At 32.9% G+C, this 72,089-nt stretch overlaps 1 protein-coding gene and 1 pseudogene across 1 annotated transcript; one reads left to right on the top strand and one right to left on the bottom strand.

Annotated features, from left to right (window-relative positions):
• Nucleotides 1–29,724: 29,724 nt before the first annotated feature.
• LOC107868791 (disease resistance protein RUN1-like) lies at nt 29,725–37,236 on the bottom strand. Its single transcript, XM_016715430.2, has 6 exons — nt 37,033–37,236; nt 35,406–35,458; nt 33,951–34,305; nt 33,201–33,905; nt 32,739–33,014; nt 29,725–29,748 (listed from the first exon to the last, which is right to left on the bottom strand). Exons 1-6 carry the CDS (start codon nt 37,234–37,236, stop codon nt 29,725–29,727), a joined length of 1,617 nt encoding a protein of 538 aa, XP_016570916.2.
• A 2,383-nt stretch (nt 37,237–39,619) lies between these two features.
• Nucleotides 39,620–55,853, top strand: LOC107868790 (annotated as a pseudogene).
• The last annotated feature ends 16,236 nt before the right edge of the window (nt 55,854–72,089 follow it).

Here is a 72,089-nt window from a genome sequence, read left to right as displayed (position 1 = left end):
AATCTGTTTGATAGTTTACAACAGATGTGTAATATGTTGCAACAGATTATATGATTTATTTGATTTGATCCAATCGAAAAGACATCTGCTGCAATAGTTTGAGCATTTGTTTATATATAATTCAATTGAGTTCATATGTTAGACTAATACCTTAATTGAATGTGAGTTCTCATAGGGTCAACTACAACTTCAATTGAGTCTTTTGTCAATTGCATGATGAAACGGTACTGCGTTTCTCCCGACCAGAGTCGGCAATCGATCACTCTGAGCCGAACCGATTCTTACTACCTCATATGTTAGACGAATATCTTAATTGAATAATCTGGGACTAGGGGTGAGTTCTCATAGGGTAAACTATCGATTAATCTAGGACTAGGGGTGAGTTCTCATAGGGTCAGCCACAACAGATGGCAGTGCCTATTTGATAATTTACAACATATGGGTAATCTGTCGCAACAGATAACTTAATTTGTTTGATAATTTACATCAGATTCATAATCTGTTATTACCTAATCTGATTGATAATTTACAACAGATGAGAAATCTGATGCAACATGTTGAAGTTTTGTTTTTTTACAATTTCAATTGAGTTCATATGTTAGACTCCTAAATTGATTAATCTAGGACCAGGGGTGAGTTTTCACAGGGTCACCTCCTAGAGTACTCGGTCAACTACAAATTTAATTATTTTTATATGATTTTAAACATTACGCATATATTTTATGATTTTAAAAATAATTAAGATCATTTTGGACCAAATTAACATTTTCAAAACTACTTGTTATTCTTTTTCAAAATACAAATCAACCCATACAAAACGTTTCATCATTTTAAATCTCGAGGTCTGGCTCATTCTCTCTCATTCTCACTCAACAATACAGTACAGACAACAACTACTCAACAAATTTGCTCAACCCTCCACAACAGATCATTTTTCTTCTCATTTCCGACTACATAGGTGTTATTTTCGACATCATTCTTGCTTGTATCAATCGTTTTCTTTGTCTTCATAGGCAACAAAGTTCGAGAAGAGCTCTATATTTGTTTTTTTTTTCTAAAAAATAATGGCTTTTAAGTTAATGATGAAAAATAAAACTTTTAGTTGTATTATCTTCGTGAATAGGTTTACAATTTTGAGTTTTGATGGTAAAATCGTAGGAAGAATTTGAGAAATCCTTAGTTTCCATCGCAGTGTTCCGTTGACTGTCGTGGTATAGTTGGATGGTGTTGGTGTTGGTGGTGGTGGTGGTGTTTGTGGTCGTCATGGTGGCACTGATGGTGGCATTGGTTGGTGGTGTTTGTGGTGGTGTCGGTATTCATGGTGTTTGTTTGTTTGTTGGCATTGGTTGGCGGTGTTTGTGGTGGTGGCTGTTGGTGTGTCGGTATTCGTGGTGTTTGTAATGTATTTTTTAAAATCTATGCAGACATCAACTGTAATGTAATTTTTGGTTTTCTTTGTCTGTAAGTAAAACATGTCTCCCAAAAGAAAAGAAAGTGAAAGTGGATCAACGTCTGACCACTCAAAAGAAAAAGCTACAGTACAGAGCGATTCGAAGGAGCTTCCTAAAAAATCTCAGTCAGGGAAAAGTAAAGCTGAGGAGAGATATGAAAACAACATTGAGGGAGGTGGACAAGGGTCCGTAGATGGCGATGAAGAAAATAAAAGTGAGAAAGAAGAGGAATTGGAGAGTCAGAAAGAGAAAGAGGACCACATTATACGGCTTTCCTTGGGCTTTCATGGTAAAATTAATCACTAATTTTACTTATCCATTAATTTATATTGAATATAGTTATTATGATTTTTTTTTTCTTGCTTCCTGTTTACACTTTTTAGGCTTGGGCATTTGAAGCCATTTCTCCCCTCCGAAAGCAGTTAATGGATTACCCAGATGAGGTTTCTCATCCAAGGATGTTTAGGTGGTTGGCTATAAAGAGCAACACCAATATTAAGGAGGCTGATCTCTTTAACGTCCAGATGATACAGTACGTCTTCTTCAAGTAAAATAACTCTACTCAAAGATAAGAAAGATATTGAACAAATGTTATATTTGGTGCATGAGATGTTATATCTGATGCACCAGATGGGACATCTGTTGCGATGAGGTATATCTTGCATCATATTACCCATCTGTGGCTTTGGTTCTCTGAACTCGACTCCTAAAAGTTTAACCATCTACTGTAAATTATGCAACAGATGTTTAATCATATAACATATCATTCATCTGTTGTGATCTACGGATCATCTGTTGCATAACAGATTACCTATCTTATGCAGCTGTTGCAACGAATGATTGATATTTTGCATCAGATTATCCATGTGTTGCTCTGTTTGTCTAAACTAGACTCAAATGGATTTTAACCATATACTGCAAACTATGCAACAGATGGGTCTTTTTTTTAAAATGTAGCCCAACTGTGAAAATTATTATATTATATGATTTAAATGGATCTGTCTTTTTTTTATAGGTTGTGCTTCCATGGATCGTGCCTACTGAGGAAGAGTCGGTGATGACTTCTTATATTACTCTTGGTCATGTTGATACTATTGCAGACCCAATGATGGAGTTAATAAATAAGGAATTGGCTGGAGCAACAGCCATAAGAAGAGCAGTTAGGCAAGGTCAGCCTAATGTTGAGGCTCTTCATGACCAACCTTTTACTAAGGCAGATCCGGGTGCTTTTTCTGGTGGAGTTGTTGGTGTTGGTGGCAGGCATGCTGATGCTACTACCAAAGAATAAATAAGTTTGAAAACACCCCTTTTCGTCCTTACACAGGTCCTTTTCACCCCTCTCCACCCTCGTGTTCTCATTGCGAATGGGATGAGTGCAAGGACAGATAGGATAAACTCTTTGAAAAAGTAGAGGCTATCTCTAAAGCTATCGGGGAATTCAAATCCAAGAGGTGTGTCATACCATCCCAGAAGGTGAGGGAGCCACACACTCCTACAATATTGGTTAGGAGAAAGAAAAAAACAATTAGAGATGTACTCTCCGCTCAGAAATCAAAAGAAATTGTAATTCCTCCCTCTCTAAAAGCTGTTGAAGTTCAGGGGCCAGTTAGAAAGGTGGACATATACACGGAACTTGGCGCCAAAGAGAAGAGGGATCTGCGACAGGACAAATCCACACGGCAAGAGCTGAACCGAGGCAAAAAGGATTCTTACAGTCATTAGCATGAACGGCATGCATTATCAAGCTATTGAGATACTACTCAAGGAGGGAAAGATCAATGTTTATGACTCCAACATACCTCTCATCGATGATTTTGATCTTTTTCTCCTCGTGGAGCCACTGATGGTGCTGTTGCCCATCTTGTTGAGGGAGAGTAAACTATTGAATCATTTGCCAAAGAAAGTGTTGATGAAGAAATCATGAGATTTTAAAGGTCGAAACAGGGGAATGATCCTTCCAAAAGATGATGCCGCTAAAGCGAGCAGCTCGCACACTCTTGCACACATTAAATATTTGCTGACCGGTATAGAAATGGCCGAGCCAACGACTTTTCTGTGCGACAATGCTGTGGCAAACCTGCAAGAGGTCTGGGCTTATGGGGTATTGGACGCTTGAATCCAGTATGTGTATCTAGAAGAGCCTGTGAAATAGAAATTTTTAATTTCAAGTCACCCTTCATTTTATTACATGTACATGTAGTGGCAATAATTTTTTTCTGATGAAAGTTGAGTTTTTTATAATGCAATAGATTAGATTGTCAATCTGTTGCAACAGTGGGAAGACCTGTTTGAATAATATAATAATCTAAGTCTAATCTGTTGTAACAGTGGAAAGTCCTGTTTGATAATTTCTATGAATAATCTAATAATCTAAGTCTAATCTGTTGCAACAGCGGGAAGACCTGTTTGATAATTTCCACAGATGACCTAAATTTTACAACATATACCTAAATATTTTTGATATTTTCCAACAGTTACGCTTGAATATCCATGTGCTCGTCGATAACAAACCAGTAGCAAATACACACACCATCATGAAAATTTCAGCAATTAGGCTTCAATATCCATGTGCCCAACAACACCAAACTAGTAGCAATAACGGCAACAATGTAGTATCTTCTTGCTCTATTGTGTTTATCTTCAGAAGCCTTGACTTTGTTTAACAAATCCCAGATTACACGATTTACTTGTGAAGGGTGTCGTTCTTCATACCAATCAAAGTAATCACATCCATCCAATTTCTATAAAAAAGAAAACACAATTACAAAATAATTAAAAGTCAATAATTAATTAATTAATTAAAAAAAATATTACCATTGAAATCTTACAAGTAAAAAATCTATGACCCGAATTCTGTTGAGTCCACGAAGTCTTTAACAGAACTTCATGACCGCACTTACAATATCGAAAATCTTTATCACAAAAAATAGTGGAAGATGCGCTCGACATTGTCAAGGTTAGTTGGAAATAATGAAAGTAATAATTTGAAGAATTTGGATAGATAAAAGAAGATGACGATGAAGAAGAAGATTTGGGAATTTAGGGTTAAATTTTAGAAGGAAGATGAATATATAAGACAATGGGGGGAACAAAATGACCGTTGGGGGCCAAGTGACGGCAAGTCAGAGAAATGTTCCAGGACTGACACTAACACATTTGATGCCTATTTTATTTTACGTCTTTAAAATGAACTTGTCTACTTAATGCCTATTTTATTTTAGGTGTTTGAACTGAACACCGTCGATGGGTTGCACTTTTTTTTTTTCAATGCATTTTAACCTTTTTAAATGTAGTGGCAATTTTTTATGTCCAACAAAAGTTGAATTTTTATAATGCGACAGATTCTCTATCCATTGTAATAGTTATCCTACCTGTTCTGACATATAGTTTATCTGTTGCAATAGGTTGGTCATCTGTTGCATTATCTCGATGTTTTTATTTAAAGTCCATCTGTTGCAACAGTGGGAAGAGATGTTTGATAAATTCCAACAGATAACCTACCTGTTACAACATATGTATAAATCTGTTCGATTATTCCAATAGATGTGTCATCTGTTTCAACAGATAAAGTCCATCTGTTGCAACATATGTCTAAATCTGTTCTTTTTTTTCCAATAGATATGTCATCTGTTGCATTATCTTGATGTTTTTATCTAAAGTTCATCTGTTGCAACAGTGGAAAGACCTGTTTGATAAATTCCAATAGATCACTTACCTGTTGCAACATATGTCTAAATCTGTTCAAATTTTTCAATAGATGTGTCGTCTGTTGCAACAGATACATTATCTATTGCAATATTTGAATCTAGTATTCCTTTTCAATTAATAAGTTCAAATCTAAGGAATAAATAAAATTCATAGATAAAATAAAATAAATTGAAGCCTTCATAAATTAGCTGAAATAAGTCAACGAATAAATGAAATGTAAAAAAATTATTATGGGTACAGATCTCAATAAATACATCAACAAAAATTTAAGTATACTGCCAAGGATTGCTTTGACATGCTCAAGCTATAAAGATCTACTCAGTATGGACAAGTTGTTCTTCATCCGGTGCTATGGAATTCGTCTTTGCTCGTTGTGGATCTTTATTATCTCTTACGTACGATTTCTGTGCTTTCTGTTCTTCGTATTTCCATAAAAAGAGTAGCATATTGTCAATGATGTTCAGCAGTAGCTTCTTCTACATCCACTTGGAAAGCCAGAATTGGTCAATGCTAATCACGGAGATACAACAAAATGGAAAAGGATAACTCATCTCTTCTAGCAAATCAAACAGGTCTTTCTTCCGTTTTAAATTTTCCCAAACATATTATATTTCTGTTGCAACAATGAATCAACTGTTGGGTTAAATTTCGACATGAGAAAGACCCTGTGTGATAATTTCCAATGGATGAACCATCCGTTGCAACATATGAATCATCTGTTGCAGCAGATAGGTCGTCTGTTGGTACAAATAAAAGATGTACAAAGAGCTGTTTGATTTGCTAAAACAGACGAGACATATGTTGCACCAGATAAAATATCTGGTGCAACAGGTTAGTCAACTGTTGCAATAGATGTATATATCTGTTTGATAATTTTCAGTAGATGTGTTATCTGTTGAAACAAATATGTGTCTTTTTGTTTTGTCAGTTGGAAGACATATAATATATTCACCTTCTTCAGCTCGTGCTGCTCTCCTTTGGACATTGTACGTTGCTCAGTGCAACACGCAGATAGAGGAGTTGTAATTTTGCTTTTTTTGGATACCTGATAATTCCCTGGAAATCACTCTCCTTCTCCTCTTACCTCTAATCTCTAATGGAGCGGATGGAAATAAAATCCTCTTTGATGGAATGAGATCCCTCTTAGATATCAATTCCTTTACAGAAGCAGTTAATGCATTAATAGCATTAATCACTACATCATGTTTCGCCCTGCAGTCTTGACATTTGCATGCAGAATATTCGCTGGGAGAGGTAAAATCTATATAACCAGTATGATCATACTCATAATGGTTTGCATTAAATACTGTAAGAGGAACATCATTAGCACCAACAGCAGCACTACTACCACCACCAACAACTCTATCAACAACAACAAGCCCACCCTCCAAAATTATTTTTCTTGTAATGGTTGTTGCTTCAAACAATTACATTTTTATTCTGTTGATGACCTTAGGGTCCGGTAAAGTTTTCACAGACCGTAAAGTAAGAAAAAATGGCATCTTCAACTCTCGATTGGTCGGAACTAGCGATGGATGCACATTCTAACATAAATCATTACATATATTAGAATGATGATTATATCATTCAAAAAAAATATTAATTAAAAGAAAAAATTAATTATAATTGTACTTACTGCATTCTTTGAGGGGTTGAATAGATCAAGAAATTTTGCATTTTTATGAGTTTTGGCCGACAACCATCTCAAGATTCTTGGACAGGAAACTCCTTCCTGGTAGTTCACTTGTTGTCTCAAATAAGGAATGACTTTAAATGCCCAAGCCTATAAAATAACGCCACTAAATCAAAACCATTATTGAGCGAAAAAAATGAATGATATCATAATAGAAGAAAGAAACATTTACTATGAAATCCCATGGGAAGTCATATAAGTTGACTGTCTTTGGCGCTAACGGAGTCAACAAATATTTGATAGTCGTTTTAAAGCTTTCATACCCCCATGGATAGCTGTTAAACGCCTCAAGATCCTCGGAGAGCTTTATTAAATCGAGGCTTATGTTGTTGTTAACGTCTCTCGCCCAAAGAATATTATGTACAAACCAAACCAAGCACAATGACTGCTTGTGCTTCTTTGAAAGTCCTTTACCTTTCAATGCTTCTATCAAATTTTTGTTTTTGAATCTTGGACCAACAATGGACACTAGGTCATCACGATCACACGACTTGCCTTTTCCTTTTTTGGGTGTGCGGGGTGCTTTTTTTGGGGTTAGAATAGGTATAACTTGAGAAGGAGGAAAACATATTATTCCAGTAACTATGACAAACTCCTTTCAACCAAAACAAATAGGCATGCCACAATAATTTATCCATACCTCATCCATCTTATCTTTGTTTTCATACATAAACCTACGCTTGAGAAGTTTATATACCATTTTCATTTGGAAACGAGCATTGTTGTCCTCCGGCAAATCAAGATATTTTCCAAAGCAGCTGTCCATGAAAAAAGCATCCAATTTTTATTCTCGAAGTATTTTTCTACAGACGTCGAAAGATTTTTCCATGACTGACTTAACCACGAAATCACCCATTAAATCTGCTGCACCATCGCACTGCATTCTCACAGGATAATGATTAATGCTGAAGGCTTTGACCAGCTCTTCCATGGAAGGGCTATTAGCATCTGCATCATCTCTTTTGAAACATTCCTCCTCTCCGTGTTCATCATATTCTGCTCCTAATTGAGATAACGCTTGTAAAGCAAGCTTATAGAGTGGTAGATGTAGCCTAGCTGCTTCACTTGTTCCTTTACTTGGACTTGATTCGGTTTCTGTTCTTTTGAGAATCATATTATCTAAAATTAACAGGAACATAAAATAATATATTATTGTTGATTAATGCATCATTAAAAAAGGATAACAGTAAATCAAATAAGCAAAACAGTAAAATAACAGTTGCAATAGATCACCGATCTTTTGCACTAGGTAGTATATCTGTTCCAGCATATAACTAAACTATTGCAGTGGATGAGTAATATGTTGCAATAATACAAAACATACCACTCATCTTTTAAGACAGATGAATGGTCTGTTCAACAGATCACACAACTGTTGTGACATCATCTGTTGCAACATATGAGTGATTTGTTGGAATAGTTAAATAATCCATAGTAATAGCTGAGTAATCTGTTGCTACAATACAAAACATATCACTCATCTGTTGAGAAAGATGAATGGTCTGTTCAACAGGTCACACATCTGTTGCAACAGATGAGTGATCTGTTGGAACAGTTATCAACGGTCAATATTGTTTAGATTTCTTCCAGCATAGGGTCGTCTATCGCGGCATATGAATGATCAGTTGAAAAAATCAAGTCTTGAACTTTTTTTGTAGGAAGAGTTGGTAGGATTTTATCCAACAGGAGGTTCATCTGTTACATCAGATCATTAATCTGATAGTTCTTCCATTGCACCAGATGGTTAATTAGTTGCATCAGATTTTTTATCCGAAGCTTAATCTGTTACAACATATGGTAAAGCTGTTGCATCAGATTATTAATCTGTTGCATCAGAATTATAATCTGATGGTTCCTCTGGTGCATCAGATGGTTTATCTGTTGCATCATATGATGAATCTGTTGTATCAGATGGTTAATATGTTTCACCAAATGGGTAATCTATTGGAGGAAACAGTAACACAATTTTATTAAACAAAAAACAACAATTTCACCATTTTTACCAAGAACAAGAACAGAACAAATCAAACCAAATTGTTCTTTTGTTTTTATAAACACAAACAATAAAAATCAAACTTAAAAAAAATGCAACAAGCAACAAAATATCATAATTCACTTAAAAAGAGAAGAGAAGAGAAGAAATACCAGAAATTAGAGTTTTATTCAGATCGCATTTTAAATTAGTGCAACAAATATTAAAATTGTTAACCAATACTATAAGAGAAGTTGGCTCAAGCTTTTCAATTTTTTCAAAACTAAAAAGGCCATAAATTTTTACCTGTGAAAGAAGAAAAGGACTGATGAAGAATTCGAAGCTGTTGTGACCGGAGAGCAAGGCTGTCACATCGATTGAAGTTGAAAAAGAACTGGAATCCCAACTATTTGTAGTCGGATGTTGAAGTCACCGAGGGTTGAAATAAGAAATTTGCAGAACAGTTGGTTGAGAGAGAGTTGAGAGAAGCTGTCGAGAGAGGGATGAGAGACAAGTTGATTGAATTGAAGAAGGAAACTTGAAGCCCAACTATTTGTCGTCGAGGGTTGAAGGGAGAAATTTTGCAGAACTATTGGTTGGGAGAGAGTTAAGAGAAGCTGTGAGAGAGATGAGAGAGTGGTTGATTTAGATTGAAGAAGGTGTGGGTTGGGTTGATTTGTATTTTTGAAAAGATTAGAAAGTTTTGAAAATATTAATCAAGTCCACAATTAACTTGATCAAGTTTCCTAATAATGTTTGACCCTATCTGTTGGTCAATGTCACCAATCCTTCATTCAAGACTTAAAAGACACCTATCCTTCAATTTTCTCATGAAACATGGAAGAAATCTAATCTAATTTGAGAAACTTTTTTCATAAAAAACTAATTATTATAGAAAATCAAGACAAATAAAACTTAAAAGAAAAGAAAATTAAGGACTCCTAATTAAATCAAAAACCATACTTAAAAGAAAAAAATTAGGTCGTATGCTAACTACAATCTGACACTACTTATTTTTTTTTTTTTTGAGGTGGGACGTGTTTTTTAGTAAAAATAGTTAAATAGGAATTTGATAAAATAATAAAAAGACATTTCTTATTATGTATTTAAAACTTTTTAAAATTTAATACTTATTAAAATTTTCTTATTCTAAGTCTTTTATATTTGTTTCTAGATTTTTCAAATCTTATTAAAATCAAATTTAGTTGTTTTATAATTCTTAAACTAATGGAAAAAGTATTAGTTATCATTAATTTTGACGACTTCTAATAAGAAAAGGTTTTACCATAAATATATATTAATTAATTATTAACTTTTAAAAATTAGAAAAAAAAAGTGAAAAGACGATTTTGTCTAAAGCGAAAATTTTTAATGAAGGACAAAAAGTTCAAACAACATTTCTAAGGCCCTTCACTTTTAATATATCATAGATATAGATTATAGATATAAATATAGATATAGATATTGAGCTTTGTATTAATTTGTTATTAATGGATAAATACTATAATTAAAGGTCCAAGAATATATATCTATTTTTTAAATATAAAAAATAATAAAAGTAATTAGAAAGTAGATTATAAGTAATATTTTTTTACGTATAAAAAATTAAAATGATATATGTATTATGTCGATTCGGTTTGATTTTATTTTTTTTAATACCAAATCAAACCAAGAATGATCGTTTGTTTATTGCCAACACCAAACCAATCAAACCAAACCATAAGTCGGTTTTTTTTCCTCGGTTTGGTTTGATTCATCGGTTCGGTTTGACTTAACGGTTCGGTTTGTACACCCCTACCTATCATCTTATCATACAAAATGTGAAAAAATAAACAAAGCAATATATTAATGAGGAGGAAAAATGATCAATAAATAGAAAATAGAAAATTATACATACAAATACAAAAAATTATATAAGATGATGAAACACAAGAGTGCAGTGGACTAACATTTTCTGTCCAATTTATAAAGGCACAAGTTGTGTACATAAAAAGTTGTATATGAATGTGATTAATGATAGAAGTTAAGAGGATTAACAATTAAGAAGTGGAAAATGATAAGTTGTAACATCTGAAAATGTATTTGGTCTAGTTTTATTGTCATAATTGATTTCGTTTTAATTAGAAAAAGCACGTGAAATCAAATAGCAAACAAACATTAGTTTTGGAAGGATTAAAAGATAACAGTTTTATTGACTTTTCATTTTCTAGTCCTATTCATGAATAAGAGTGTTAAGGAGTGATATTTTTTTTTTTTTTACATAGCACATAAATAAGAAAAGTTTAATAGCATTGATGATGAAAGGAATTTAATATGACAGTCTTTAATGTTGTGTATAGTATTAAGATGAATTTTTAATCTTTTAAAATAAAAAAAATGGCCAAAAAAACCCACAAAAAAGATAAATAGCAATGGAGATCATAGAGAGGTGCCACATCTCCTCTTATATGTTTCTCCTTTATATATATAGAGAGAGATTGAGTTGATGCACTTAGCTTTTAAATAAGTTACATAGAGAAAATATACAATACACACATCTTTCTTAGCATTTTTATCATAAGAAAATAAATGAGAATAAAATGCAGAATCAGTGCACAATATATGCTTATTATTTTCAACTACTTTGTTATTTTTTTCTAAAGTAAAAACAAATAACGAATATATATATATATATATATATATATATATATATATATATATATATATATATATATATATATATTCTATATAACACATATTTTATATATATACATATTTTATTGAGTTTTCACATTTTTTTTTTTTACATATTTAATATGATTAAGAGAGTTTAAAGAGTGATTTTTTTTTTCTTAAATAACACATAAATGAGAAAAATATAATAGCATTGATGATGAAAGGAATTTAATATGACTATCTTTAATGTTGTGTATAATGCTAAGGTGAGCTTTTAGTCTTTTAAAATTAAAAAATGATCAAAATAATCACAAAAATAGATAAATAGCAATAGAGATCATAGATGAGTGTCACATCACCTTCTCTATGTTTTTTCTTTATATATATATATATATATATATATATGTATGTATGTATGTATGTATGTATATTGATTGATTGATTGATTATGTGTATGTAGCTACTTTTTTGTGTTTAAAGAGCTAGTTACTTTTTCGTATTCTTTTTATTTAAATTACTAAAATAAATTATGATATTTCAATGAATTAAATTAAATTTAAAGGGTGAGAATTTAATAGGTGCACAGGAGGTTGAACTTTTGATTGACATTTTGCTAATTCAGTTTTGAACTTTATATGTTATTACTTTTAGAATAATATAAATATGAAATATGAGATATAGACATTAATTATGAGAATGTTGTCTAATAAAAGCAGCTAGCAATTGTAGAAGTGATATAATTTATTTATTTTTATTTGCTATTTCGTTACTAATAATTTTATTCTCAAATCTCTAGTGTGATTGATAAGATTTAGAAAAACAAATTACCTATGCTGAAATATTCAAACAATATTCAAAAATCAAAGTGAAAAATTTATGGAACCTCTGCTTGAAATAATTATAACACCATATGATATGTAAAAACTTTTCCTTTATTATACATAATAGGTTAGATAACATAATACATAATTAAACTATTAAATAATAGACTAATGATTTACATGTATATACATATATCTAACCTTACATATTTTATGAGAAAATACATCAAATCACCCCCCAACTTGTTGCCAAAACTTACTTTAAACCCTAAATTAATCGGATAATTATATACCCCCTTAAGAACTTTGAACTGAATTTTATACCACCCCAAAAGTGTTATACCACTTTTATTACGGAGAGTGTAATACACTCGCGTCATGTCAGAGCCACGCCAATAATTTTTTTTTAATAATTTTCAAACCAATTATATATATATATTAAAAAAAAATTATTCCTAACCTTATTCTTCATCTTCTTCAGTACCCCCACCCCCACACTACGCACTATTTTCTATCTTCTCCAGCCCCCCCCCCCCCCCCCCCCACTATCTCCACCACTATTCTTCATCTTTTTCAGTGCCCCCACCCCCACCCCCATTCTTCATCTTCTCATCCCACCCCACCCACTTTTACACCACCAAATTGAGCTTCACCAACTCTCCTCCCCCCTTCTTATTCTCTCTTGTTCAATTTTTTTTTATTCTAAATTTTTGAAATTTGATTTATGAAAATTTAAACTTCGATGAAATTGTATTTTGTTAGTGAATTGGCTGTGGATTTCAGTTTTTTCACACAGATTCAATGGTCTCACTATCACTTTTTTTGGTATTGTGAAATTGCATTTTGATTTGTTGTACAATAATTGTTTATCTTTCGAACCCAACTCGAATTTTGGCATAGGATACTACTGTCTACCTTTATTTGATGGAAAATTAATGCTTGATTACTTGATTCTTGTCTTCTGCTAATGTTTGGATTCCATTAAGAACCTGCAATGGACAAACAAAAAAGTTGGAGAAGACAACCAAATTAAAAATAAAAAATAAAAAGTGGGACCACATAAAAAGTTAAAAAAAATTAAATTTACTATTTAAAAAATGCACTTTAACATTCAGAGATCCACGGGGAGTAATAGCATTTCCATAATCGTCTTGGAGACTATCAAATTGTATATTGTTGTAGGTTTGTTGGGAGGAACTAAAGCAGACAATATCTAGCCTTTTCTTGTATTAAATTTTTCCTTTACTTTTATTATTTTACCTTTTTCCCTCTTTTTTTTTCCTTTAAATTTATTATTGTGATTTTTATTATTTTTAATTTTTATTTTTCTTTTAACTTTATTTTTCATGTTTTAATTTATTTGTCTCAACTTTTATTTTTTTTCTCTTTTCCTTTTTTTTTTTCCAACCATTATCTATTTCTTCATTTTTTCCCTTTTTTAAAATTTATTTATCTTTAACCTTCATTTAGAATTTTTTAAATATCTCTTTTTCTTTTCAGAATATCAATTACTCCTTCTCGTTAAACTTTTTTCCTCATTTCTCAGAACTCTTTCTCTTTGCTCCTCTTCCCTTTCATCCGATTTCTCTCAAAATTTAAACCCCATTAACAAAAAAAAAAATGAATGTTGCTTCTGATGAAGAAATAGAGCGCCTCTCAGTAGATGTTGCTTCCAACTCTTCGGGACTTTTACCTTCAAATTTAATTGACATCATTGTTGATGTAAGTTGCTGTTAAATTTAGTTTGTAATTTACATGTATTTTATCTTTTTTTGGTGTGTTATTTTTGAATTAGGTATTTAAATCTCTTTATGTTGTTTACGTTTAAGTTTTTAACTCATAATACAAACTTGTTGTATTTTTGGGAGTTAAGTTTAGGGATTTGTCAGATTGGTGGTTGTATAGTTAAGAAGTTTTAATTTTGTTAGTTGTGTGTTACTAAGTGAATTTTGAGTAATACCACATTCTTGATTTCACGGAAAAAGTAAATCTTGATTGAAATTAGAAGTTTTATGTTACTAAAAATCTTAGTAGCTTGGTTGATTGATTATTTGAACTTTGTACTATTGGAAAATCTCAGTAGCTTAGTTGGTTTACCTGAATTTTGTGCTAGCAGGAAACCTAGCAGCTCAGTTGGTTGGTTGGCGAAACTTTCACCTTGTTGGTGAGGGTTCGATTTTCCATCTTTTAATACCCTATCACCAATTAAACCAAAAAATTTTTGTGCTACTAGATTTGAGATCTTTGATAATTTCTACTAGTACTATGTAATTTCTATTCTGTCAAGTTGGAGGTCTTGTAATAGGCCTTTGCAATGTGGATATCTTTATTTTGCCTCTCAGATGATGGTTCGATTATTTGATAAAATGCATATTTTTATTTTGATTTTCGCACTTGTGGGATTACACTGGATCTTTTGTTGTTGTTGAAATGCAGATTGTTGTTTTGATTTGTTATCCCATCGCAGTTGCTTCATGTTCAATTCAGTCATGCCTACTTCATCTTCATCTCTATTCAATACCATGTCAATGATAAGGACCTTTCCTTTTCTTCCTTCATCGTTATACGTTCTAGCTTCTTTGAATCTCTTCAGTACCTTCGCACAATTTTCGTCGCTCCAATTATGCTTAACTAGCTGCTAAAAGTCATATTTTCTCAAACATCATAATCAGTGACCTGTAGCCTCTACTCTACAAACTAGAAATACTTAGCGCTGAAAGAGTTAATTAGAAAATTACACTATATATACAAAATCAAAATCGTATTTTATTTCTATAAAGTAGATGTTGAATCGCGTTAGCTTTTTCATGTGTTTACTTTTTCTATTTTGAGTACCTTTAGCATAAAGCAAAATTGAACTTGAGGGACATGTTAAGAATAAAACTTTTGTGCATAAATTAAGTAAAATAGCATCAGCATGGGGAATAGACTGTAACATACCCCCTCTTACAAAGCTTAAATTTTCAGTCTGTGGCATGTTTGCAACAGCATGTGGAAGATCAAGAATGGTGCATTTCATGTGGAATAGAGGTTAGTGTTGTGTTTGTTTTCAAAGTCTTGTTGTTTGTGTGACGACCTTCCCATGTACATTAGTATTTGATCAAGAACACCACCGTTGTTTGGTTTCTGAATAATTGTACTTTTGAAGAGTGCTGCTGATGTGTTCTGAGGACTCTCAAGAGCCTTATGGTAATTCTTCTTCTTGAACACATGGCACACCACCCACCCTTCTTCCTGGCCACTTGATTCCGATGCCTGGATATTAATAAAACAATATAATCATATATATCATCAGTAAACTATATTATAGGGTCGTCTTACTTATGTATGTACTGTAGCAAGCAGGTTAATTCCTTAGTTTCACAGATGAAAAAGGCATATCGTGCAAAATTTGTTTGCACAATTAGGACATTCTTTCTATACACATACATTATTGTAACATGGTATGGGTGCTTACATTACATTATTCGAGAGGTGAACCACCTCTCGAATATAGATATGTGCCAATCTCTCTACAGTGTAACAAATCTAAATATGAAAAAATAGGTAGATTTGGTGAATTGATCCATGATGATTCAATAGATATCAAAACCATGAGAATTTATTATTTTACTGTTAAATCATTATTGAATGTTGAGTTTGTAACTTACTTTAGTAATCTTTCTTTTTTTTTTTGTAATTTTCATGCAGAGAGTGACGTCTTCTATTAAGACTCATCTTGATACTTCTTTAGATGGGATTATGAGCCGTATTACGGTAATTTTTGCATTTGCTTTATTACTCAATAGAAACAACATCATTATATCAATAATTGTGTTGATTTTGTTGTTGACATTATTAATTTTTTTTGATATAGTCTTTAGAATCCAAGTGTGATTCTATTGTGGAGCTTATTCAGGGATTACATAAACCATGTGACGGGTAAGGAGTGGGCATTGCGAATTTCAAGGGGGTGAATGAAATTCAGGAACAAAATGTGCCTATTATTGAAGATGAAGTCAAGTTTCAAACTTGTTCCCAAATTTGTGCGAAGCTTCAAAGCGGGGAAATTGATCTTTCAACACCTCCCGATGAAGTTTATGGTCCTAGTTTTACTCTAATAAGTCCAACGCCACCTGATGTTTCTGATCATATTTCTATAAAAGAAGAATTTTATACGGCTGAAGACGTGAAAAATTCTTAAGAGGATTTAAATTTGTCTTTTTTTTTTTTTTTTTACATTTAAAGATAGTAATTCAAGTTGTAATTGATGGTGTTTACTTTCAACCAATTTTTCACGATTTCTGCTTATCCTTTTGTAAATTGTTGCACTATTTTTTGTTGTTTTATTTTTCTTATTAGTTTATTACTTGCTCTTTCGACTTTAATATCAAATTTTTGGTCTTGGTCTTTTTTACTTATGAGTTTATTTTTGTCAAGTTATATAAAGGTCATGATATATTCTCTTTTTTGAGTTATCAAATTACGTTAGAGTATCTCATTAGTTAGACATAGTGAAATGGTGTAAATTATTTCACATACATTAATTTTTTGAAAAATTTTGGACTACATTTTCTCCCAAAGGCAATAGTTATATAATACTCAATAAGTTAGAATTTGTGAAATAGAATAAACCATTGCCCATTTAAGTATTTGTTAGTTTTTATAAGCCTTATGTTATGTTTTCTATCTAAGTCAATAATTACTGCACATTATGCGTCTAAGTCGAGAATTGTATAATGTGCCTTTTGAAGTCCTCGAGCTAATGTCTTACCTTAATGGCAGGAATTATATAACATCTGCCAAATCAATATGCATCTAAGTCGAGAATTGTATAATGTGCCTTTTGAAGTCCTCTAACTAATGTCTTGTCTTTAGGGTAGGAATTATATATCATCTGCCAAATCAAAATAAGCTATGCTAGTGACAAATCTTGCCTATGGGTAACAACTTATTCTTTTGTGATTTAAAAGTCTTGCTTCTAGGGTAAGAGTTATAGATCATTCGTCAAATCATTACAGACTTAAGCAAAGTCAACTCTTGCCCATGGGGCACAACTTGTTCTTTTGTGATTTAAAAGTCTTGCCTCTAGGGCAAGAGTTATAAATCATATGTCGAATTATTACAGACCTAGGCAAAGTCAAACCTTGCCCATGGGGCACAACTTGTTCTTTTGTGATTTAAAAGTCTTGCCTCTATGGCAAGAGTTATAGATTATTCGTCAAATCATCACAGACTTAAGGCAACATCAACTTTTGCCTATGGGGCATAACTTGTTCTTTTGTGATTTAAAAATCTTGCCTCTAGGACAAGAGTTATAGATTATTCGCCAAATCATTACAGGCTTAAGGAAAGGTTAACTCTTGCCCATGGGGCACAACTTGTTCTTTTGTAATTTAAAAGTCTTGCCTCTAGGACAAGAGTTATAGATCATTCGTCAAATCATTACAGACAAGGGAAAGTCCACTCTTGCCCATGGGGCACAACTTTTATCTGGGTGGACTCTGTGTTAGGACATTATAAAACTAGACATCGTTAGTTAAACATTGTAAAATTATGTCAATACAAACTAATAATGTCTACTTTTACCCGCGTGACATAACTTATTTTGTTGGGTCTAAGTTTGCCTCTTGCAGAATATTAGCTAATTTGATAAAAATTAATAATGTTAACATTTGCCCATGAGAAATAATTTAAAATATATTATTTTATTAATAATAAATTATTTTTTATATAACATAATTTTTGCACCAAGTTAAGTTAAAAATATATTTTTGTATCCAAAAGGAAGTTAAAAATACATTTACGGACAAATTTATATCAAGGCTACAACAAATTTCATTTGAAAGCTCGGAAGCCTCGAATTAAGATAGTACATTTATTACCAAAAAAATAAAGTTAAAAAATATATCTACTCATTGCAATAAGCTCAGGTGAAAGAGAAATTTGCATTTCATAAAACAATAAAAAAGTTCATCTCAAAGTTTGAGCTTCTGATTTCTCTCTTCTCTTTGGTGAAATTGCATTCTAACTTTAGGAATTTTGATATTTACCCATTGAAATAAGATCAGGTGACGAGAAATTTCATAAAGCTACAAAAAAAGTTCATCTCGAAGCTTGGGCTTCGGTTTCTCTCTTCCCTTTTGGTGTAATTGCATTCTAACCTTAGGGTTTTTGATTTTGCCATTCATTTCTCTACAATTTAGGTAATTTATATCATTTTATCATAATCTTATTGCATGCATTTGAAGTATTTGTTACCTTTTTTTTGAGCTGAAAATCACTTTTCTCTTCCGTGAATCACATTCTATAAACTCTATTTTTTTCTATCTACATCACCTTGATGAAAATGCATTTTGGATGGTTTCTCTACTCACTGATCTCACTATTGTCCAGTCAGTAGGTTGTTTAGATTTGGATTTTTGGTGTTTTGTGTAGCCATTGGGTCAATTTTTTTTGTCCAATAAATTTTATTTTGCAGCTTGATTCTTGTTTTTTTTGTTAATTTTTAATTTGATAGTTCTTTTTATCTTTATAACTCTACAGATTTTGATAATCATGTCTAGAAAGACAAATCATGTCGAGTACTTAATTGATCTTAATGATTGGTTTAAGTCAGACCCTCGTTGGAGAGGAGATTCAAATTATCATACAACGATAATGAGCTTTTTGGATGACACACTGTTGTCATTGTTACAGAAAGAGATTTTTGGAAATTTGATGAAATTAGGTAATCTAAATCCATCGGGTAATCTTTTACATTGCATGCTTTTATCGGAAGTAAAATGTAACAAGAAGAATTTGATGGCGTTTTATGTCAAGGAAAGTTACATTGAGTTTACACTTGATGTATTTGGTCTTGTTACTAGGTTGTCCACTAAAAGTTAAAGTAGTGTATTATCATCAATTAGGGAAAAAGAAAGTGGTAGTCGTCTGTTGAATACTTACTTTGATGGTGCTGATAAATTGAAAATGGGGGACTTGAAAAATTTTATGAAAACAAGAAAAGGTGAAGTCCAAAATGATTTAGACGCTGTCAAGCTAGCTGAGATATATATTCTAGGACGCGTGTTATTGTGGGGGAGGCTCACCAAGGTCTTTATGCAAATCTTATTATGATCTTGGAGGATGCAGGTTTGTGTAGGGAGTATGGATGGGGTGAATTTTCTTTCCATGAAACTATAAGTTCATTGAAAAGCTCACTGAAACCAACAAAAACTACTGTCGGATCATCATACCAACTTGTTGGTTTTCCATATGCATTTATGGTTTGGACATGGTATATTTTTCCCAAATATAGAGAAAAAAATATTTAAATAGTCTCTGAACAAAAATATCCTTTGATGTTGCGTTATGTGGCATGTAATACTCCACAGTACACAACAGTAGTCAAGTTTTTTAAGTTAAAGAAGTCAAAATCTTTGGTAAGTATGTACACCTATTTTATTTTTATTTTTTATTTGTTTATAATTAGTATGTGTGTGTATTACAATTTTTGTTATTTTTTAGTTAATAGAAAGGTGCAGTTGAGGCATTCTCATTAGAGCATGAGCTGACAAGTAATAACGATAGTGAAGACAAGCGATTTAGTTTGATAAATCAGAAACTTGATGTATGCATCGGTTCTTTTCATCTAATCCCTCTTATAAACTTGTCTGTTAAATAGATTATTTTTAATTTTTCATGTACTGTGTATGCAGAAACTTCAAAGCACATGTTCAAAGAAGTTTAAAAAGATTCTTGACGAGAACAAATCTTTGAAATCCGAGTTATCTGAAATCAAAACATTACTGGTGGGAAAGCTTAAAGCGAATAGAGATATTCTATTCGATAAACAACCTGATAATCTCCAAGGTGAATCATGTCCTGATCCAATGGTTGATGATCAATATGATGATTCTACAGAAAAGAGATCTGTAAGTAAATAGTTTCCTACCTTGCCTTATCTTTTTATGTTTTTGTGTGAGTTGGAAAACAAGCTGTAATTATGGTGAAGAGGGTCACACTGCATCTAACTGTACTTCAACTAGATGTAATAAACCATGTTTTGTTTGTGGGAGTTTTGAATATTATTCTATTCACCGTACAAAGGTTAGTGAAGAAAATTGCTTACTCATCAATTGGTATATGTGACCTTATATTGGTTGTGCAATCTTGCTTATTAGTATTATGAACATCTATTAAATTGGTCAAGGAGAATCTAGCATACGTATATTCTATTATCACCTGTAAAAGATATTCTGTGTACCTTCTCGATCTGTTCTACAATAGTTAAGTCCTCCTACAAGATTTCGTAATCCAAGTGATCAGTATCCACACCCACCTTATTAACAACACTATTGCTGGTGCTTTCATAGCTACTAGCACTGCTTGTGCTGTTGGTATTAAATGAAGACCAGGACCCTAGAGCTTCACTAGTGGTTGTCTGGTGAGTTTCAATAACATGATTGTATGGTTTAAATGTATTAGACCTGGTGATGTGATTTAACTCATTGTCTTGGTCATGGTTTAGCCAAGGCCACACAAATAGTGTAGTTCTTGACTCTGGTGCTTCTCTCTTATTGCTTTTCCACGGTCATGATAAGCTATTCTTTGACATCTGTGCCTTTGCCTTTGAGGTGATAATCTTAGAAATCCTTTGTTGTCCCTCGCTCTTATCCCGGAATCTCTTGAGGATTTCCCTAAGAAGTGATCCACTTTTAAACGATTAGCAAATACTGCAAATGAAGATGGGTTAAAATATCTCCTAGGTGTACTCGCTCCACTTGAATTCACATCCTCCTGGTGATCTGAGAGAGAAGTATCAGAAAATGCATGGTCGGAATAATCAATGACCTAGGTTCCTAGTAAGAAAGATTTGGTAATACATGCGTCTAGCTCCTAATTGTTCTTCTTCAACTTTACGTTTTTTGGTTGTCTGCTTTATTACACATGTTTTATTATTCTCTTAATCATTCTTCCTCCTCATAGGAAAAGAAGCGACGAGCTGAAGAAGGAAAGAATGAAAAAGGTCATTCAAATGAGAAAGAAGAAGCCGCAGAAGAAAGAGTCACTGGTTTGGGGCCTCTAAACATGGAAGAAATAAGACAGGCAAAGAATCAGATAATGCAGTCCTTATATTGTTAGTCCATTGAGTATTTGTAAAACACAGGTAATATAAAGTATCCTTTAGCATCTTCAGGTTGAGCTGAGTAAAAGTATTATAATTGAGTTACCTGATAACTGTGTTTAGAGGAGAGCATCTGCAGTAAAATTAGCTTCCTTATTGATGTGTTGACGATGGAAAGATTCAAGTAAAAATACTAGTAACACTTGGAGCTCCACAACATACTTATGAATACTACAAGGAGAATATATTCCTATTTTCAACCATTTAACCAAACCTGTGTATTAGTAGAGTAATGTTCTTTTCGTCCTCATTAGGTTCCAAAAGAACAAGTACTTAATGGACTGACAATATAAGGGTCAGATTCCAAAAAATATTCAACGAGCTTAGTTGTAGATGAAAAATAACTAAAACCCCAAAAGAAATTCCTTTTAATTATTTGGACTTCTGGTTTACAAATTTTAGATGTTACAATGGCACTTTTGAGCAAATAAATGACCTAGGTTTCTAGGAAGAAAGATTTGGAAGTACATACGACTATCTCCTAATTGTTCTTCTTCACCTTTACCTTATTTTGATTGTCTGCTTTACTACACATGCTTTTTGTTCTCTTATTTATTCTTCTTCCTTATAGGAAAAGAATGCGGGAGCTGAAGATCTTCTACCTTTTCCTTTGGTAGAAGAGTTCTCAAAATCTTCTCCTTATTCTGAGCTGCAGGTAAGCCGACCATAATTCTACTCAACAGAAAATCAAATTTTGAAAAAAAAATGTCATGATAAGTTTGCCCAATAGAAAACCATAATTCTGCAACATCATCATAAATTTAAAAAGGTTGTGATATTTATAAATGTGGCCTTAATGTCAAACTATAAATAGTAACCATTGTATACAGTAATATATCGGCAAAACAAATTGATTTTTAATAAACCTTCAGAAAATGAGGCAAGACTTCCTAATAAAGTCATTTGGGTGAGCAACATATCTCCAACGACAGATGACTTCTTATCACCAAGAAAAATGATAACTGTTCCACTAGTCTATTTGTTAAAACTAATGCACAACTTGTTTATGTTGTTCAATAGGACTTTGGTGGTACTAAAGTTGATGAGGACAACATTGATGAAACAAAGAACTGTGGCAATGTTGATTCAATAATTAACAATGTTATTTCTAGTGTGTTTGCAGCCTCTTCTAGTTTGGCAACATCTCCTGATGTAAAAAATACTCAAGCTGAAAGATCGGTAAGTGTCTCAAATTTCAATTTACATGATTGTTTGCTTAAACTAATTCTCTATAATGCTTTTGTGATTTTTAACAGGAGGTTGGTTGTATTAATAATGATACGACATACGTGATTTCTGTTGTTGATGCAACTACGAAGTTTGTGAATGTTGATTCAACAACTTGTGTTGTTGAGATATCTGTAAGATCTAGCTTTTCATTTTTTTTATTACCTTGTGGTTATTTTTTCTATAAATATTAATTCTTTCTCTATTTTTCAGTATGATGAATAAGAAAGTACTCATGTTTCTCCAATGAAAAGTAAAGTCTCTCGACTGAAACCTAAAGGCTCTCCAATAAAAAAGCGAATGTACATTAGGAAGAAAAAAGGCAACAAAGCAGCTATTATTGATGTTGCTTACGAGTTGAATTCCATGGCATCTTCCATGGAAGCTGAAGCAAAAGATGCAACTCCTGAAAAATCAATTAGACAGAAATTTCTAGGACAGTTAGTCAAATCTCCATATGTGGCAGATTTTGATTCGGGTGCTTCCCAATCCATTTTTTATCAGAAGCATATTTCATCTGTGACATTGAAGCATTTGATAATCTATCGAGCTTGAATACTGATTTTTGGACGTTCATCGGGTGTGGATTGAATACGTCGAAATGGTAGGTTTACTATCTTTAAGCTTTTAATTTTGTCATTTTGTACTTATGGTAACACATATATTCTGATTGTATTCATTTTTCATGTATTTTAAGTGCCAAAAATATATACATTAAAGGAAAAGATGTGTTGCCCGAACGCTTAATGTTTGACTCTTGTGCTGTGGATTCAAAGGAGTGGTTTTATTCACTTGTAACCTGTGGTCGACCTTTGAATGACACAGTATTATCACTTGCTATCCTTATCTATATTTGTAATGTGATTTTGACTTGTCCTTTGTTTTGTTTCTTCCATTCTTTTAGTAGATAATCTATATTTGCAAGCCAATAGCTTACTCAAGGATATTCAAGACTACTCGCCCTAAAGCTTACTCATATGCTTACAATGATCCCACTAGTATTTCCACTTGCACTGGTAGCAGCTACTTTCTTACTTTCTGTCCTCACCACTAGTCTTGTCACTTGTTCTTTTCACTGTCTGTTAGTATTATATTATTAGCAGTATTAAATCAAATCAAATACATAGTATTCATGATTTTGGACTTCACCTTATCTCCTCTCAGTTATATTCCTTGATACGTCTAGTATATTGTATTATCATCATCATTAGTAGTATTGTCACTAATGCTTGAGTATATTTAAGTGGCAGCAGTAATCATATTTAGTTATGTATAAGTTGTGATATCATTGGTGCAATTATTCTTGGACCTTTAATTTCGGATTAATATTTGGAGCATCAACAGTTTTTAGCTCTTGTCACACTAATATAAAATAAAATATCAAATCAAATTAAATCGAGAGCAATCGGTAGTTACTTTGCTTGTGCCAAAGATCTCTACTTCTCAAGATAGGCATAAGATTGCTACATAAATATCTTCTTCAGATCTCTCTTGTAGACCTACATTGGATTTGTATCGGTAGTTGTAAAATAATATTAACTATTCATAGTAGTAGTGGTATGTAGATTAGCTACAGTATTTCTTGAAAATTATCTTTGTTGTGTATATACTGAAGATGATGAAAATCCGGCCTCCACCCATTTGAACGATGTTGTTTCAGTAGTTGATTGGCTAAATATCTAGCTGCTACTTTGTAACTTTGGTGTAAAGCTGTAAACTTTTCTATATATTCAATTCTTGGCTAAATTCAAAACTGTTGGCGATCATCTTACTTTGGTTACGTCTTTATGTAATGAATGTGTTGTAATGCTCTTATTCAGTGTTCTTTTTATTTTGTCGCAATATTTGGACACAATATTTTACTACATGAGGAGAAGGAAAAATATGAACCTAATATTGTTGTGAAGTTTACTACAACTGATTTTGTATTTAGAAACAAGATTGATGCTCTTTATCACGATTTTGTGAAAAATGGGAAAGATTTTTCTGCCATCCTCGAGAAACATGAGGTTGAGGAGTACATCAGAGTCTTCTATTGTGATGCAAACGTACCGTGGAACAAGGTTGACTATGTGTTATTTCCAGTTTATGTTCCACGGGAAAAATTTGAACTTGGACACTGGATTTTGGGAGTTTTTGACTTTACTGATTAGTGCATATATGTATACGACTCCAACCATACCAGACGCGGTGATAAAGTTGTTAAAAATTGATGCTACCTTACCAAACATTGATACCGTATTTTCTGAAAAAGGTCAATTTCTATCTTGAGAAGGGCATTGCCAAATCTGAAAATGACACTTTGCCAATACGAATGGTTGATGAGCTGCCACAACAAACTCAATGGTATCTCATTGCATTCATTTTCTAAATGTTCATTTCACTTTTTTTTTGTTGTTTTCCACATATTCACACAATATATTTCTTTTGTATCACAGTGATTGTGGAGTATTTGTTTGTGCGTTTGCTGAATATGTCATTCATGGTAGAGATATTCCTAAAGAGATTAACATTGGCCATGTTCGCATGAGGTATGTAGCTTTGTTGTGGGATTATGAAAAGAGAAAACTGGAAGCTAGTATCAAAGACAATACCACAGAAAAAGTTGACAAATTATTTGGAAAGGAAAAGAGGAAGAGGACGCACCAAGAGTAGTAGTTCAGTTTTGTAGTTATTGAAACTCACTGCATATGAAGGATTTTTAGCTATTTTTAGTTTTGTAGTTATTGAAACTCACTGAACATGAAGGATTTTTAGCTATTTTTATGCGATTATGTAAAGTTTAAACAATCTTTTCAAATTGAATCAGCTATTTTTGATGCGATAACGTGAAATATACAATGTAGTATCGCTACTTATTCATTTGTTAGTATCTTTGTATATTTATGTTTTATTATCAAAGAATATTTTTTGCCTTTCCTTGTGGTAAGTTGTGCCCCTGAGGCAAGAGTTATTGAGTATCTTATAAATTAGTAAACAATGTGGTAGGGCCAATTCATGCCCATGTGGTATGAATTAGCCCTTTTCAATCCTTAATTATGAGCGACTGCTATATGAGTGTTTTGTTAATTATGAACTTTTCAATCACATTTGTCATCGATTAAATGGCATAAAATAAGAAACAGTTTAGACCTTGTAATCCAAGGGTCATCTCCTTCTCCTTAGTAGTTGGTTCTCCACTTTTATGTATTTGGTTAGATGCTTGGTTTCGTTGATTGGTATCATCTTATTTTCTACTTGCAATTGAATACTCCCCCGTGCTTTTCTTTTTGTAGTTTTTGATGTCTAAGTCTAGCCTCTAGGGCAAATGTTGTAGATCATTTGTTGAATCATTGCAGAATAAGCCAGTGTTAACTTTTGTCCATGAGGCGTAACTTGTTACTTTGGGGTCTAAAAATCTTGCCTCTTGGGCAAGACTTATAAATTATCCACCAAATCATCACACACTAATCTAGTATCAACTGTTGGCTATGGGACATAACTTGTTCATTTTTTGTATTAAGTTTTGCCTCTAGGGCACGAGCTGCAGGTCAGCTGCCAAGTTATTACATGCTAAGTTAGTGTCAACTCTTGCACATAGCGCATAACTTATTTCTTTGGGGATTAAGTCTTGCTTCTAGGGCAAGTGTTGTAGATCATCTACCAAATCATTCCAGAATAAGGTAGTGTCAACTTTTTCCCATGGGGCACAAGTTGTTCTGCATCTTACCTTCAAGGCAAATTTTAAAGTGTATCCCGTAGAATTATTTACATCACATCTCTTCGGGGTGTAGTCCTTCCCCGAATTCAGTTAATATGATATATTTTTACACATCAATATATAAGAAAATTTAACATGCTAAGTAATTTTTATAAATAATCAATAAGAAGGAATTGAGTTAAATACTTTACCACAAGTTAAAACTTCATATAAATAAGGAGACATTCGTCATTGAAAGTCAAAAGTACTTGTTACTAACTAAAATAGGGATAAAAAAAATCCTATTATAACTGCTATTTTGATCCAACTTTAAAAAGTAAAACTAATCATGTTTTCTTATTTTTCTTTCTCTATCTTCTTGTATATGGATGAAGGATAAGAGTATAGTGACAATTTGATCTGTTATGCCCGGTTCTTTTGCATCTCAAATATCTGTAATTGTTTCTTGAAGATTCTGTTTTGCAAGGATATCTGGATGTTTGTCTTCTTCCAAGTAGAATCTCCTTATCTGGGGGATTTGTGATCAGATCCTTTATGCTATCGGGGACAATCTATTATGCCATGCTTCCAACTGGTAGGATTTATTCATGGTATGTTTGTAGCCAAGACTGTCTTGAGAACCAATAAGAACAATAGCTAGACTTGTTCACATGTCTACTCTCTATCGCTGCAATTGCCTGGGTGCATGGTATCTCATTTGTTTGAAATACCAAGCATTGACAAGTCCTGCTATTTTGGTCTACAATATATTCAACTCCTCATTCTCTTACAACAAATCTTGTTGCATCAATGGGGTCTACCTGTAAATAAAATGATAAATAAATGACAACTTCTAGTGAAAAATTTAGTATACGAGTAGAATCGGGCATACAGAGCAATCAATCATACATAGGAGGCGAATCTTAAGGCAACCAAAAAACAGCTACAATCAAGCATATAACATCAAATCACAATCTAATATTGAACTAATCAAAAATTGAATAATAAGTGACCAATAATAAGGAGTAACAATTAAGGTTCTATTTCAAAATGGAAGAGAAGGTCCAATATAGGTGATAGTTAGAGTTTTGATGCTTGGCTTGGTCTGGAAAAGTGCAGGAGAAGGATCTGTCATCCAAGAAATGAGCTTTCAAAGTCAAATTCCCTGTATTATATGAAAAAGATAGAACCTTGCTCAGGAACATCAGGTGATTCAATAGTGATGCTTCCAACATATGAGCAGGAGAATCAACTACAAATAAACTGTGATAAAATAGATATTGCATCTAATCTAGGAGTAGAATCAACTATGATAGTGAAACATCTAGTATATGAGTAGAATCAGCCATACAAACCAATCAAATATACATAGGAGACGAATCTCGAGGCAACCAAAAAATAGCTATAATCAAGCATACAACATCAAATCACAAACAATTACATAGCTATGAGCAGAAGCAACAAAATGCATATTTCATATGCGGATCTTAAGGAAATAAAAAACTAGCAATAAATCACAAATAACAGTAAACCAACTATGCATAATCTGTGATAAAAAAACAATAACAGTATATTTCCCTATTATCAAAATACAATTTCAGTTACTTACTTTCAATTTCAATGCGACTTGAATCTTGTCAATCACCTCTACCTCCGCCCAATTTGTAATGTCATGAAAGTTGCCTTGTGATTCCATTTTTCTTTCATAAAACCAAATTTGTAACTTGTTCTGAATGTAATCGATCAGTATCAGTATTAGCAGTTGCCTGGCTTTTCTCAGTACCGCATTCATGGGCTCCACGTTGTTAGTCATAAGCATATTGTATCTTCTATTGGTATGAAATGAACGAGCCCATCTTTCTGGTTCTTCTTCTCTCAAGTACTCCGCAACAACTTTGTCGACTTTTTCTATATCATCCTTGAAAGTATAAAATTTAGTTCATTTGTATGTTGTTGCTGCATTGTAGAAGAGTGATAGAACCACATCTGAGAAGTATCTTTTTCTTAAATTCTTCTCCATGTGATAGATGCATATCCCATGCTGACACTCTGGATAGATATTTGCAATTGTATTTGCAATGGATGGGCGACGATCTGATAGAATAGACAATTGTTCACGTACCCCAATTGCATGTCTTAACTGATTGAAGAACTAGTTATAAGACTTATTATTTTCTGAGTCTGCAATTCCAAAAATCAAAGGAAATATGTTGTTGTTTCCGTCCTTTGACACAACTATCATGAGGACACCACGATATTTTGCCTTAAAAAAATTGCATCTACCATTATTGTCGGTCTACAGTTGACCCATCCAATGATTGAAGCGCCATAAGTAAAGAATGGATATTGAAACCTGTGTTGAGAAAAAGAATATTAGTAACAATTTGCATTTGATGTTTATAATAAGAGTACAACAATTTTCTAAACTAAGTCTTGTCCATGAGGCAAGAGTTGCATCTATGTTAATAATCTAATCAGTGCAATTAAAGAATAAACTTTTGCCTCTTGGACAAAAGTTTTCAACTTCAACAATATAACATTTGTACAATTTTCTAAATCAAGTCTTGCCCATGAGGCAAGAGTTCCATCTATGTTAATAATCTAATCAGTGCAAATAAAGGATAAACTGTTGCCTGTTGGGCAAAAGTTGTCAATTTCAACTGTATAGCATTTGTACCTATTCTCATCATCCCTCTTTATGTTTGTGTACGTGCCTGGTTTGTTTTCTTTCATCATGTGAAGATACGATGGAAACCTGTTGTAGTTTTCTTCTGCGGTTCCTCTTATCACCGTATAGGCATGTTGTATTGCTCGCCATCCTTTGTTGTAGGATATGATGATTCCGTATTTCCTTCTCATTTCATCTACCACGAAGTTGGGTGTGATTACTTTACTAGAGTCACGCACGAGCTCTAGTATGTAGTCACAAATGACCTTTGATGTTGCATTCCTATGGTCGGACATTATGAAATCAACTGAGCAACTATGAGCCTTTTCATATGTAGTAACCTGAAAGAGCAAGGAATCAGGAATCTTCGAGGCATGAAATCGCCACACATAGTTGTCATCCAAACATCGCAATGAATATCTTGTTGTGCTTGATTTGATAACCTTAAATTGGATGTTGTGTGTAATTGCAATGTTTGACATGCACGTCATCATATTTTGTTTGTCAATCAAGATCGATTTGACATTTACCTCATTCAAAGAGGCATTGTGTCTCAAGAGAGTAGTCTCGACATCAAGTATCCTCTTCTTTATTTGGCGTACCCTCTTAATCTTGGATGGCTCAGCTATTTCAGCCTCCAATATTTGTTCAATAACCTGTAACTCGTTATTTCTATCAATACTTTCAATACTCATTTCGTTTTCATCCATTCCAAACACAACCCTTCTGAAAAATGAAACAACAAAAGATTAGTAACAATTTAATTTAGAATAGATATCTTTAACAAATAAAATCATTAAAGAGTAAGGCATAGTCAACTATTGTCCATAGGGCATCTCTGTTAAAGTTTTGCCTCTAGGGCAAGAGTTATAAGTCATTTGCTAAATCATTACAGACTATGACAGTGTTAACTTTTGCCCATGGGGCATAACTGTCTCAGTCTTGCCTCTAGGGCAAGAGTTATAGGTCATCTGTCAAATCATTACAAACTAAGGCAGTATCAGCTGTTGCCCATGGGGCATAACTTGAAATGCATGGCAAAATCTAAAGATGCTAAAATCGCACTTGAAACTACTGAATAACACACACTATAGGGGTGATTCTGAGAGGGTTATTTACTTTAGAGATACGTTGCAAGTGATACAACATAGTTTATCAACTCAATACTCTGATATTATGGCCTTGAAAGAGAATGATGTACTGACTATTATTGAGAAGTGGAGCAATATTGAAGAGAGCATGTTAAAATAAAAATTCAGAACTTTGGGTATAAGCAAGGTGATTCAAACCCCGTGTATTTTAGTGCAGTTATACTCAAACATAAGGCATCTAAACGCTATGATAAATGCTTAATTGTTCTAATATCTCATCGAAAAGCTTTAGATGTTAGAGAGCAAACTTTGAATATTTCACTATATATCCTTAAGCCAACACAACAGGTCAAATTGGTTGTATTGGTGCTCTAATAAATAGAGGATCGCTTCCTTGGTATTCTTATCTTTTTGGTAATTTCGTAAATAAAATTGCTCTGGACAAAGACAAAGACTAGATGATAAAGGATGTGGGGGCAGTAATATATACTTAGACTTTTATTGTGTGCTTCTAAAGCTCTCAGTTAATAAACCGTTACCCTTCCATACCGCGAGCAGTAAAAAGAGATGAATTCATGAACTACTATCCTAAAGTAGACGTAACTGCTAACAGTTGATACAACCTTTAGGTGTGTGTGATTATGACTGGACTATCCGCGATGGTCATGATCAGAGCATTCTTAGGTAATTTAGACATTTTTTATCCTCATCTTAGTCTGGATTTTAACGTTTGAAAGAGAGCAACGAGAGTTGACACTTTATCATCTTATAATGCCAGAGACAACTTGCTGGAGATTGGTCGGAGAAAGATCAGCTCACAGAATAAGAACTAAGTATCTAAGAACTGTTTTACGACTAACGACAGGACATTGGATTTTTTGACACAGAACTAAATACTGGTGAAATTATGCATGAAATTTTAAGTGATGTAGCACAAATCCAAGAAGTAATGGGAGAAAAGGTACATTGGATTAAAACACAATTATATAACGAACAACACATCCATACAATTAAAACACAAACTGCCCACAACCTGTTTGATGCAATTCCTCAATGGTAAATATGTTACTACAACAACAGCATATCCAAACTTCAGCTTACGTTCACTTTCCCAAAAATCAAATCAATATGCTAATTATATAACAAGCTAAAATTACCACAATGCATCAATAAGCTAAAATTATCACAATGAATTTTGGTGATGAATTTCATACCTAAAGAACCCTTACTGCTAAAGTAGATTCCCCAAATATTTGAAAGTCGATTCTGAAATTTGGAAGAAAGAGATTTATTAGTGAGTATTTTGGCAGGAGATCGATTATGAAATTTGGAAGAAAGAGAGAAAGAAAGAAAGTAAGAGGTTTAATGGCTGAAGGAACAGGTTTAATGACAAATATTTTGCAAGAGAGTATTTTTGTTCAAGAAAATATGAGTTAACAAGTTAAGGCCATTTTAACAAAGCTTTTTTATTTGGGGCTAAAATTTGAAAGCCACCTTAATTTGGGTCTATATTTGAGAATCTCCCAATAAATTATCATGTATTCTTAATAGACAATTATTAATTGAGAAGTTTTATTTTGTAGAATCTTGGTATATCTTATGATTGAAAGAAATTTTTTAGTGATTTGAGGTAAATTTTTTTAAATTTTACTATGCTCTTGATGTTTACAATTTTGATAGTATCAATTTATTGCTAATTGAGATTTTTTTTTTTTGTGAAATTTTGACTTATCTTATGATTAAATAGATAAATTTGCTTGTGATTTGAGGTAAGTTTTCTAAAAAATTTAGTATGTTCTTGAAATTTACAATAATAAATTATCACGTATTATTGATAGAAATTGCTAATTGCTAATTGATAAGTTTTTATTTTTGAAATATTGATACCATCTATGATTGAAGAATATTTTTTTTTTATTTGAGGTAAATTTTCTTAAATTTTAGTATGTTTTTTTTTTTTTTTTAATCTTTTCAAAAATAAATTATCATTTATTTTTATGGACAATTGTTAATTGACAGATTGTTTTGTTTGTTTGTTTATAATGACTCATATATATTACTAATTTAAAATTGACTTATTTACAATTTTGACACATTTCTTTGGATCATTACATACCCTCACAACAAGAAATTAGTTAGTCATTCTAATTCTATATGAATTCTCTTTTAAAATTTATTTATATGCAATTGTTTCAATTGTGAGTAATGTAAACTAAGAAATATGACATATTTTCATTATTTTTAATAATAGGCTCTAAAGATTGTCTTCCTTTCTTTTTTTTTTTTAGGTCTAATTAATTATCATATTTTCTTCACTGTTTTTCTCTTCTTTATACTTGAATTTACTACAGTAGAGCTGAGAGTCTTCCGAAAACATCTTTACCTTCCCTAGGTATTTATAAGTTTTGCGTGCGCTTTTACTCTCTTTAGAGCTCACTTATGAGATTTTACTAGGTATGTCACTGTTCTTGGTACAATCTATATCATTTAAATAGATGTAAAATTTATTATGACGTCAATTTCTACTTTCTAATGACTTTGCTCTCTCATATATAGTTTTATTGATTGATGAGAGAGACACGGGCAAAGCGCGTACACTAAACTAGCTTATCAAAAGGTACATACCTTTAGACTGGCTTTGAATCCTTCAAATTTACTTTCTGACATGTCAAGAGCAACAAGAGTCTCAAGATGAAAGTTAGATCTAATGTACTTCAATGGACAATGCTTCCAACGCAACCACTTGAGCTTGTTTGGTAAATGTTCAAATTTTCCTTTTAGATGCACATTATCAATTTGAAGTAGTCTAAGATTAGCCATCTTTGCAAATGCTTTGGTGCTTAACTGCATATCCTTGAACATTGGTGAATTTACCATCATTACCTCTACAACTTCAGTTGCCTGCAATTTGGTTGAAAGGGAATGTTTTAATTTAGTACTGGTCAGATTATAATCCAGATGGATGGAACATTTTACAAGAAGATACAAACAAAAAAACAGAAGACTGCTTGTTGAATAATGAAGTATAAGCAAAAACCTTTAGGATCTTCATAAACATAAGGAGACAATGCAACATAGATGTGTTACCTTGTCTCCCAAGAGTACATTGGAAATATCTTCCTCAAAGAACAATCTACTACGCCTCCCAGGCTCATCTGGTGATTCCTGACGGACAATTTCTCTTCCCATATCTTGAATTAGTCCATGCATAACCAATCTATTGTTTATATCAATTGTTAGCAAACATCTATCTAACAAATCCTGGATTCCAGCTTCAGCAAAAAAGTCACAAGCATCCAATATTGTAACGGCATCATCCTTGTCCACTCCTCTCAAGCAACAGGAAATATCTAGGAAGATTGCCTTAACCTTATCATCTGGGAGTGCATCAAAGCTTATTTTGAGTTTTTCTTGTATGTTGTCATCGGGAATTCGTTTCAGCTTCTCAACAGTATTCCTCCACTCTTCAATTGATAGTCCAAATAAAGAAGAACCCAAAACTGTGAGAGCTAGTGGAAGTCCCTGAGCATACGCTACAATGTCTTTTGCAACATCAACATATTCTTCTAGTGGGACTGGATTTTGAGAAGCATGCCAGCTAAAGAGGTGCGTAGCCTCATCGCTGTTCAATCCCAATGCCACGTATCTTTCATCCACTTTGACCAGGTTCAACAAATGCTCATCTCTAGTAGTTATGATAACTCTACTGCCTGAACCAAACCAATCCCGGTTTCCTGCTAATGCTTCTAATTGGTTCCTGTGGTCCACATCATCGAGAACTATAAGAACCTTCTATGATCTTAATCTTTCTCTGATCAAGTTGATACCTCAATGGACATTGTTTTCTCTGAAGCTCTCAGTCTTAAGAGTCTCATAAAGAAGTTTCTTTTGTAAATGCAGTAGGCCATCATGTTTCTCTGAAGCTTCTGATCTAACATCAGCAAGAAAGCAACTACCTTCAAACTGTTTGTAGATTTGGTTAAACATAGCTTTAGCAAGGGTGGTTTTACCTACTCCACCAATTCCACAGATCCCAACCATGACAACCTCCTCCTCACTTTTGGATAATAATGAGGATAAATATTTAACTCGATAATCAATTCCAATTGGGTGCTTGGCGACATCCATATATTTACGATTCAATTCCCATAAGACCACTTCAATAATTTTTTGAATGAATTTTGATTTGTATCTGTCATCATTCCAAAAGCAGAAAATGAAAGAAAAGAACAATCTTAGGTGTATATACAGGCATATAACAAGTGAAAAGAAAATATATAAACTGCACGATTCATTTCACTCTAAAAATATATTCAACCTTAGGTCTCGAGCATCATAAGCTAAAGAATAAGATGGATAAACTCTTCAGTTCCCCAATTATATCTGTAAGCTGAACTAAAATTTCCTCTATGCAACCAACAGTTACTGAAATATATCCTTTTCAAGGCAAGTCTTTAGCTCAAAATCTGATATACTATGACATCGAATATATAATCATTCCAGCATTTCTTTGCAACATGTGTCTAGAAGCAAAATATCAATTTACTAAGGCTTGTTTATTAGTGCTACTGTAAAAAGAAGTGCCTCTTAATTCTTTTATCATCACCTCATATTCTTGGTTAGAGAAGGAGTCTTGGTTTTGGAAGGTAATGTATAGGATTTATTATTCTGTAATAGAAGAGGCACTCACTACTCTGTGACAAGAAGGTACTGATCTCTGATTGCTGTCGGGTGGTTCGGTAGACAAGCACAACATCTATGCTTCAATCCCACACTTATCGGGGTCGACTATATGAATCCTCATTAGCAACGTCGATCCATTTAGACCGATATCAGTACAACAATTCTTGAGGTTATATATAAAAGTTATAAATTACACTAAGGTGAATACTGATAATAGCCAGAGGTGGATGTAGCATACTAGCACCGTATTCATCTGAACCCACTACTTTCGACGCAAAACATAAATTTATACGTAAAAATCCACTCAAATTGCTACAAATAGTACAACTGAACTCTTAACTTAAAGATATAATGAGTTCATATATGCTAAGGACCTTAAATACTGAAGCCATAAAACTTAACTCCTGGATCAACCACTGGATTTAGCATGATCTTAGAGGAAATTGGATAATCTAACCTATGACTACCATACACTTACAACTTAACAAACTGCACCTAAGGGTGTGACCTAGCGGGTAATAAAGTTGGTGAAAACTAGGAAATCATAGTTCAAATCCCAATAGAAGCCGAAGAATTTTCATCTAGCTAAACCTTGGTGGGCACAGTTACCCAATATTCATGCAGGTCTTCAATGAACTAGTCAAGGAGCACAAAAGCTTGGACTGGACAACAATTATAAAAACAAGAAAGAAAAAACATGACATAAACGAAAATCAAGCAATATACATTGTACCCTTGTGCAACATTTTCCAAATGCCATCCTGATAAATTTGCTACTTTAGTCAAAAGCAGCTTTCCACCTCTTCACTTTCTCTACGCCACAAAATTCTTCATGTCTTGCTAAGGCTGTTCCCTAACTCCCTGTTTATTTGCAAACTTCAGAAGGATCGAAATTGTCGAAAACAGGTAGAACCAAGTGTCCACAATCAAGTACTTTTACAAGTTTATCAAGACACCACTTAGAGCAAGCATAGTTTTCAGTAAAAACTATAATGGAAATCCTTGAGACTTCTATTGCTTTCACTATTTCAAAGGAAATTTCATCACCATCATGATCCATGAAGTGTTAATTGTTAAAGGTTTTTGCTTCATTTTCTTACAATATTTAAGTTTTATTTTTTCTTACAAAGAAAATAAAAGTTACCATAGTTACTTTTACTTTTACTGAAAGAAACATTATAATTATTTTTCATATTTGGCTAACCTGTTTATTGGAGGAAAAATTTTGAACATCTATAAATAGAAGACGTCATTCTCATATAATAACACAATAACATTCATAATGTAGTCGTTTAAAGAATTTTGTTTAGGTGAGATTTTCTTTCTAATAGTTTTATGTTTCTTTTATATTAGGTTTTTATACGTAGGCCAATTGGCCAAACTATAAAATAATCATGTTTTTAGTATATTTTTCTTTTCGTCTGATTTATCGTTTCAATAATTTGCAACTAATAGCTTCCGCATGACGCCCTCTCGATTTCGAACCCAACAAGTGGTAGCAAAGCTTACGGTTCAATGGTCCAATAGTGTGGTGAGACGAGATTAAACGGGTTCAAAGAGGTTTCAAAATCAAGCTGCAACAATTTGGATGATAATGAAGATTTTTGTCGAACTACATGTGGAGAACAAGTTTCAATCATATTTTCAACACTCTTGCTGCTGCATCTTTAAAAATAAAAATAAAATATTACTTTTAAACCAATTTTTAACCATGATATTTTAAACCTTATTTTTAACCATGACAAGCAACATTTATGAAGATTATATCAAGAACGAAGTTCATGCACCTGATATGAAGAGAAGACGGTTCATTCTTGCACGTGATATGAAGAGAAGACGGATCAAGTGAAGAAAATCAAGCCAAAAAAGGGAGATTTGTTAGGGTTTTTGCCCTGATTTTTTTTACTATATTTTACTTTTTCCTAGAAGGAAAATAAAAGTTACCATAATTACTTTTACTTTTTCTGAAAGAAAAATTATAATTATTTCTCATATTTGGCTAACCTCTTTCTTGGAGGAAAGGTTTTGAACATGACCCTCTTCTCATACCATTACACAATAGTATCCACAATGTAGTCGTTTAAAAAGTTTTGTTTAGGAAGAGATTTTCTCTCTAATATTTTTATGTTTTCTTGTATATTGGGTTTTTATATGTAGGCCAATTGATCAAACTATATAATAATCATGTTTTTAGTATGTTTTTCTTTTCGTCTGATTTATCATCTCAATATTTTACAACTAATAGCTTCCGCATGACGTCCTCTCGATTTTCAACCCCAACATTAATTTCAAATTGACGCAATCTTGCATAAAGATCATCTTTAAATGTGTTTTTTGCCATGTCTTCACCTCTAAAACTCAAGAATACGTCATATGATCCAAAAATATGTCCAGATTGTAAAAGAGATGATTCCCCTAACTGGCTGATTTGAGCAGCCATTTGTAAAACTACTGATGCAAGTATACTTGAATTATTTTTTTCCGGAGGAGTCTATCGGAGGAATTTGTAAATAAGTAGTGAAATGTGAAAGATTGATTCTGCTAGCTAGTTAGTAAAGTTCAGCATAATTAGCCATCATATATATAATATAAAAAGAGAAGTTACATTATTGAAAACATAAAAAGAACTACCAAGACCCACTTTATGGTCTTACTAGATAAGACAAAGATTCGACAACTAACCTTTTGGAAATAACAAGTCAAGTTGCATTATTAGATTTTTTTTTTGGGCAAACAACGAAAAAGCTAGAGGTTTGACCCCTAGATACAAGGCATCTTCTAAATTTCAGTAAGAGTAAATACATACTTACTCCAATGATGTTGATTATCCCAATCACAACAAGGAGAGTGAAATACACACACCAATCAGGTGCTGCCACGTGTCAAAACATTTAATTTATATATTTTTTTAATAAAATTTTACTTTTTATTTAATTTAACACTCCACCCCACCCCTTTTCCCCCATCCCATCCCATCTAGCAACTCCCCCAGTAGCTCTCCTCCACTCCCCACCCTCATTCAGCACCCCTACCCCCCGTCCAACACCCCCACCCTATCAGCATCTCCCCCAAACACCCCACTCCCTCCGTCACCATTCTCTCTCCCCGTTCATTTTTTTTTCAAATCAATTCAAAAAATAATTTTATGATTGAATTGAGAGTTTTATGATTGAATTGAGTTTTAAAGATAGTTAAATGATATGATTTAACTGAAAAATTGAGCTTTAATGATATGATTTTTTTTTAAAAAAAGCTTCAATGGAGGAGCTTTAATGGTGACATTGTATTGAAGAGTTTTAATAGTGTTGAAGAAGATATTGTGTTGAAGAAGAAATGGTGGGTAGTTAAATGATATGATTTAGTTGTAATATGTAGCTTTAATGAATGATTTTAAAAAAAAAAGCTTGCTTTAATGGTGAATTGAGTTGTAGAAGAAAGAGCGGATGAGTTGGGGGGGGGGGGGGGGGCGGTGGACGGTTTGGGGTAGGGATAATTTTAAAAAATAAATAAATATTATTTTAAAAAAAGAATATAAATTATATATTAAATTATTTTACACATAACAGCTTTTAATTGGTCAAAAAAGTTAAATTCAAGCCCTTTCACGCGCTTGTGGCACGTGTATACACGCAGAGGGTTAAAATGGTGCATTTGCAACGAAATAAAGAAGAATCGTGAGGTAATATGTTGAAGTTAAAGTTTAGATGTCTTTTTGTAAATCTCGAACAAGATCAGGAGGGTAATTATGTATTTAATCTTTCAATAATTATAAAATATGTCAAAGAATTGCTCTAAGTTTGCATGTATCTATACCACAGATACACATGACTAAGATATGTACAGGCCAGATCACTTGTATTTTTATCTAAGATACAGTGCATCATGTATATGTGAGATACAAACGAGTTTTTCAAACTATGAGTTATTTTTAAATTAATTTAAAGTTGAGGGTGAGCCCTTATGTTTGACTATTTATGTTATTTGCTCCTTTTTTCCATCACTTTTTTGTTAGTTAAATGCTAAAGAGCGAAATTAAAGACAAATTCGAGGTTTAAAAATTAAACACCACATTTGAATTTGTGAGGTTACCAACAAAATGACATTTCTTTTGTTGGTTTGATTCCAGTTTCCTGTAAACACACCTACCAGACGGAGATTTTTAAACCAATAAAAACTACGCTGCAGAAAGAAATACAATATTAAACTAGCATGTAAAAATTTCCACTTTTTTACTAACGTCTGTTTAAAAAAGAATGACCTACTTTTCTTTTTAATTTGTTTAAAAAAGAATGATCTCTTTCTTTTTCTGACAATACTTTAATTTCAACTTTCTATGTGACATGTTTATGACCACAAAATTAAAGCATATTTTGGTACATTTGACACTACTTTAATTTAAAATCATAAGATTCAATAGTCTTCTTTATTTTTTTAAATTTTGTGCCAAGTCAAGGTTCTTTTTGAAACGGAGGGAGTACCTTTTTTAGGGCTTATATTTTAATATAGAAATAATATTTCTCATTTGCATCTCTTGAATAATTACTGACTTTACCGCCCAAATGTGATTTTTTGGCTTGCCCGAGGATTGAAGTCCACCTCCAGTATATATGTGAAAAAATATTGGCCTACATATTTTAATTAGTCATCACGGGAATCTGGAAGTGGTAAGCAACTTCACTGAAGCTGCAAAGAACTAAGGCTGCGTTCAGGTAATTCACACAGAAAGAGCTCAGAAGATGAAAATTAGCAATGAATTTACACACACACACACAAAATTACAAATAAGAACTAGGATTTATTCAGTATAATCAATATATCTCATTATGGCAGGGGCAGGGGAATCACAAGAAACTCATTCTCACATTCTACTCAGCACTACTTACGATGTTTTCTTGAGCTTTAGAGGTGAAGATACACGAAAAACCTTCACCAATAATCTGTATACGAGGTTGTGTAAGTTTGGAGTGAACACGTTCAGGGACGACGATGAGCTTAGAAGAGGCAGAGAAATTGCATCCGAGCTTCTCAAAGCAATTGAAGAATCAAGAATCTCCATTGTCATTTTCTCAGAAAACTATGCTTGTGTCTTGACGAGTTGGTTAAAATAATTGAATGTAAGGAAAATTTGAAGCAGTTGGTGTTTCCTGTTTTCTATTGTGTTGATCCTATTGAAGTTAGGGAACATACTGGGAGCTTTGGGGAAGCATTGAAAAGACATGAAGAACGTTTTGGTTCGCAGAAAGTAGAGAGCTGGAGAAGCGCACTGACTGCAGCTGCAAATATATCAGGATGGCATTTGGAAAATATTGATCAAGGGTAACATCTCTTGCTACAATGTTTACAACTTCTCATTCCTTTTTCTTGCTTATCTCAAGATAGAAATATAGTAGAAGCTTATGTTATTTCGTTTGTATTCGGGTACATAGAATCTGTATATTACAACACCAACTTCAACTTGAGTTCAAGTATAAACAAGAACACAATGAAGTATATTAAATACCCTCAACACAAGATCAAAATGATCTTTCCAAGAGGTATATTTTATTTTGTAGAAATTAAGATGAAACAGAAAATAGCGAAGTCGTCCGAATTCAAGGATTTTCCTTAAGGAAATAATCCCCCTCACTGTACCCGAGGTTTTGGAATTTTTCCTCCCAGGATAAAATGGCTAACAGACCAACAGTAGCGGTACCTCAAACGGTTGGAATATCTTTGAATTCACAGAACGTTTTGAGTGATCACACAGAATATTTTTGAGACAATAAGAGAGTTTTTAATCTGAAAATTTCGTACTAAACCTGTGGAAGTGTCACAACCCGAACCGACGCCCTGGCCGTGACGAGCATTCCGAACTATGAAGGCCCGAAACACCCCTATTTGTCTGATAATCATGCACATAACTTATATGATAAAAGAAATGCGAAAGATAAACAATATTACGGAAACATGGTCAAGAATCATATGAAATCAATAACGGGGAATAATGTCCCACAATCTCAACACAACATCTCTATAACGTCTGCGAAATCTCTACTACATAACTGAAACAAATATCTATCTGAAAACTGTGACAAGGCCCCCAGTAGACCCAAAACAAATAAATGATAAGTGAAACTGCCAGATATCAGGCCTTCCGAAATATAGAAGGCTTACCAAGTGACTCTGCAAATCTGTCTGAGGAATCTACTAATTTTCTGGACCCCTAGACTGTGCCTCCGAACCTGAGAGGGAAGGGGGTCAATACAAAGTACTGGTACGCAGAGATATCAAAACAAAACATAATATTTTTACAAAATATAGTTGAGAGCCATTATAAAGCAGTTTCATATCAAATCATTTGAAAACACATGAGCGTAATGTAATTGTTTTCAACAACAATGTAATACAGCTGAGTTAGGTGGAATACCCTACATGTCGCATTTACACCAACTGTCAAACCTCGGTTGCCACCGAGATTAGAGTATAAGTGAGGGGAAGACACACAAGATCACACAGCAGGGTGTCTCGACCCAATGGTAGTGCACAAGATCACAAAACAGGGCTCCTAACCATAGTCCCAACTTGGGAATGACATAAAGTCAGGTACGCAAGATCACAAAGCAGGGTACCAAATTCCCATGTCAGCAAACACGGTTTCTAGCGATCTGCCCTTATACTCAAACGCCTTCTTCGGGCATCCACCTATCTCATGTAAAATCAATGCATTCAAATTTCATCTGATTCAATCACATATCATATTCTGTAGGGTATCGTCATACCCGACTTACAAGCCATCAATATCACATCATTCTTCTCATTCAACCATTGTATTCAACATGTTTCAACACAAATAACCCTCTCGTTTTCAAGTCAAAATCATATCAATTCTCAAAACATTTCATGTCATGCTTTTCAAGATGTTTTCAAACAATTTACATCATATGAACATTTAAAACAAATTCACATCAAGAGAGGGATTCCATATAATTCATGCTCTCAAATTAACACCTTTTCAAAACACATGCATATACATATATAATATGTCAAATCACTTTGAAAATAGGCCTAAAGACCAAATCAATATTCTAGAAACGTTCAAAACATGATTATATTCGTAGTTTCAAAACCCCCATTGTAAAACATGAATTTAAAGGCCCATGAGATTTTAGGATAACCCCACGTACCTCTATATGCGAAGATGATAGGTGTTTCTTGAAGCTTATGTTTTGGGGATTCCAAATATGCAATTAGTTTCAAAAACCCACGATTGAATCTTGAGTTGCTTGGGTTTTTATTTTGAAATTCTAAGGAGAGTTCTTGAGCAATTTTGATGAATGAAGGTGTATTTTGGGGTATTTGGGGACTGAATTTCGTGTTTATGGCTAAATAAGGGTGGGAAAAGGATCATTTTGCCCCCAAAATAGAGTGTTTAAGTTACTTGAGTAGTAATGTATGCGGTGCACACCTTATCACATAATATAGGTTGTGCGGCGCACTCTTTATCGCACACATTAGGTTGTGCGTCGCACACCTTATGGCATAAGTTAGGGTGTGTGTCGCACACCTTATGCTGCACTACACACTCCACTCTGTAAAGCCATAACTTCTTCTTCGGGTGTGATATTTTTGTAAAATTGGTATCGTTAGAAAGATAATTCGAAGGACTTTCATTTGATATATAGTAGCCACTCTAATTCAATATATACAAAGAGTAATAACTGATTGAAGTTGACCCAAGTTTTGACACTTACTAAAACTCAATCGATGGAAAAGCTTTCAACTCGTCCTTGAGTTAGGGGACCTCTATGATCTCAATTCATGCTCAAATAGATTTATACACCACATAGTTGATTAAAACACTATATTCACAATAGATTTATGGTCTTTGGAATGTGTACAAGTAGAAATGACAATTTACGTTCAAGTCTGAAAGTATGGGGTGTTACATTATCTCCCCCTTGGGATCATTCGTCCTCGAATGATGGGTAGGAACTTGTTGAAGCCTTAAAGGTATGGAATAACACGGACACGCCATGTCCTCTAATAAAGAATACACTGATATGAAACATGACCATATGGCTGAAACTACTGATATTCTGAATTCTTATATCGGACATGCATATCTGATGCATGGAATACATAGATGAAGCTACTCATAAGCTGAGTTCTCATAATGAACATACATACCTGATGCATGGATTTGCTACTGAGTTGTTCTCCTGAACACAGAACTGAATACACTGATAAGATGAACTTTTTCTATTGGACATGCATTTTTAATGCATGCATATCTAACTGAACTGGCGTATGAACATATGACTGAATACGCAATGATAACTGGTGCGGAGCTTGTAATAAAAATCTATGCATGCAACTAAATGGGGTATCTCCCCTTTAGGACCCTATGTCCCTCTATGAATGCTCAATTCACTAAGATGCTCAGAAAACCGAGGTGATGCACTAGGAACCTACAAATTTAATCATATCTGAACATCTGGAATTTGAATCTAGTACATGACACCTGAATTGAGCTATACTCGCAAATACTAGTATACTCTATCTTGGAATAGTAATATATCTGAGATTTTGGGTAGCATGATTAAATATAGAGACGAGAAAATATACCATGCGAATCTGACTGCTAAACTGATTTGCTGGCCACATAGACTGAACTATACTAGAAACTTATACTCAATCTGGAGTATCTCTTCAATATTCTCTCTAAAAAAGTTCTAGCAGTAATAGGGAGCCACGAATCTTAAGTATGGATTACACGAGACATCCAACTGAGGAAATCACAACATTTACACTACTTTGTAGTCTGGAATATAGACATATAAATCATAAACCAGGATAGAATTTCCAGGCCTTAGTAAATACGACTTCTTACTTTCAAGCTTAGCACATTTCTCGAGTATCCCTTCACTTACTATTCTCCTTAATTACCGTACTTATTGATTCAAGTTATAATTTTTATAAATCTTTCTACTATTGTCTAAAGTAGCTTAAATCCTTTCACTGTGATCAAGCCAAATTTTAAATCACAAAATACAACATGCCACACCATGATACTAGTCTAAACCATATGATTCAGTCTTCTGTATCCTCTTTAGAGATCACACCCTAAGCATAACATGCCTTACCACTTCAACGACCAGCTCTGAACTCTTATTATGGATTTACTAGAGCATATTATGTCCCTCCACTTAAATTCCAACATGTCATTCAAGCCTATCCTTATAACCACATATGACCTCCAAGGCAAACACCCATAAGGACATACTTTACATATTCTCTAAACCACTATCAATATAACTCCCACGTGCTACCCCAAGAACATACAAACACAAATTCTTACTAACCATCACATATATCAAAGATTTGGCCCCAAACTTACTTAACACTTAAGGCCTTATCTAAAACAAGCATACTATGCTTTTTATCAAAAGGAAAACATTTACTCCTCACAACCATCTTCACATAAGAAGGAGTCACAAAAGGCTAAAACATAAGATTTTGAAATATAGAGGGGTATTGTATGAAACTTAACACTTAACTGAGGCATGAGGAATAGTAAATCAACATTCAGGATTTATCAAAGCACTCTAAATTTAGGGTATTCATGGCTATAAACTGAATCTCGCCAATCATTTGGCGTAAAACATGAGTTATGGAGACTGAGCATACTATAGGGCGAAAACATATATTTTATGAGCTGCATGACCTCAATTTGGAGTTTGTAACATATGGAATGTAATTCCAACTACTGAATAAACTGGAACTCTTTATTTTAGAACTGGAAGAGTACATGATTCGCCATTACAAGCATGATCATGAACCACGATTATCGAACTAACATGTAAGGCATGAGTATGTATTGGGATCACTGAAAAATACTGAGATAGGAATGGGTTGAGTCTCACTCTCACTTTTTGACGTTCTATGTCGTCATGACATCACTACTAGAATCTGAGAGCCTGACTTGGTTATTCGTTCTATCATCTCCCCCTTGGCTTTAAGCCATCATCTTAAGTTTGAGAGATCCCTTACTGGACTTTAAACTTAATCGCACTCACTATACTCTGGGGTTTGAAATGTGACAATACACAAAATTAATAGAACTTAACCGGAAAGCCTACATTTAAAAGTGGAAAGCCCATTGCTAATACTACCTTCTGAGATACACTCTATATTTCGATAGCCCCAATAGTCATAGTATAATGCTTGCACACTTATTTCTGTCGGTTCAACTTTTAAAACTTAGATTCTAACACTTAATATGGATATCACCAAGCCTTTGATGAACCATACCACTTCCGTCCTAGCATACCAATATTGCTACTCCAAACTTATATCTCTCCACCATGAGAATCGAGATCATATCAAAAGGCTCAACACTATCAATCAAGGCTCTTTAACTTGGCTATATAGAACACCATATACTATCTAACTAGTCTTTTTCCAACTAGCAACTCAACGGTACCACTAGTCACACGCAACATGTAATAGTCTTAGAGAAATGCCACAACTCCATATCGCCTTGGGCATACTTACACACCATACCTATAACATTATACTTTATTACGAATCAACTTAAACTTAATCCATTTCATACACCGTTCAAGCCTATTAGATCACTTCCATTACCATATAACTAGCATCATTAACCAAGAAATCATTACATCCACCTTCATGGACTTCAACTGTTCAAAACTTAAGGTCTAGTGCTAAACATGATTTTTCAACCCAACCTTACGTGTGATTCTCACTTGGAAACCATGAAATAAACATCAAGAAACACTAGTACACTAGAACTTCATAACCACAATAATCAATCTTGACCTTACGGTCTTTCTTATCATAACTCATTAGCACGTACTATTTCAACACATCAAGCCTACTAAATTCAAAACATACATCATTAATCTCATGCCACTATTTTTACCACCAAATTCTACACTTGAATTCAAGCCTATAGTTTAGCGTCAACCATCTACCACCAATGACGAGTGCAACATAATATACTAATCCATCAAATTGGAACATTCTATCCAAATACCTCAAAATTTGCTACATATCTTCTCAGAAGTAGTACTAGTTTACAACTACCACAAAAAAATCAAGGGATAAGGTCACATACTAGACATGATCAACCTTAATATGATATTATAACCCCATACGATCTTATCTACTTATGCAGATTTCTCACCTCATACTTACTTACTCAAGCATACATTTAGACTGCCTTCAAATTCCTCAAACAACCATGAGTCTATAATCATAACTTACTCGCTAATATAGTCATTTTTCACATCAAGCAACCAACAAATCACCCTGACTAACAACTCCTTCTCTACCTTATACTAAACTAACTCACAAGGATGAATCACCTCTTTACCAACCCCATCTCATGCAAACATATTCAGCCATACATATATTAAACCAACAAAAGAACAACAAGTTGGACAACAAGCTGCTATTGAATTGAAATAGGCCTCACACGACTTCACTAGACTTTGGTTTTGTATTTTGAACAAGAAAATGAGATGGATGACAAGGCAACTATACTGGTGAATCGAAAGAGCCCCACACGGCTTCACTAGACTTAAAATTTTTTTTTTTCAAAAACACCATGATAACAAGATTACATATTACAAGAGATAGGAAATTGACACATAATATTTAATGGTCTAAGAATACACATATTGCTCTGTATAAATAAAAATCTGAGTAAAATACTTCCCCCATGGACTACCATACCATCCACACGTGCTACTAGCTACCACATTAGTTATCACTATAAAGGGGTAAATCATCCTAAACATCGATTATTCAACTGAAATATTCATTTATACCAAAGATAACCCTCACTCTGACTTCTAATTTTGTGACTTCACATCACTAACTTCTTGGTCTAATTTTATTACCGATAGATCATGACAACAATACTTTAACTTATGCTACTATTCGGGTGGAAATATAGTTCCAACATTTTGCTATACACCGTCCACATCTGTATCAAGATTTTTGGGAGGGACTAGATGCTCTTAATACCTTAAACTGGAAAGCACGATTCCATCAGGATCAATGTTTACATCAGAATCAACACATATTGAAGCACCAACAGACTCCTCTCTAGTCTTTGCACAGTTTTTTTCTTATATGACACAATCGGAAAAGACTATATCATGTAGATTCTAAACTTTTTGCACTTGAATCACCCTAATAACTGAGAACATCAAAGTAAGGAAAGAATTTGGGATGACTTTACCTTCATATGGGTGACACCATAGCACAAATGACAGTACGGAAGAGGAATATTTTGACTCTATTGTACGAACTGGAACATGAAGAAAGAGGGACATTCCTAAACGCCTAGTAGCCTCCTGCTTATAAGTGTGGCGCGCTACACACCCATACATAAAACTCTACCCAATGCGATTTTGCAGACACCCTGGGACCATAAACTGTGCTTTGATACCAAGTTTGTTATGACCTAAACCGGGGCCCTAGCCATAACGAGCATTCCGAACCATGAAGGCTCGAAACACCCCTATTTGTCTGATAATGATGCATATAACTCATATGATAAAAGAATTGCAGAAGATAAACAATATTACAAAAACATGGTCAAGAATTATATGAAATCAATAACAAGGAATAATGTCCCACAATCTAAACACAATATCTCTATAACATTTGCAAAATCTCTACTACATGACTGAAATAAATATCTATCTGAAAACTGGGACAAGGCCCCCAGTAGACCCAAAACTAATAAATGATAAATGAAACTGTCAGATATCAGGCTTTTCAAAATATAGAAGGCTCACCAAGTGACTCTACAAATCTATCTGAGGAATCTACTGATTTTCTGGACCCCTAGACTGTGCCCCCGAACCTAGGAGGGAAGGGGGTCAATACAAAAGTACTGGTACGCAGAGATATCAAAACAAAACATAATATTTTTACAAAATATAGTTGAGAGCCATTATAAAGCAGTTTCATATCAAATTATTTAAAAACACATAGGCGTAATGTAGTTTTTTTCAACAAAAATGTAATGCAGCTGATCTATGTGGAATACCCTACATGTCATATTTACACCAATTGTCAAACCTCGATTGCCACCGAGATTAGAGTATAAGTGAGGGAAAGACACACAAGATCACACAGCAGGGTGTCTTGACCCAATGGTAGTGCACAAGATCACAAAGCAGGGCTCTTAACCATAGTCCTAACTTGAGAATGACATAAAGTTAGGTACGCAAGATCACAAAGCAGGGTACCAAATTCCTATGTCGACAAACACAGTTTCCAGCGATGAGCCCTTACACTCAAACACCTTCTTCGGTCATCCACCTATCTCATGAAAAATCAATGCATTCAAATTTTATCTGATTCAATCACATATCATATTCTGTAGGGTATCGTCATGCCCAACCTGCAAGCCATCAATATCACATCATTCTTCTCATTCAACCATTGTATTCAACATGTTTCAACACAAATGGCCCTCTCGTTTTCAAGTCAAAATCATATCAATTCTCAAAATATTTCATGTCATGCTTTTCAAGATGTTTTCAAACAATTTACATCATATGAACATTTAAAACAAATTCACATCAAGAGAGGGATTCCATATAATTCATGCTCTCAAATTAACACCTTTTCAAAACACATGCATATACATATATAATATGTCAAATCACTTCAGAAATAGGCCTAAAGACCAAATCAATATTATAGAAATGTTCAAAACATGATTATATTTGTAGTTTCAAAACTCCCATTGTAAAACATGAATTTAAAGGCCCATGAGATTTTAGGATAACCCCATGTACCTCTATATGCGAAGATGATAGGTGTTTCTTGAAGCCTACGTTCTGGGGATTCCAAATATGCAATTAGTTTCAAAAACCCACGGTTGAATCTTGAGTTGCTTGGGTTTTTATTTTGAAATCCTAAGGAGAGTTCTTGAGCAATTTTGATGAATGAAGGTGTATTTTGGGGTATTTGGGGACTGAATTTCATGTTTATGGCTAAATAAGGGTGGGAAAAGGACCATTTTACCGTAAAAATGGAGTGTTTAAGTTACTTGAGTAGTAATGTATGCAGCGCACACCTTATCGCATAATATAGGTTGTGCAGCGCTCTCTTTATCGGACACATTAGGTTGTGCGTCGCACACCTTATGGCATAAGTTAGGGTGTGCGTCGCACACCTTATGCTGCACGACATACTCCACTTTACAAAGCCATAACTTCTTCCGCGGGTGTCAGATTTTTGCAAAATTGATATCATTGGAAAGATAATTCGAAGGCCTTTCATTTTATATAGTAGGAACTCTAATTCAATATATACAAATAGTAATGACTGATTGAAGTTGACCCAAGTTTTGACGCTTACTAAAACTCAATCGATGCAAAAGCTTTCAACTTTTCCTTGAGTTAGGGGACCTCTGTGATCTCAATTCATGCTCAAGTAGATTTATACACCAGATAGTTGATTAAAACACTATATTCATAATAGATTTATGGTTTTTGGAATATGTACAAGTAGAAATAACAATTTATGTTTAAGTCTGAAAGTATGGAGTGTTACAGGAAGAAACCTTGTTTATATAGCCACAACATGTCTCTTCTGAAAAGAGGCAAAGGTTTCTATAAAAGGTATAACCTTTTCTAAAAATTCATGTCCATTCATCCAAACAATGTGACTGTTCTGAACAGGCATTCCATTTCATGAATAAGTGTATTAGTTCATCGAAACAATGCATCAGTTCTAAAGCAGTGCATCAGTTTACTGAAATAGTGCATCGGTTCATCAAAACGGTGGCACTAGTTTGATGAAGTATTGCATCATTTCGAACTTCTGCATGTATGTATAAATAGAGTACCAAAACCAGAAAATATTTTACTGTATTTTTTGTAATTTCGGATTAGATTTCTGTCTGGATTTCTTTATTTTCGTCAAATAAACTTTGTCCAAAAAGATGGATCTCATCGATCTATCATTGCATCAGTGAGATAAATCCTAATTTACTAATTGCACATGCTATGAATAGTCATGTACAGTTCATTATATACATTAAACATCCCAATACTCTTGCGTACTCCAATTGTGAGTGACTTTCACCTTTGTTCTTTCGAAGTGCAAAGTTCACATCCAATGGAGTCTTGGCAATACCAAATTTCATATCCTTGAACTTGTCAAGTACTTTTTTGATATAATGAGACTGTGATAATGCTAAATCTTGTGGATTTTGATGGATTCTTACACCTAAGATCACATCTTCAACTCCAAGGTCTTTCATATCAAACTTGCTCTCGAGCATTCATTTGGTTGCATTTATGTCACAAATATCTCTGCTGATGATCAACATATTATCCACATATAAACAAACAATGATTTGGTGATTTGGTGTGTTTTTAATATATACACATTTGTCACATTCATTTATCTTGAATCCATTTGCCAACATAATTTTTTCAAACTTTGCATGCCATTGCTTAGGTGCTTGTTTTAGTTCATAAAGTGACTTAACAAGTTCACACACCTTATTTTATTTTTCTGGAACCACGAAACCCTCAGGTTGTTCCATGTATATTTCTTCCTCTAAATCTCTATTTAGGAATGCGGTCTTCACATCCATTTGATGGATTTGAAGATCATATACCGCCGCCAAGGCAATTAACATTCGAATATAGGTTATCCTTGTACTGACGAGTATTTATCAAAGCAATCAAGGCCTTCTTTCTGTTTGAAGCCTTTTACTTCAAGTCTTGCCTTGTATTTGTCAATAGTACCATCCGCCTTTATTTTTCTTTTGAAGATATATTTAGAGCCTAACGGTTTATTTTTGGGAGGAAGGTCAACCAATTTCCATATATGGTTGCTTAAGATTAAATCTATCTCACTATTGTCTGCCTCTTTCCAAAAGGATGAGTCTGACGATGACATTGCTTCTTTAAATGTTTGAGGCTCATTTTCTAAAAGAAATGTTACAAAATCTGATCCAAATGAAGTTGACGTTCTTTGACGTGTACTACATCTTGAATTTTCTTTATTATGTACATTCTCACTTGGTTCATCTCGAGGTCGTTTAGATCCTCCACTAGACTGTTCATGTCTGATTTTATACGGGTAAATGTTTTCAAAGAATTCAACATTGTCTGATTCAATTACCATATTTTCATTAGTATCTGGATGTTCGGATTTATGAACCAAAAATCGACATGCTTTACTACTTTTAGCATATCCTATGAACATACAGTCCACCGTTTTAGGTCCTATCTTAACCCTTTTAGGTATAGGAACTTGAACCTTTGCTAGACACCCCCACACTTTGAAATATTTCAAGTTGGGTTACCTTCCTTTCTATTTTTTGTAAGAAATTGATTGTGTCTTACTATAGAGAAATCTATTGAGTATACGATTGACCGTAAGGATAGCCTCCCCCCATAAGTTTTGTGGTAAACCAGAACTTATAAGTAAGACATTCATCATTTCCTTCAAAGTTCGGTTTTTTCTTTCCGCAATTCCATTAGATTGAGGTGAATATGGGGCCGTAATTTGATGGATTATTCCATTCTCTACACATATTTGCGCAAAGGGAGATTCATATTCTTCGTCCCTATCACTTCTTATCATTTTGATCTTTTTGTCTAACTGATTTTCAACTTCAGTTTTATATTGCCTAAACGCATCTATTGCTTCATCCTTACTATTTAGCAAGTAGACATAACAATATCTAGTGTAATCGTCAATAAAAGTTATGAAATACTTTTTTCCACCACGTGATGGTGTTGACTTCATATCACAAATATCAGTGTGTATTAAGTCTAAAGGATTGGAATTTCTTTCAATGGACTTATAAGGATGTTTTGCATACTTCGATTCTACACACGTTTGACACTTTGATTTATTTCACTCAAAGTTTGGCAAAACTTCTAAGTTAATCAGTTTTCGTAGCGTTTTGTAATTAACAAGGCCTAAACATTCATGCCATAAATCATAAGACTCAAGCAAATAAGTAGAATTCAAACTTTTATTTATTTCAACAGTCATTACATTCATCTTATAAAGGCCTTCGGTCAGATAGCCTTTTCCTACATACATTTCTCCTTTGCTAATTACAATTTTTTCAGAAATGGTTACATATTTGAATTCGTTCTTATCTACGAGTGACACAGAAATTAAGTTCCTACGTAACTCCGAAACATATAACACATTATTCAGTGTCAAGACCTTGCCGAAAGTCATTTTTAAATAAATTTTTCCTATTCCCTCCACCTTAGTAGTAGTGGAGTTAGCCATGTAGATCAATTCTTCTACTTGAGCTAGAGCAAATGACGAAAAAACTCCTTGTTGGCACATACATGGTGAGTGGCACCAGAATCCATCCACCATTTGCGAGGATTCCCCGTCAAGTTGTATTTTGAGAACATAGCACACAGATCATCGCATTCTTTGTTGGATTCAATCATATTTGCTTGATCCTTTTTCTTGCCCTTCTTTGGGGCACGACAATCTGTGAACTTGTGGCCAATCTTGTCACAGTTGAAGAATTTTTCCTTAAACTTTTTGTTGGGTTGATTGCTTCCTTGTTCAGCCTTTTTCCTTTTCTTGGAATTGTTTTGGTCATCTTCTACAATATGTGCTCCATTAATTGTAGAATTCCCCTTTGACCTTCTTTCGGTAGCTTTATTATCCTCTTCAATACGAAGTCGGACAATAAGATCTTCAACAGTCATCTCCTTGCGTTTATGCTTTAAGTAGTTTTTGAATTCTTTCCATAAAGGTGGTAGCTTCTCAACTATCGCTGCTACTTGGAAAGCATCATTCACAATTAAACCTATAAAACAGTTTATGTGAGTATTAAGAACATTTTTAATTTGTTTAACTAAGGTAGTTTTCAAAGATATACCTCCTTCTAGGAGATCATGTATGATGACTTGCAACTCCTGTACTTGAGATACATCAGATTTACTATCTATCATTTTGAAGTCCAGGAACCGTACAACAAAGAATTTCTTAATTCCCGCATCCTCCATCTTATATTTTCGTTCAAGTGCCCCCCACAGTTTCTTTGATATCTTGGTTCCACTATAAACATTGTAGAGGTCGTCTTAGAGACCACTCAGAATATAATTCCTACAAAGGAAGTCCAAATGTTTCCAAGCTTCTACAATAACGAAGCGGTCTTTGTCCGAGGTTCCCTCGGGTACCTCAGGAGCGTCTTCGCTAGTGAACCGTTGCAGACATAAAGTGGTGAGGTAAAAGAACATCTTTTGCTGCCACCACTTGAAGTCAATGCCCGAAAATTTTTTGGGCTTCTCCGCCGGTGCCATTGTTGGCGGAGCATTTGTGCGACTTGATGTGGAAATATTAGTTGCCCCCATAAACGTTGTCGCATCTATCATTTGACTTTCAGTTGCCATTTTTCTGTCACCGCAAGACAAAAAATACTTAGTATTTTCAGAATACTACTTATAAAAATTTAATTTTTTTTCCTTTGTTTCTAGTTAACAATGAAGTTTTTATGACTTCCAATTGTCAACCGAATGATCTTTAACTTGTGACGTAGTTTTTATGACTTCAAATCACTAGTTAAGTTCAGGCGGAGTAGAAAGTTAAAACTTTAATCTCCAAAAACAAGTAATACAGATTCTGTAATAATATTTATTTCCTTAAGCTTGTTATTTCATTTGTACTTCGGGTACACAGAATCTGTATATTAAAACACCAAATTCAACTTGAGTTCAAGTATAAACAAGAACACAATGAAGTATATTAAATACCCTCAACATAAGATCAAAATGACCTTTCCAAGAGGTGTATTTTATTTTGCAAAAATTAAGATAAAATAGAAAATAGCCAAGTCGTCCGAATTCACGAATTTTTCTTAAGGAAATAATTTTCCTCACTGTACTTGAGGTTGTGGAATTTTTCCTCCCAGGATAAAATGGCTAATGGACCAACAGTAGTGGTACCTCAAACGGTTGGAATATCTTCGAACTCATAGAACGTTTTAAGTGATCACACAGAATATTTTTGAGACTAGAAGAGAGTTTTTAATCTGAAAATTTCGTACTAAACCTATGAAAGAAACCAGGTTTGTATAGCCACAACATGCCTCTTCTGAAAAGAGGCAAAGGTTCATCTAAAAGGTATAACCTTTTCTGAAAATTCATGTCCATTCGTCCAAACAATGTGACTGTTCTGAACAGGCATGCCATTTCGTGAATAAGTGTGTCAATTCATCGAAAACAATGTATCAGTTCTGAAGCAGTGCATCAATTTACCTCAGTTCATCGAAACAATGCATCAGTTTTGAAGCAGTGCATCAGTTTACTGAAACAGGGCATCAGTTCACCGAAACAATGGCACCAGTTTGATGAAGTATTGCATCAGTTCGAACTTCTGCATGCATGTATAAATGGACTACCAAAACCAAAAAATATTTTACTGCGTTTTTTGTATTAGATTTCTGTCTGGATTTCTTTATTTCCGTCAAATAAACTTTGTCCAAAAAAAGATAGATCCCATTGATCGATCATTTGCCAAATCTGAAGCCAAAGCCGAAGCCGACGGCGCGAGGCATCTCTTATTTCTTGCCTCACTTACCGTGTGGAGTAAGTGTTCTTATTATAAACACTCCAAAGTTCCCTTCTCCCACCAATGTGGGAGAATTAGTGAACTTTCCAATTTGGAGTACACTTTCTAAATTGGATGTCTCCTTTCCTCCACCATTTTTCATTTTCGATTCACACTTCATACACACTTTGAATCCAACAACTTAAAGTAATAAGGCGTAATACATTATCAAATACACTGACTTACAAAATGATTATCTAGACACCTGCAAAATTTATGCGCCACATTTGCGTTGAGTGTCCACGAGACACAGTGAGGACGAGTTGGAGTGTTAAGTTATCAGTTGAAATCAAGAGGAAGCGTCTAGTGTGCACTCTAAAGTTGGAATGCTTCCTTTTCAGCTAAGGCCAAATTTAAGTGTCTGTTTTATGCCAAGCAATAATCAAACTATGGCTATAGGGAATAAATCTCCTTTGGTGTTCCACCCCGGGACAGATCAATCTTGAAAACACCCACAATGTTATTTGGCCTCTAATGAAAGACTAGCAGGTGCTCATTGAGGATATTCCCTGAGATCTGCTGATATGATAAACTAAGATTAGTGGTGGTAAAGCTGATGTAGTATCTTGGAAACTGGCATGATATTTAATGGCATTTGTAGAGTGAATCCGTGCAAGAATCTTTTACATCACAATGGGATCAGTGCTCAAATCCTTGCTATTGGCACGGTTTCCCTAAACAAGTGAAAATATCTACAATTCTCTCTTTCCCTTTCAGTAAATCCAAGCAGGTAGTCCACTAAGGAAAGCAGATGTTAGATGTTTGATTTTAAATATTAAATGGTTGTATTGAAAGGGAAGTTGGTGTAGAAAATTTTAAAAAGAGATGACTTAGGAAGATTTTTGAAGAGATTAAACTGCTCGGTAGAAATAAGGAAAAAGAAAACAACGCGCCCATATGCAATTCTGAACAGCAAATTAAGATGAGACAGCTCGTACTGTGCTTCCATCCTTTTCTTGAGTAACTAACTTGGCGAATGATATTATTAACTGTGGTAAAAAATATTTGGATTATTGTAAGCATGCCTTAGCAAAGATCATCTTAATTATCTTGACAGAACAATGTTCATTAATTTTCTTACTGATATATCAGGCGTCACAGGCTTACTGCTAGAGCAAAGCCGTGGGGGTCAATTTATTTTTTCTTTAGTTGGTCTAAACTCCTGTTGAACTTTTCCTTATTTTTTTCCTTGATGATTCTAGGAATGAATCAAGGTTTATTCAGAAAATTATTCAGGTGATCTTATGGGAACTAAATCAAATATCTCGATGTTGCCAAGTACCCAATTGGAATTGATTCGCGAGTTAAACATATATATTCTCTATTATGCAAAAGGAAAGATGATGTTCGCTTCATTGGGATCTATGGAGCTGGAGGAATAGGCAAAACAGCTATTGCTAAAGCAATCTTCAACCAGATTTTTCAGCACTTTGAAGGTTCTTGCTTTCTAGCTGATATTAGAGTGGAAGCTTCAGAGAAACATGCTGGTCTAGTAACGTTACAAGAGGAGCTTCTTTGTGAAACTCTTGGAAGTACTAATTTTATCATTGACAATGTGAATAGTGGAGTTGATTTAATCAAAGAGAAGCTTTGTTCAAAGAAAGTTCTCATTTTCCTTGATGACGTCAATCATGAATGCCAATTAGAATCATTAGCAAGTGCTCGAGATTGGTTTGGGATCGGGTAGTCGAGTTATTATAACTACTAGGGATGAAATTTTGCTTAACATTGTCAAAGTGGATGAGAAATACAAGGTCACAGAGTTGAACAATGATGAGTCTTTGCACCTCTTCAGTTGGCATGCCTTTGAAAATCCAGTCTCCTCTAGAGATTACGAAGAGATTTCAAAAGATATTGTAGCTTATATTGGAGGTCTTCCCTCAGCACTTATAGCTATGGGTTCTTCATTATTTGGTAAACACAAACCAGTTTGGAGAAGTACTTTTGAGAAATTAAAAGCTGTTTCCTCGTGATGAGTATTGGAGAAAGTTGAGATAAGTACAAGTTAGTTTTGGGATTCTTGAAGGTTAACAACTCTTAGTAATCTTTTAAGCCAAGTCCTTGCAGACGTCAGGTGCCTTCTGCTAAGTTGGAACTGGAATTTGTTGATTGTTTCTGCCAACTATGAATGAATTCATGAGATTGTCTACATGGGAAGACTAATTCAAGTTACAAGAACACAAACCCTTATTAGAGATACAATATATGAGCCTAGCTAGCACAAAGCTTGTCTTTTGAGAAAAATGCAATGTCCTCATGTGACAAGATAACAAGTATTCTTCTGTATTCATCCTTCCACTATCTACTTCTGATAATATCATATAGGTTGTTCGACTACAAAGTCAATGATGCCTGACAGACGATGTGATTTTTGTTTGCTATGCATTTGGTATTTCCTCCTTGAAAGTGTTTCAAATACTATTGCAAAAAGAGAAAAACTGAAGCTTAGGTGTCACCACTATTTCATCGAAAAAAAGTTTGTCATTTGTAAACAATTCTTGTATTAGCTAAAATCAGAATTAAACATGCAGAAGCATACCTCTGTTTCAATAGAATACAAATTCTATTTGATGTCTCCTCCAAAAGATACAGTGACGCAAACTTAAGTTCAGCTCTTGGATCTCCTTAAGAACTAGTACTACTAAGTTATCTCATGAATGCAGATAATTTTAGAAAATGAAGACGAATCTGCAAAGTTTCATATCATTTTGTGAAACACAAGGAGGATTTTTGTTGGAACACGAAGCATTCACACTTATGGTGAGGATACAGGTCTAAGATTATAAAATCATTGTTTGTGGTGTCATTTCTAGATCAGAGTTACAAGTGGTGGCTGTAGTCTATGAAGTATAAATTAACGGAACATTAACTGTGTTAAGAGTTTTTGTAGGATTCTCATAGTATAGGGGTATATAGCTGCTTGATTTAGATACATAGGAGGTGTATTTCAACTGAGTCATATTATAATTGTGTTTATATTACGTGTCGTTTTGTCACGTCCCGGGCCGAGGCCCTAGACGTGGCACGCACCCAATACTATTACTAGGTGAACGTTTTGACATATCACCTGAGCATACAACTAACATAATGAATAGAGAGGAAACAATATAGAAGAAGATTTCTTAAAGGAGAAAGTCTTTCATCAATGTTCATTAATATCGCATAACGTCAGAAGATACAATAGTCATGATAAATAAGGCTAAGAATTATAAGATCTGTCTGACATCTAAACCAGTCTGTGAAGCCTTTAATGACTAAATATAACTGTCGAGAAAATGCTCCGGCATATCCTGATACTGAAAGAAACATAGAGAAATTGTCATATCTAAATTTGCCCCAGGTAGAAAGGAGGCTCACCTATAGCAGAAAATGATAATCCTAATGATGCGCCTGACCTCGGACTTGAGATCCAAAACCTAAATCATGAAATGATGTAGCTCCAAAGACGGTCAGTACGTGGAATGTATTGGTACGCAAAACCATTTCAGGAGGGTCGTACATCAAGAGATTAGAAATGACAATAAAATTCAAATGTAAATGATGACAACTGAAAAGGAACAAGAATATAAACTAAATTTATAATTGACCAAGTATGGTAGATTTAATTCCTTTGATTATTTGTGGGAGAAAGTAGTGAACCGTCATAAACCACTATGTGTGCGCATGAAGTCTAATCTTGGCCCTATCAGCTAAGCCATCCTATACCTTACCGGGCATAGGACATGACCTGATATAATTTGCTAGAAAGTATCCATGGTTAGCCCTTATTCGGGACACATAAAAAAAAATGAGTCATTCGACTTGTGAAATAATCTCTTTTCTATGTCGGCAAACATAGTTTTGGGCATTTGTCGTTTCAACCTATGCCTTCACGGTCAGCTCACTAACTCCCTTATGCTCATGACGTTATCTTATTTATCTGATTAGTTCTTGATCAAAATGTTTGTCTTGGTACGTTCATGTTCATAGTTTATCCTTTTTAGGCTCATGCTCATGGTTTAGCCTTTTCAGGCTCATAATTATGTATAGCCACTTTAGACTCATATTGAGAGTTAACTGTAATAGACTCATATTCATGAGTTAACACTATCAATATTAGAGAGTCATGATAGATAATTTCATGGTTCGATATGATATAATTCATGTACATGATTGGAAGAATTCTTGTAAGAATGTTCATATTCATATTATTAAGTATCTATTAGGTCAATGGGAGATTCTTGGGAAGTTGGTACCATTATACTAAGACTTGCAAATTCATAATGTATAGATCACAATGCAAAGAGTTTAATGAATGTTGCAGGAAGGTTACCTTCTTATGGATTACGGAACAAGAATTATACTTTTATGAGTTTCATAAATTATATCTTATAACTTTAATAGAAACATTCATATGATGTTATAGCTGAGATTCTGACATGGAAGATTGGGCTATGATATTGTATTACAAATCATGTACTTCCCGAGATTCTGGAAAATAAATTGACATGAGATCCCAATAAGAAATAAAGCAGTAATTAACAGTAAAAAGTGAACTCAAACTCCCAATCTAAGAATCTGACAATATCAATATGGAAAGTTCAATTTTCAAAGAGCTATTTAACAGGCAAACAGGTCAATATTTTGCGAAAACATGAAAAAAATCATACGAAGCAACTAGTGAAGCAGTCTTACAATTGGTGCAACAGTTATACAACCAATGTAACAATCATACAACCAGTTATACAAACACTTATAGAGCTACAATTAGTTCAGACCGTATCAACAGTTAAAAGGATGAAAGATGATGACCAAAGAAAGATGTTATTTTTCTTTTCTTACCCAAAGTATATTAGAAAAACATATTTACGCATTTAATTGAGGAATAAGAGTATGAGAGTTTCTTCAATTCTAGTTTATCTTGAACAAATTGAATTGGTGAACATGAAATTTGAAGAATACATAAAGATGGTAGTCTTATATACCACAAGATGTTGAAGAAATTTAGCTCGCAAAGAGAGAACAAAATTTGATTTCTTGAGCCAATTTTTTGGAACTTCTTAGGAGTATGAGATCCAGAGGAGGCATTAGAATATTTGTTGATGAATATCATATGAAAAAACTAATGGAGAAAATACAATAAAAGCTGATGGAGAAGGTGAGGTCCTTAATTTATAAACTTGAGGGAAAACGGGGGGACTTTTTAACATAGAAAACCGATGGAAGAAAGAGTGATTAAAAGAGTATTGAAACATATTAGGGGTTTTGGGAAAAGGAAAGGACGAAATTACCCTCCAATAATGTGAGAAGTTAAGAAAAAAAAAGAAATTTTCGTCTGGTATATGGCTGTTATGACTATACTTAGTAAACTACACATAACTTCTTACTCTGGACTCGGATTGATGAGCCATTGGTGGCGTTGGAAAGAAGATTCAAAAATCTTTAATTTGATAGATAATGGGTCACGTAACTCTAAGTATTCTAGGAAAAATGCTTGTTTACATTTGATCCTTATATGAACCTATATGAAAACTTAATCATTAAAGACCTTTCAACTCAAATTTATTTAGAGATTTCTTATATCCTTAATTCATATCCAACACCCCTATGTTTAAGACATGACCTTTACACCTAGATACAATAAATTTCTAGATTAAGGTATAAGTGAAGAGCGGTCTAATTTGTTTTATTTTAGCCCAAAAGTTTAGGGTGTTACAATATCTCCCCCTTAGGATCATTCGTCCTCGAATGATGGTCAGGGTTAGAAGGAGTACCTTACATGGGAATACTAGAATAGTCTAGTCTTTCTTGAACTATTTCTTAATGACATGAACTTTTCTAACAAGTGGAGCGTCGTAACAAGTCATGGAAGAAACATAGAGGCACGAGTTATGGAATGCATGAGACTTAACAAAGACATATCATAGGATATGTGTTTCATGGGAAATGAACATAACAACGTAAAGACATGAATTTAGGTATGAGCTATAGGCGTATCTTAGTTATTTGAATAGGGTTTATAGAGCACGAATGACATGACGAAACCTTAGATATAAGTCCCATTTGATCTAAAGTTATATAACATGAAACAGGGGTGCATTAGACACGGGAATACAAGTATTTTCACCTCTAATGCTAGTAGCATTAGATATTAGCAACACCTTTTGAACCTACCTTTTCCCCCTAAGTATTACACTTTATTATTTCTAAAGTACGATTCTCACATGGGTACATACAAGTACTAAAGTTTGATTCTAATGGAACATTCTTATCATGTCCAAGCGTACTAGAGGTACAAGGTGCCATACCTAAAATAATCATTCTAGTCTAAATTTTAGGATCCCATTATCTATTTCCCTTTAGGAAGCTTCATCTTGATTGTTGACCTGCTCTTAGGTTAGTTCTAAAACACAATAAGGTCTCTCTAACATCTAAAGTTATACCCAATGACACCTTTTTTCTCATCATGAAAACAACCATACTCGAAATCTAATCAAGAAGTCACAAATTACATAATGTATTTAGCCACATAGGTATCAACGTGATATCCAAGCTCATCACTATAAAAACATCATGTTTTCTTCCCAGATACTACTATATAAAAATAAAAAAATCTTCTTTGTCTACCGTAGAACCTCTATGAACCGCAATTTTATGTACTTCTACCATGGGACACAACATATGAATTTATCTAACTATTACATATGAATAATCCTCATCTCCCACTTCATCCATTCTTATGATCATAGATGAACTGGTACACTATAATCATCGTAACAAGAAATTTCTACTCTCTCCTATCCAACCATTACTCAGTTGATATCATACCACTGTCATGATATAAGGAATACCACTGAAGGTCTAGAATATGAGCACCATGAATAGAAGGGATACTTCTTACTTACTTCTAATACTTATCGTGACCTTGCTAATAAAGATGTAACCTGGGAATAAAGCATCGTAGGCATGAATATTTTATGTATAAAATACGTAAAACCTAAACAAAGAGTCATTTTGGGCATAGGCAAGACATAGAAAAAACTAGGAACATATCTTAAAGTATCGTTTCTTAGGATAGAACATAACGTAAAGCATGGGTTCATGGATCATATAGTAACATATAACTTGTATTCCTAGAACCTTAGAGTAAGATTATAATCGTGGTGTGAATCTATTATTTCATATTCAAGGGTTAGAGCATGGGCATGTATATGCATATAAATTTTGGATCTTAGACATAGGTGTGGCATGAACGCATAAGACATGAGTTGAGTGTCATCTTGGCTGAATTACATGAAATACGGTAGAATAAACATGGATCGAAATAGAACCCATTATATCTCTTTTCTAAAACCCCTTACTATTTGCATCTCAAGACCCAATTTGGTTCATTACCCCATCATCTCATCCTTAGGCTAAAATCGATATTTAAATTGTGCGAACCTATTCTCATATTTGAGCTATCACCACCTTACTCCAACTGATAAACTATACTACAGGTACACAACCCTTGCTAGGAATTCCACCTGAGTTACTTTCTTAACTTTCTCTAGCTTCTGCTGTCATCATTCTACAACTTACAATATCATTGTTATACATAAGCACTTTTTCTATACCCAACCTTCTCTTCTTAGTCTACTAACATCATACCTATAGATTCATATCCCCCCAATTCAATGAAAATTAAAATTTTACTAAGAGGCTCCAAATTGTCTATTTATAATCCTCTCAATTCATCTCTCAAGAACATCATATAATACATACTTAACCTTCTCCAAACTTTTACAACTCAAGGGTACTAACTAGCTATACATAGCACATAATAACTTAGAATCTCATAGAACGACATACTACCTTGGGTACCTTTTTATTTATAATACTTAGGGTTCTTCTTTATCTAAGGACTTAGCTATGAATTATCTATCTCACCCTCATTCCACATATATATCATGTTTACATATTCACACTTCTCCTAAAAAATCAAACTTAAACTCCTCCAAATAATTAATCAAGCCTACTATATCTATTTCCTAAAACTAGTGTTATCACTATCATACTGCCATTCCTTTATAGTAGTGATCATCTAAAGTTCAATCTTAATGTCGAGTGCTAAACATGGATGTCAATATTATCCAGTTATACTAATCTAAAATTTTAGCATATAAAGAAAATAAAAAATCATTAGTCTATCAAAAGTTCATGACAAAATAGTTGACTTAAATCAAACCACCTATCTCATTGCAACCTACAAGTGCCTTCTCCTTCACAACATTACTACCACTTTCTACCGACATAATGACAAACCTTAATAAGCTTCTTCCCTAGATTGAGTATACTTCTATGTTATCTAATCGATCCTTTCTTTAGTTACTACCATTGTATCTATACCAAACTTATTATACCTTAGCCAACATCTAAGAACCTATCGCCCTATTACTCAATAGATACATGACTTTAGCTACATACTTCGATTAATTTACTATCTCCAATTTTGGGCCACTAGACTTCTAAATTCATATTTCTAGCTCTAGAATACATTCTACTACTAATGACTGACAACCCCCCAAATCACACTATCTCTCAGGTGATAATACTATCCAAGCACTGAAATACATAACTTCTGGCTAAAGGTGTCATTTGCAACAAGAGTTTTAAAAAAATAAAGAAAATCTGAGAGTACATCTTAGTTTGGCACAGACTCACGATTAAAATGAATAAGTGTGCATTCTTAAGAATCAATGGGCATAAACTCACTAAAGGTCTCTATTTAATCTCTCGTTCAGTCTCTTAATTATTCTTGTTATCTCTATCTGAGAGAACTACATCACTAGGAATCTGACCTTTAATGTTTGTACCACCTCAAAGGTGAGGCACACTAAGAGGAATTGGAACAAAAACCAACTTCACATAAGATTCTTAAGGCAGTTTTATCGCACGATCTAGAATATGAAAGAATAGAAAAATTTTCTAAATGCCCTGCAACCTCCAAATTATAAGTATTGTATGATTCATACCCATAATTAGGACTCTACTAGATAGGCTTAACAGACACCCTAGGACACTTCAACTCTATGCTATGATACCAAGTTTGTCACATCTCGAGCTGAGACCCTAGATGTGACACACACTCAATACTATTATTAGTACGAGCAAATATGCTGGCATATCACATGAGCATACAACTAACCTCATAAATAGAGAGGAAATAGTATAAAATAAGATTTCTTAAAGGAGAAAGTATTTTATCAATGTTCATTAACATCACATAACGTCTGAAGATACAATAGTCATAATAAATAAAACTACGAATTACAAGATCTGTCTGACATCTAAACCAGTCTGTGAAGCCTCTAATGACTAAATATAACTGTCAGGAAAATGCCCCGGTATATCTTGATACTGAAAGAAACATAGAGAAATTGTCATATCTAAATTTTCCCCAGGTAGAAAGGAGGCTCACCAATAATAGAAGATGATAATCCCAATGATGCACTTGACCGCGGATTTGAGATTCATAACCTACATCATGAAATTATATAGCACCAAAGACGGTCAATACGTAGAATGTATTGGTATGTAAAACAATTTCAGGAGGGTAGTACACCAAGAGATTAGAAATGACAATAAAATTCAAATGTAAATGATGACAACTAAAAAGGAACAAGAATAAAAACTAAATTTATAATTGACCAAGTATGGTAGATTTAATTCCTTTTATTATTTGTAGGAGAAATTAGTGAACCATCATAAACCACTATGTGAGTGCATGGATTCTAATCTTGACCTGATCAGCTAAGCCATCCTATACGTTACCGGGCATAGGATGTGACATGATATAATTTTCTAGCAAGTATCCATGGTTAGCCCCTTTTTGGGACACATGAAAAAAAGAGTCATCCGACTTATGAAATAATCTCTATCCTATGTTGGCAAATATAGTTTCGGGCATTTGTAGTTTCAACCTAGGCCTTCACTGTCAACTAACTAACTCCCTTATGCTCATGATGTTATCTTATTTATATGATTAGTTCTTGATCAAAATGTTTATCTTGGTACGTTTATGTTCATAGTTTAGTATTTTTAAGCTCATGCTCATAGTTTCGCCTTTTTAGGTTTATAATTATGTATAGCCACTTTAGCCTCATCTGAAGAGTTAATCGTAATATGTTCATATTCATGAGTTAACACTATTAATATTGGAGAGTCATGATAGATAATTTCATGGTTCGATATGATATAATTCATGTACAAGATTGGAAGCATTCTTGTAAAAATGTACATATTAATATTATTAAGTATCTATTAGGTCAATGGAAGATTCTTGGGAAGTTGGTACTATTACTAAGACTTGCAAATTCATAATGTATAGATCACATTGCAAAGAGTTTTATGAATGTTGCAGGAAGGTTACCTTCTTATGGATTACGAAACAAGAATTATGCTTTTAAGAGTTTCATAAATTATATCTTATAACTTTAATAGAAACATTCACATGATGTTATGGTTGGGATTTTGACATGGAAGATTGGGCTATGATATTGTATTACAAATCATGTACTGCCCGAGATTCTGGAAAATAAATTGACATGAGATCCCAATAGGAGATAAAGCAGTAGTTAACAGTAAAAAGTGAACTCAAACTCCCAATCCAAGAATCTGACAATATTAATATGAGAAGTTCAATTTTCAAAGAGCTATTTACCAAGACATGTCAATATTTTGCGAAAACATAAAGAAAATCATACGAAGCAACTAGTGTAGGAGTCTTACAACCGGTGCAACGTTATACAACCAGTGGAACAGTCATACAAATAGTTATACAAATACTTATTGAGCTACAATTGGTTCAAACCATATCAACAGTTAAAAGAATGAAAGATGATGAACAAAGAAAGATGTTACTTTTCTTTTCTTACCCAAAGTATCCGGGAAAAACATATTTATGCATTTAATTGAGGAATAAGAGTATGAAGTTTCTTCAATTCTAGTTCATCTTGAACAAATTGAATAGGTGAACATGAAATTTGAAGAATACATAAATATGGTAGTCTTACATACAACAAGCCGTCGAGGAAATTTAGTTCGTAAAGAGAGGACCAAACTTGATTTCTTGAGTCAATTTTTTAGAACTTCTTAGGAGTATGAGATTCATAGGAGGCATTAGAATATTTTTTGATGAGTATCATATGAAAAAATTGATGGGGAAAATACAATAAAAGTTGATGGAGAAAGTGAGGTTTTTAACATGTAAACTTGAGGGAAAACGGAGGGACTTTTTAACGTAGAAAACTGATGGAAGAAAGAGTGATTAAAAGAGTATTGAAACATATTGGGAGTTATGGTAAAAGTAAAGGACGAAATCACCCTAAAAAATGTGAGAAGTTAAGAAAACAAATAAATTTTCGTCTGGTATATGGCTGTTATGACTATACTTAGTAAACCACTTATAACTTTTTACTCCAGACTCATATTTATGAGCCGTTGGTGGCGTTGAAAAGAAGATTCAAAAATCTTTAATTTGATAGGTAATGGGTCATGTAACTCTAAGTATTCTAGAAAAAATACTTGTTTAAGTTTGATCCTTGTATGAACCTATACGAAAACTTAATCATTAAAGAACCTTTCAACTCAAATTTATTTAGAGATTTCTTGTACCCTTACTTTATATCTAACACCCCTATGCTTAAGACATGACCTTTACACCTCGATACAATAATTTTTTCAGATTAAGGTATAAGTACATAAAAGAGCAGTCTAATTTATTTTATTTTAGCCCGAAAGTTCAGGGTGTTACATGTTTGGTCTAGAACAAGTTATCCCAAAATTAGTTATCTCACCATGAATATAGGATAACTTATCCCATATCAATCAGTGGCGGAGCTAGGATTTTCACCAAGGGGGTTCACAAGTGAATATACAAACTAACCGAAGGGCTTCCCATCTACTATATATACATAAAAAATAATTTTAATCATGCATAAATAGTATAATTTTCTGTCAAAGGGGGTTCGGATGAACCCCTTGTCCTATGTGTAGCTCTGCCAGTGATCTCTATGGTATAAATAATGGAATAAATAATCCCGAGGCATAACTGATACCTCTAACTGAACGCAAGATTAAATAATCTTGCATCTTATTCGGGGACTGTTATTCTTTAGACTTCACTGCAAACGATCCCTAAGGGATTTTCCAAGTCAATACTCTAGCAATATACTTAACTAGGAAAATTAATCGCGCTTCGCGCGGTGTTGAAAAATAATTATTTTTGGGTAGAAATTTAATTATTTTCTATGATTATATTCACTTAAATTTGTTTTCTAAACGTAAAATCATAATTATATTATGAAGAATGCTTTCGTTTCATAAAAGAAAATAAAATTTAATTATTTAATATTTATTAATGATAGATAGTATGTTCTTTATCAATAATTTTAAAAATATTCTCTAATAATTTTATTTAATTTCTACTGCACATTCAATGAGGTTGAGATTTTAGTTTTAGTGTATTTTTTTCTCGGGTGTCTAAAAAATATTTCACAATGTGAAATAATGATAAGATATTAAACAAATACAACATTAAATGAAACTTAAATTCAATTTTTTTTTGAATAATGACATAATAATATCTTGATAAAATTTTCTGTTATTCTAAAATGAGGTTTTATCCTTTCTAATTTATTTATATCTTCCTATTTAATAGAATCATCATTTGTTATATTTCACTTTATCTCAATTCATATAGTAAGAGTTTTTTTAAAAAAAATATTAAATTTTATTTATGTTGGCATAAAAAAAATTGCTGAAAAATAAAAAAAATAAGTGAGTACTTAAAAGAAGGAAAATAAAAAAAATCAGCTAAGAGATATTTTCATATAAAAAGAATTGAAATATAAGATAATGATTAAAAGAGAGTATTGATGAGTTTTTTACTTTCTTAAAAAATATTTTATAATCTTCACCCCATTTAAGTAAAAATATATTTTTCTTATTCTAATATGCATTTGCATTTTTTCACTTACAACCAATAAAAATTTATAATGAGAAAAAAAATTAGCTTACCACTTTAGTGCATTGTAAGCATACATAAAAAGAATTTTCCTTCAGAAAAGTAAAATAAATTATCAAAAAATAAGACAAATCACTTGCTGAAATAGGCATATATATACATACACACATACATACACACACACACACACACACACACACACACACACACACACACACACACACACACACACATATATATATATATATATATATATATATATATAGCGTAAGTCTTTTTAAGTTGTCATCACTATATACAAATTTACTTCATAGTACAACTACCTCAATGTGAATATTATAATTTGCATCACAAAAACAAAAGTCGGGAAGAAGAAAGAACATATGATACATATTTATATATGGAGAGAGCTTAAAATAACAAGCAATGAAGAAATCTATTAGGCAAGAAGATGAAAAAATATGAAAAAAATAAATCAGGTAGATCCTTATACAGATATTCATAATTCCTCCACTTCTAATTATCAAGAAAACTCAAATCCTTCTCCAAAGTTACATAACTTCCATCTTCATATGTTTCTGAAGTATACAATATTGTACCTCACAAGATTAACACAAGATCTTTTATATATGATTGAAATATTGTATATGGTGACCTTTCATTGTCCATTTATAACTCTTGTCTTGAATAATAAAGATTATTAAGAGCATGAGTTATAAAGATGATAATATGTTGATGAGAAAATTACTTGAATTATATTTCAACATAGCTATTCTGCTCTTCTTTATTTAAGTATAGCCTCAATTGAATAAAATCATAAGACAACTATAATTTGAATAGAATAATAAATTAAAAGTGACTTTGCAAGAACTTTTACATGATCAAACCTTAAAATGAAATAGGATAAAATTTTAAAAAATAATGTTTAAAAATGAATATATGCCTAAGTGTCAAGATTAATTATGCAAATTATTGATTTAATTGATATAACTTTGTTAATATAGAAAAAGATGATAAAATAAATAGAAAGGGAAAATAGCCAATTGATTTAATATTATGTGAAAATGACTTATTAATATAAATAAATATGATAATATGTCAGTTAAAACATATAATTAGAGTAGAAGTTATGACAATATGAAGTGGTGTAAGTTATGAAAATGACTTATCAAATAAATTATTTTTGAAAAATAAAAATACTTTAAAATAGATTATTGAGTTATTATTATATAGTGAAATGAAAACGTCAATGTCAAAAAAGTAAGAAAAAAAATAAATACAATTGAGGCCTTAAAAGTATGTTATATCAGCATATTTCTAAGTCTCCTTTATATATAGTTATATAGAATATTTGTTCAACCAACTAAGTTTACTTAATCATTAATTAAGTGACTTTCTTTATTAATAAATAGCTCTGTAGTAAAAAAATAAATAAAAATATACCTATGACATATCATGAGGAGAAAATTACTTGAATTATATTCCAACATAGCTATTCTGCTCTTCTTTATTTAAACATAGCCTTAATTGAATAAAATCATAAGCCAACTATAATTTAAATAGAATAATAAATTAAAAGTGACTTTGCAAGAACTTTTACATGATCAAATCTTAAAATGAAATAGGATAAAATTTTAAAAAATAACATTTAAAAATTAATATATGCCTAAGTGTCAAGATTAATTATGAAAAATTATTGATTTAATTAATATAACTTTGTTGATATAGAAAAAGATGATAAAACAAATAGAAAGGGAAAATAACGATTTGACTTAATATTATGTGAAAAGAATTAGTTAAAATCAAAATTTCTCCTATGAGAGTTTCAAATAACATAACGAAAATTCTCGGTTGTGGGATATAATTTTTAATTATGGCATAGTCTTTAAGAATTAATATACAGTCAATATAATCAATAATGATATAATCACTAAGATATTATATTAATTCTCATTTACAAATGGTTTATGGATGTAAGATCCTTAAGATATCTTGGTACCCTAATAATTTAATTTTGAATATTTTTTTTAAGTCATCTCCTTAAATTTTGTGTCTCTTTTATCGTTTAAGATTTAAGCAAATAACTATTACTCACTATAATTTATATATTTGGAAAATAAAATAAAAAATAATATATTGTAATATATATCTATAATATATTAAAAGTGTGAAGACCCTTATAAAAGAGATTTGAACTTTTTACCCTTCATTAAAAGTCTTCGTTTTATACAAAATAGTCTTTTGATCACCTATCCTTATTATTTTAGTAATATTAAATATTTACCATATTACAAAAAAAGAATTTCTTTAGAATTCGTTTTTCACCATTCAAAGAAAACTTACCATTCCTAATTAAAAAAGGATAACCCCAAAACCCCAAATAGAATATTCATTTATTTTAATAAACTATAAATATAGGAAGTCCATAATTTACCAAAATCTATTACTACATGTAGGAAGTCCATAATTTGATTCAAACATTGTGGTTTGTGTAGTCCAAGTCAAAAACAAACATTAAAATTTTCCTTTAAATTAAATACATATATGGAAACTTTACAATGATAAAAGTAAGAACTCTTATGGTTATAAACAACTTCTTTGTTGTCATTGCAGTTGACGTGAACCTTTTCTTTTTTAGAATAATAGAATTGTTAAATTTTGCTTTTGTCTATTCGAAATTGTGGTAGTTTATATTTATCTAAAATTATTTATTGAAGAGAATTCATGAATTGTGGTGATTTTTTCTTTCAGTAATAATTGATGATTTATTGAAGTTGCTACTAATCTCCGACATTATGACTGGTGAGTAATATATATACCATTGATTATATTATATTTATTTATTTAAATCTAAAATTTTATATAATCAAACTCAATGACTTAAATTTTCAACAACTGCCAATTATTATGCATAATAGAATTAAACTTAAATTTAATTTTGAGATCACATTATTTTTCAAATTAGCTAAAGCTCAAAGTAAAAGAAATTGATGATTTTTGTGATTTGTGTCGATAATGAATTGTGATCTTAAGAATGTCATTCAAAATTTGTTCTAATCAAAGAGACTATAATTTTGTAGACAATCTTTCCTTTATAATAGTCATACTTTATTTTTCTTTATTTTTGTCCCTTAAATTATAAGTTAAATAAATTTACAGTATAATTGTTACCTGAGTAAACCAATATTTAATTAGGTTTTATCCACGTAAATTGTTATCGTATTATTTTATTTTAATTTACAGGTGGTAGATGAATGTTGATTGGCTTTAAAAGATTTTGTTTGTAAAATTTAAGTTTAATTATATTGTTTTGATATCTCTTTTATTGTATTGTTTTATTATAGTTTACGGGTGATATATAAATATCGGTTAGTTAGGTTTAATTGTATTGCTTTGATATCTCTACTTTGAGAATTTTTGTATGTAAAGATTCGGTTCAATTGTATTATTTTGGTATCTGTATTATCGTCTTATATAATTTATAGGTGGTAGATAAATGTCGGACAACTTTAAGAATTTTTGTGTAAAGGTAGATTTAATTGTATTATTTTGATGTGTCATCATATTATTTTGTTGCAGTTTATAGATGGTAGATGAATGTCGATCGGCTTTGAGAATTTTTTTTTTTAAAGGTTAGATTTAGTGAAATAAATTTTCCATCTTTACATATTCAAAAGATGTTGAATTTAATTATTTTATTCATCTTTATTATTTAAACAATTATCCTATTTAATGTAATATTTAAATTTATAAAGTGAGGTACACGCACGAGGCGCGTACAACTAAACTAGTAGTTACAAATAAAGAGAGAGAGAGAGAGAGTAGAATATCATACTAAGCAGGAAATCAGATATTAACTCTTGCATATAATTAGATTTCAACTTTCACATATGTAATATTTACCGTAAATGATCTTGCCATTTTCTTGTATGCGTTAAAGTCGATGAAATTTTGTTCATTGTCACTTCTCCAATCTCTTCTCCTCATCGTCTAAATCTGCTTTCAGTGAGTTTTGCGTTCCTGTTCTTCTTTTTCCTTTTCTTATTATCTCTCTCTCCATCCATAGAGTTGTCCTTTTGATAAAGTGCATCTTCCCTCTTAAATCATGAAGAGTAAGTTCTATCTTGTCTCCTATTTTCTCTAATTTCTAACATTCTTTAAATAACTATTTCTTTCTACCTCTTCAACACATATTTATAGAAAAGTATAACACACTATTCAAAAGAAAAATTCAAACATTACACATTCAAGAGGGGTAGCACAATGAAGAGCAATATTAGTGTGACTCATCTCTGCAACAACGAACAGTTTACTAATTTTGTACCTTGTTGAAGTTTTTTTTATCACTGATCCTTACATGTTCAGTGAAACTTGTTTGGTGTTCCTGAAAACAAACAAACAAACAAAAAGAATCAAACCAATTAGAAAAAAAAGACGTCAACAAAGAATGGAATACTCAGAAAAGAACTAATCAAATCATGATTTTTTCTAGTGTTTAGGCAAGAATAAATACATATAATATTATTCTGTGAACACAACTATTTATTTCTTTTTTAATTCTAACATTTATGTGTTGTAATTGAAGGCATTAAAATTTGATAACTGTAGGAAGACAAAGAAGGCAATAGAATGATTTGTGGAGAGAAATAAATAGCAATAATAATGAGAAA

The sequence above is a fragment of the Capsicum annuum genome, chromosome 4 (genome assembly GCF_002878395.1).
Source record: "Capsicum annuum cultivar UCD-10X-F1 chromosome 4, UCD10Xv1.1, whole genome shotgun sequence".
In the NCBI taxonomy this organism is placed as follows: domain Eukaryota; kingdom Viridiplantae; phylum Streptophyta; class Magnoliopsida; order Solanales; family Solanaceae; genus Capsicum; species Capsicum annuum.
The sequence above is the reverse complement of the archived record's forward strand: the minus strand, read 5'-3'. Positions and strand labels throughout refer to the sequence as shown.

What these genes read in the sequence shown, in the direction of transcription:
- LOC107868791 (XM_016715430.2), bottom strand. Translation starts at nt 37,236, where the DNA reads ATGGCTGCTCAAATCAGCCAGTTAGGGGAATCATCTCTTTTACAATCT. An exon ending in TCATGCGGAAGCTATTAGTT is followed by an intron (nt 35,459 to 37,032) that starts GTAAAATATTGA and finishes ATTGTTGTCCAG; the next exon opens with TCCAAGCTTTTGTGCTCCTT. An exon ending in GATTCAAAGCCAGTCTAAAG is followed by an intron (nt 29,749 to 32,738) that starts GTATGTACCTTT and finishes TTCATTTTTCAG; the next exon opens with AAGGGTTGTGTTTGGAATGG.